This window comes from Miscanthus floridulus, chromosome 8, assembly GCF_019320115.1.
Source record: "Miscanthus floridulus cultivar M001 chromosome 8, ASM1932011v1, whole genome shotgun sequence".
NCBI classification, from domain to species: Eukaryota; Viridiplantae; Streptophyta; class Magnoliopsida; order Poales; family Poaceae; genus Miscanthus; species Miscanthus floridulus.
Window position 1 is genome coordinate 191,112,613 of NC_089587.1, and position 72,089 is coordinate 191,184,701.

At 45.7% G+C, this 72,089-nt stretch overlaps 3 protein-coding genes and 2 pseudogenes across 3 annotated transcripts; 4 read left to right on the forward strand and 1 right to left on the reverse strand.

Moving 5' to 3' along the window:
* Positions 1-11,837: 11,837 nt before the first annotated feature.
* Positions 11,838-12,884, reverse strand: LOC136470392 (uncharacterized). The gene has a single exon (XM_066468255.1). It carries the CDS (start codon positions 12,882-12,884, stop codon positions 11,838-11,840), a length of 1,047 nt encoding a protein of 348 aa, XP_066324352.1.
* A 4,445-nt stretch (positions 12,885-17,329) lies between these two features.
* Positions 17,330-44,447, forward strand: LOC136474380 (uncharacterized; annotated as a pseudogene).
* A 958-nt stretch (positions 44,448-45,405) lies between these two features.
* LOC136470393 (salutaridine reductase-like) lies at positions 45,406-46,349 on the forward strand. Its single transcript, XM_066468256.1, has 3 exons — positions 45,406-45,429; positions 45,543-45,734; positions 45,864-46,349. The coding sequence occupies exons 1-3, from the start codon at positions 45,406-45,408 to the stop codon at positions 46,248-46,250; spliced, it is 603 nt and encodes a 200-aa protein (XP_066324353.1). The 3' UTR covers positions 46,251-46,349.
* Positions 46,350-58,214: 11,865 nt separating this feature from the next.
* Positions 58,215-59,836, forward strand: LOC136474381 (salutaridine reductase-like). Its single transcript, XM_066471972.1, has 5 exons — positions 58,215-58,249; positions 58,587-58,830; positions 58,946-59,011; positions 59,153-59,347; positions 59,450-59,836. The coding sequence occupies exons 1-5, from the start codon at positions 58,215-58,217 to the stop codon at positions 59,834-59,836; spliced, it is 927 nt and encodes a 308-aa protein (XP_066328069.1).
* A 927-nt stretch (positions 59,837-60,763) lies between these two features.
* On the forward strand, positions 60,764-61,978 carry LOC136470394 (transcription factor PHYTOCHROME INTERACTING FACTOR-LIKE 13-like; annotated as a pseudogene).
* The last annotated feature ends 10,111 nt before the right edge of the window (positions 61,979-72,089 follow it).

Genomic DNA, 72,089 nt, shown 5'->3' on the forward strand with positions numbered 1-72,089 from the left:
AATTGTTATATATGATATATAAAGTGATTTAAAAATATCGTTGAACAAGCATTGAAAGCTGTCGACACAGAATTTTGTCCCGTGCCGAGGACACACGTAGCAAGCCGGAAGGGTCCGCTCGATGGAGCTGGAGATCTGGCTAGCTTCAGTGCAAGGGTGGTCGATCCTGCGCACTCCTTCCGAGACGTGCCAGTCAATTTTACCCTGCAATTGACAAGGAGATAAAACTTATCGATAATTAAGGGCGGGACTTGCCGGTGTTGCTAGACAGTCCCGAATGTGTGGCTCTGAGAGCCGATATGAAAGGAAATCGACTAAATAGTCAATTCCAGCATATTCATGAGAATAAATCGGTTAAAGCTCATTGGGTTGTATAAGAAGAATCGGTTATCATTCAAGATAAATGTCGTTATTTAAGCAAATATTAATCAATGGCAATAAGATGTCAATAATGATTGGTTTATACTAAGCCAATGACTGCAAGTAACTGAACTCCTTTATAAAAGAAATAGTTCGTCATCATTCAACCATTTAATAGAAACAAATCTAGTGAACATATTAGATATCATATATCGCTATGACTAGTGGGGCATGAGGCAGAATTATGCAGGCCATAATACAATAATAGGATCATGTGGCTAATACATCTTTCAACTTATCGCTACTTCAACGATCTCGTGATGCGAACTGTTCGTGAAAGCGCTCGATATCGGCTAAAATAGCCGATTCAGGCATAGCACATAATTAAAGTCATGCCTTATCAGGAATAGATCTACCAAATAACGATCCTCACTCCACGATGTTAATAGTGGGGTGTGAGGCAGAATCACATAGGCCATGATAATGGGCCATGGAACGGTTCTCGCTAGCCAATAAGTCTACTCAAGACGCAACATGCTTTAACCACAAGCTATGTGTGATCAAGATTGATGTAAAACAACATCTGTTGATGATGAGGTGAGATTGGCAACCTCTGTTCATGATGATGACCTGTTCTGACTCGCCTATAGGTCTGTTGTGAATGACAACCTTCATCCTTTCCCTAGGATCGGCAAACCCGCTGATGTTACATCCTCCACGCCGGCTTCATCGTTAGGTTCTTCCAACTCATATGGCGACGATGATGCCCGACGCTTCTTCTGAGAATGGAGGGCAACCGAGGACCGCTATTCCGAGGTGATTTGGAACAATGGCCAGCTTGAGATTCGTCTAGGGGTCTTCCAAGCGGCCCTTAATGCGGCCGAGGAGGAGGCCAGCGCCGTTCGAGCGTGACTGGCTGAGTCTGACGCCGCGGTAGCAGGTAAGATGAGTTCCATGAATGTTTCTATTCTGGTTTCCATTGCCTTTGTCTTGATATTCTTCTACAATCACCAGCTCAAACGATGCAATTGGAGTCTCTCCAATTGGCGGCAAACGCGACCGCGGACGCTGTCAATGCTAGGGGTTCCCTCATTGACGCTTGTCTCCAAGACATCCCAGCCCGCGTCTAGGAGATTGCCCTTCATGACGTTTGTCATGGCGCGTCGGTGGCGCTAACTATGGCGTAGGTCCAAACTGGGCATGATCTCCACGCCATGGAGGTTGGCTTCCCGATTGGAGATGGCCCTGAGGGACATGAAGGTTTGATAGAAGATTTCACCGCAGCGGTGGAGGCCATCGTGGACATTACATCTGCTCAGAATGTGGTGAACAAAGTCTTTAACTAGATTGTACTTAGGGGAACCAGTGAACAAAGACTTCTCTTTCATGAATGCGCCTCAGTGCAATGCCCTTGTGTATGATTGTTTTTGTTTTTTGTTTTTGCTCTATAGGCGATACATATCGTATCGGCTTTTATTGTCTTTGAAGATTTTCATTTTTTGAACTAGAGGCGATACCCTCCTGCTACCGGCTATTAGAGCCGAGAACGAATCGGCTATCAAATATTGACTAGATGTTAGGATAACATCCCTCAGAACTTTTCATATCAAAGTTTAAACGGTTAATCAACCTAGGTCAAGCATTCTATTAAGCAAAACAGAACTTCTTTAAGGAATCCATTAACTCTGAATTGCACTTACAATTTGACTCAACATCCACATATGTCAGCCTAAACTCATCTCCAGGACTCAATGCTTATTTTTTCCTTTAATCCAATGACCGACGTGAAGCAATGATTTTTCTACTAAAATAAAATCTTAGAGCCGATCGCTTGCATCGGTTGTTGGCTTTCATTGCTAATCTTAATGAAGCCTCCTTCCCATGACTTGCCAGAAAACATTCAAAGTCTCCTAGTTCCCAAAAAACTAGATCGACTGTTACGATGCTCATGGACTCATCAGCGTGAACCAGTTCGACATCATCCCCATGCCATTGAATCAAACACTGATGCATGATTGATGGTATACAACAGTTCACATGAATCCAATCACAACCGAGGAGTAAACCGTACGACCCTTTTCCATCGATGAAGAAGAATGTGGTGAGCAGAGTCTTGCTTTCGATTGTTAGTTCGACGTTTATTGCCCCCTGGGTCTTAGACGTATTACTTCTGAAATCCCTAAGCATCATGTCAGTCTCCATTAGATCTTTTGGTCCTTTGCCAAGTTTACGAAAAGTGGTGTAAGACATAAGATTAACGGAAGCACCTCCGTCCACCAACATCTTGTTCATCGGCTTCCCATCAACAAGACCTTTCATATATAAAGCTTTTAAGTGCTGATGTTTGACTGGTTTGTCAAATATTGCTTGCTGTATAACCATTAACTTGGCAACTATTTCCTTATACTCTGATTCATCGAAATCCGAATAAACTTCTTGATCTGCCAGAGCTCTGAATTCTAATGGCAATAGAAAAGCCATTTGGATATTAGCCGATGGTTGCTTTCTATCGGCTGTTTGCTTGGTACGCCATACTTGAGGTTTACCGGATGCCTGAGCCTGTTCCATCTCTTTATTCCTTAGGCATTGCACCCTTCTCTTTTGGCTTCTTGTTAAACCTCCTAGACACCATTGGCCCTCCTGCCAAACATATTTTCTTTCGTTGCTCTTCCCTTCATAATCAGCTTAGTCCTGGTCAACAACTCTTTTTCCTAGCCAATTATGAACACTTCCATTTTTAAGCGCTGATCCTTGTTATCATGATGATATGCATCTAGAGTATGGATAGACCGGCGGTTGGTTTGAGACTGCCTAAACTTCCAATACTGATTGCTGCTTTCTGGACAGTCATGTCTGGTAGGCAACTTCAAACCTTCATTCTAGCAATGTCTGAAGAAAGGACAATTCCAATATAATTTGGCTCGTTTTCTTTTATACCTCTCTTCTTTCAGTTGATGCTGGTATGCTTGATCCTTTAACCAATGCAGATAATCCTTTTCCTTCTGCCACTGCCACTTATTCAACAGAATTTGAGATGTAACCCGTGGCTTTGTCATCTCTGCTTTTGATGTCTCCCCCTGCTCGTATCAACTCTTTTGCTCGACACGACGTCTTCTAATCTCTCTATATTCGTCAGCCGATATTTGCATCTTGGGATCGACTGTTCTAGCTTCTTTTGATTTGGTTGACGTTAGGACCTTAGTCTTTCCTTTGAGTAGCCCAACATCAACTATGTTTTGTTCTCCTAGGAAAGGATTATCATCAACTTTCATTTTCCAAGACGTATCAAATTTGAGCCTCCCCTACTGAATAGCCCTCTGTATATGCTGCCGAAAAATTCTGCATTCGTTGGTGGAATGAGAAGTAGCATTATGGAATTTGTAGAACTTCTTATTCTTTAATTGATCAGGGGGCAACATGACATGACCATCGAGCAACTTGATCTACCCTTTCTCAAGCAAGAAATCGAAGAGCTTATCTGATTTGGTGACATCAAAGTCATAGCTCTCCTTGACTCGTCTTCCCCAAGGATTTGGCACCATTACTGTCTTCTTGCTCCAATTCCATTCAGCCGCAACAACCTCTTCTTCTTCTTCATCTTCATAGCCATCATCGACTGAGTTTGGATCATAAGCTTCAGCTAGTGTGGTACTCTTCTCTGCGCATACTCTAGAATTGGCTATTGAGTGCTGCCACTCGTTGAGCCAATTGACCCAAGTTGTCAAATTTTTATCCTAGCAGCTTTTCTTTCCACATCGGCAGCATTCCTTGAACAACTAAAGTAGCTAGTTGATCATCAACCAAGTTTAAGGAGAAGCACAAGTTCCTGGTTTCTTGGAATCTCTGAAGAAATTCAGTGCTTGATTCATTAGTCTTATGCTTTATAGTTGTCAAATTAGTAATCTTCTTTTCTCCAGTCCCAGTGTAAAAATATGTATGAAACTTCTTCTCTAGGTCAACCCAATTGGTAATGGAATTGACTAGCAATGATGAAAACCAAGTGAAGGCTGGCCCTGATAAGGACAATGAGAAGAAACGAACTCGATGGGCATCCTCAACTGATGCTTCGCCCAACTGTGTAAGATACCGACTAACATGTTCTATCGTGCTTGTACTGTCTTGGCCAGTGAACTTAGCAAACTCTAGGAGACTATAATTTATGGGAAGGGTGATCAAATCATACCATTTTGGATATGGGCGTTTGTACGAAAAGGTTAGCCCTTTTGGCTTTAGATCAAACTGATTCTTCATCATCTCGGTCACCCTCAACAATAACTCATCAGCTTGCGGATTTGGATTTCTCTATACCTGTTGATCCATCTATGGATTGAAATCCTGTGTGCCTTGATATCCTGTATTTGGCATCATGTGAAGAGTGTTATAATCTGTGCCAAAGTGATACCCTTGTGGAATCTCAATCTGCTGGGTCCTTTGCTGACTCGCTGCTTGAAGTCTCTGATTGTAGACATAAGGATCTATATCTCTATGGATTCTTTGAATTGATGGTGCTATTTTTTGAGCCGACGACGGTATATGGCCTGATGTGCCAAAATTGATCACCTGGTTCTAACTTTGCCCCGCCGGCTATTGCACATGCTGTATTGATGGTCCAGGATTGTACTGTGTCTAATTTGAGTAGTTCCTTGAGTTTGTTTAGATGAACCCTAAACTGTCTGGACATCACCACTACCAGCTGGTGCTGCTTCTTGATGGCTAGTACCGATTTGATTAGTCCCTCAGGTCGATGGATCTAGAATGTTGTAATAAGCCGGCCCACCTTGACCAACTAGAAACCTATGAATCGCCTCTCTCATGGCGTTGTGGAATATGTCCACGAAAGCTTCGTTATGGCTTGATATGGCATCACGAACAGATTTATCTACAACTTCCTTAAAGAAATGTTTGTCTTCATCTTTAGTTGTATCTATCTGCCCGTGTAGTAGAACTCTTGGTAGTGGAAATTTCTGAACAATTGTGTTGTTACGTGTTTTGGTGTAGGACAACAAACATTTGTTCTGAAACTCTTCTGTAGCTTTGCTGATGATACCATTATCCCCATTAGGTAGATCTTCATAATATAGCATAAGGATGTCATTGTTATTGTGAACCGCCATGACGATTGTGGGGTCCCATCGGGTGTGCCAGAAACGTGTGTCGACACAGAATTTTGTCCCATACCGAGGACACACGTAGCAAGCCGGAAGGGTCCGCTCGATGCAGCTAGAGATCCGCCTAGCTTCAGCGCAAGGGTGGTCGATCCTGCACACTCCTCCCGAGACATGTCAGTCAATTTGACCCTACAATTGACAAGAAGAGAAAACTTATCAATAATTAAGGGCGGGACTTGCCGGTGTTGCCAGATAGTCCTGAATGTGTGGATCTGAGAGCCGATATGAAAGGAAATCGACTAAATAGTCGATTCCAGCATATTTATGAGAATAAATCAGTTAAAGCTCATTGGGTTGTATAAGAAGAATTGGTTATCATTCAAGATAAATGTCGTTATTTGAGCAAATATTAATCAATGGCAATAAGATGTCAACAATGATTGGTTTATACTAAGCCAATGACTGCAAGTAACCGAACTCCTTTATAAAAGAAACGGTTCATCATCATTCAACCATTTAATAGAAATAAATCTAATGAACATATTAGATCTCATATATCGCTATGACCAGTGGGGTATGAGGCAGAATCATGTAGGCCATAGAAACAGCAATAGACTCGATGACCCTAACTTATTACTAATATCAGTGGGGCATGAGGCAAAATCATACAGGTCATAATACAATAATAAGATCATGGAGCTAACACATCTTTCAACTTATCGCTACTTCAACGATCTCGTGATGCGAACTGTTCATGGAAGCACTCGATATAGGCTAAAACAGTCGATTCAGGCATAGCGCACAGTTAAAGTCATGCCTTATCAGGAATAGATCTACCAAATAACGATCCCCACTCCACGGTGCTAATAGTGGGGTGTGAGGCAGAATCACACAAGCCGTGATAACAGGCCATGGAATGATTCTCGCTAGCCAATAAATCTACTCAAGACGCTACATGCTTTAACCGCACACTATGCACGATCAAGATTGATGTAAAACAGCCGATAAAACATAACTCATCGTTTAACGTGTAGATTAGATTAGTTTTAGATTAACAAACGATGGGCTAAACAAGATATAAGGCCGATCTAGATCAATCCCAATCGGGCAGAGTGATATTGCTGTAATTTAGATAAATAATGAAAGCAATAAGCAATATCGGTAACTTAACTTGACCTTGATCTAGTTCATGCAGTGGGGGTCGACCGGATCGATACAGCCATACTTGAACTAGGAAGGAATCGATAACTAACTTATACCAGAGTTGTAGTGGAGGTCGACCGGATCGATGTAGCCGTACAAACAGAGGTATAAGCCATGACGATACTTACAACAAGCAGTGGAGGTCGACCGGATATATGCAGCCGTACTTGCTGAAGAACTCACCAAGATCTACTCTACTCCTACTCCTAAGGGGTGGCCGGAGACAAAAAAGTAAATGACTTGTATATTAGATTGATTGTGTGTCTTTTACAATAGCCGAGGTTTGATATTTATACCCGAGACCTACGCATGACTCCTGTCTAAGAACGACTCATCACAATTTTTGACCATAGAGAAAATATTCCTAATTTAAGATAACTTGGACTCTAATTTTTCCCTTTTTGTAGAGTCCAACATGCCTCGTCCTAGCGCCGACCATAGCCTTTGCCGTTATCCGCTACCGCTATCTGAAGAAAGCCAATTCTAGTTTTGCATCTGAATCAGCTGGTTCTGATCTGCATGCAATTGATTTCTTGATGACATGATCTTGGGAACTATCGAGTCCCTGTGACTCTTCTTCTAAATTTTGGTGTAAACAAAGCACAAATCCAACCATGAAAGCATGACCACATGTGTAACGACTATGCTATCGCCAAAGCCCTTTCTGTACTTGCATCCAAGGAGGGCAGTTAGTGGGCCTTGTTGAGTTGATCAGTTTTATTTTGGCATGCTTCTTTTGGACAATCTTTGTTGTAAGCCTTGTGTCGGGTTCATAAACCTGGGGTCCCTCGAGGACTAGCTTCCACACCAAGGCTCGGCCCAAGAGTCTAAATACAACAGGCTAGAAGGATGGCCCAGTCGCCGACCAGAAGGTCTGGACCAAAAGGAGCGGCGCTCGCTCGTCGAATCCTTGGGCCCATGACTCTGATTGGAGCACTCGCTTTGGCCTCCAGCTGCCTCTAGACGCCCTCTCTGATCGGAAGGCCTAGCCCAAAGTGCTACTTCCGACTTCGACCCTGCGTCCCTCCGACCGGGACTCATAGGAACCCTGCTCACCGCTCTTCTCCGACCGGCGCACTCAGAGCCGACTAGAGCCATCCAACCGGGGACGCCCGCTCAGTAGGAACCAGAAGACGTGCGGAGAAAGGCAAGGCAAGGCTCACAAGTCAAAACCACTGTACCAGGGACCATACCCTGCATGGAATAGTACTCTGCAGCCACCTCACACAAATAGTATTGTAGGCGCTGACATCTCCCTCTATAGTATTGTAGGGGCCGCTAAAACTCCCATACGGCATCAAACAGTTTTTGCAGGTACCGACGTCCACCATCCCTGAAAAAGGCAGCACGACCTCCCGTATGCATATGACATTCTACAGTGACATCAACAGTGTTGTAGGCACCCACCATTATCTGGTACCCACCGGTGTGGGCAACAAGGCTCGGTAGGCGTGGACAACAAGGCTCGGTAGCATATGTACCCTTTCCCTCTCACTTGTAAAGCCGTCCCCTTCATCTATAAAGGGGCTGTGCTTCCTCCAACAAAGGGAGACCGATCCTAGTTAATCAGAGTTCCTTAGATCGATAGCTCTCAACCACAGAACCACTAGGTTCGAACCTCAAGCATCCGCTTGAACACTTAGCTCATAGCGAAGTTCCTATCACTCTCGACCCTTCTGACCGGAGCCGACCGAACCTCTTGTACACCCCATCTTTCTCCTTCTTGTTTGTAACCCCACTGCAAACTTTGAGCACCTGGGCTCAGGAATAAAGTCACTGATCGACCTCGACTAGACGTAGGGCACGTTGCCTGAACCAGTATAAATCATGTGTCATTGAGTGCTAGGCCACCTCCGATCACAACGTACAACAAAACTACAAATATTCACTAGTTGGTCACTTTCTGCACCGACAGTTGGCGTCATTTGTGGGGAAGACGCTGTACATTCAACATTTTTTGGTCATCGGATGGCCCATTTTTCTGCCACCCCAGCCGTGGTGGGCTTAGGCGATACAATCCGCTTAGGCTCATTGGAGTTTCCCGCACCCTCGCTCGCCAGGATGCAGGTTCCACCCATCTTCGAGCCATCCTAGGCCTTCCTCTTCGGAAGCCTAGACTTCATCGCCGACTGACTCGGCGTACTACACCTCCGCGAGAAGGCTCATGACCCGACACCCGTCGGAGGGACGTCCTCCATCGACTCCGGGACGCACGACTTCGACGACGCAGCATCTGCGCTTCATTTCGAGCAAACTCTCTGCTCAAACCCCATTGTAAGTAATATGCGTACTATTGTTCGCTCTTTATTTACCATCTTCCACCGATCACCCAGAGGGAATGCACTGCCCACGCCACAAACACCATACGATCGGTTCCCATATGGCCTCATGTCCTCCATGGATGCATATAGTCAGGGGTTTTGAAGGATGCTGGTACCATCCCCCCTTAGGTCTAAATTCATGGGAATGGCAGGCTGCGTTCCTGCCGTTTCCCACGAACTCTTGGATGGCGAGGGCGAGAGCGACGGTTCCAGCATCGGTGACATGGCACCCCGCCACCATCCATCCTAGGAGTGCGCTATGGCGGATGCTCCAGGACAGCCACCGGTGGTTGTGGAGTCTGCACAAACTCACACCCCTCTAGACCCACATGTGGGGGCCCTCGCGTCTGTGCAAGCACATGCCGAGGAATTACGACCACGACGGCAGAACCAGCCGTCGCCTGCGCCGGCGCAGTCGGTGGAACACGTTGCACCCCATGCGCCTAGCCCGGCGGGTGGCGCCTAGGGTCGCGCTCGTCAGGTCCAACACGACATCATGAATGAGGGGAGCGGTCTCCGATAATTCGCCTAGGCCGGCCAGAACATCGCTGCTGCGGCAATGCTTCTACGCAGTGTTCCCGAGCCCGTGGACCCCTAGGAACGCACAGTCTACCAGAACCTCTGGGTTCTGGTAGAAGCCGCTGCCATCCAATAGGTGGAAAGCTCTGTGTCGTGACTCTGACCCATGCCCTCTCTCCCCACTGGGGGAGCGGGGATGCGTCGGATGGGTCACTCCATCCGCTCGCCACTACAATCATTAGGCGTGGCTTGGGAAGCGGCAGTCATGCCATGATCCAACCCGGCACCCACTCCACACCAACCGCCGGAACATGAGTGGCCCGATCCACACCAGGATGCTCGTAGCATCATCAACAACTGGCATCAGGCCCGGCACGATGGTGATCTCCACCAAACGGCAGCAGCCGACATGAATCTTGGCCAAACCGTCGAGGGGAGCGGTGAAATGCGTCCTAGGCGCGGTTGCTGGCTTGACGACAGGAGCCCCAGCCCTAAGGGCCTAGGGCCATGGGCCTTTAGCTGGTGCATCTAGAGAGCGCCATTCCCGTAGTGTTTTCGATCGCCCGCCAACATCACCAAATACACCAGGGAGACAAATCCAGGCATTTGGCTCGAAGACTTCCGACTCGCCTATTGGGCCGGAGGAGTGGATGATGACCATTTCATCATTCAATATCTTCCCATTTGCGTGGGGGAACATGTTTGGGCATGGCTTGAATTCCTTTCGCATGACAACATCCATGACCGGACGGACCTCAAGAGGGTCTTCGTCAGGAATTTCTAGGGGACATACGTCCGCCCGAGAAACTCCTGGGACCTCAAGAGCTATCAATAGGAGCCCAATGAGTCCCTACGGGATTACATCCATAGGTTCTCCCAATGATGCAACTCCCTCCCCAATGTTTTTGACGCAGACGTCATCTGCGCGTTCCTCTATAGGACAAACCGTGAGTCCCTGATTCACAAGATTGGCTGCTTGAAACCCCGTACCACTCGTGACCTGCTCGACATCGCCACCAACCACGCCTCTGGCGAGGAGGTGGTCAGAGCGGTCTTCAGCGGAGGCCAAGACAAGGTCAAAGCTGAGCGCACAGACCTAGATGAAGGCCCCTCCACACAGAGGGACAAGAAAAACAAAAAAGATCGACGCCAGTCGGACAGCTCCGCGCTGGTCGCTGCGGCCGATCGCACGGCCAAGCAGCCCCAATAGGGACTGCTTGACCACTTCAACAAACTCATGGATGGTCCATGCACCAACCATGACTACCCCGTCAAACACCTCTACAAGGACTACCAGCTCCTTAAGCACCTGCTGAGATAAGCTAATAGGCCAAAGGAAGAAAAAGCCGAGGCAGCAGCGACCAAAGAAGGGGGCACAGCGGGCAAGGATCCAGACGACTGAAGGTTGAAGTGATCTTATCAGACACCTACCGACCAAAGGATGACAATGACACCCATTTCTCTAAACTACTGGAACAGCTATGTTGTTTTTCCTAAAGCTTCAATCTTACAATTATTTACTTAGTATATGCTCCTACAAAAGTGCCCCGACCCGAACACTTTTTGGCCCGGGGCGCTCGAGGGCTCCACTAGGGTACACTACTATCATTATGCTTAATGACTACCTCCTGGTTTTGTTTACATATGATGGAATTCCTTCCTACCCAACCAATGGGATAGTTTGTTCCTTAGTTTTGTTTACGTAGCTTTGCTTTAAAAACATTCCAACCGATCGCACCTCGCCTTTCCCTATGGTTACGAGTAGCCAAGCCTCGCAGGCCACGCCCTGGGTTCCCAAGGTCGTGGCCTATGGGACAAATGGGCATGTACGAGAAAGAAAGAATAAAAAACAAAATTATGCTAAGGGAAAACTAAGGAACGAAAGGGAACAGGCTCCCCCTAACGGAGTAATTCCATCACAGAAAATAAAATCAACGGTAGTCATTAAACACATAGTAATATTTACATGGGGCTCCCCCACAAACTTAACTTTTATATTTTCTACTACTACAAATACTACTCTGATCGCAAGGGATCCACTCAGTTCCACTCCCTCGGTTTCATCAAGCGCAACGGGTAGGAAGCGAAGGGACGCCCCATGTAGGCCATGCCGACTCCATCACGAACGACGAGTGTGGGGTGCGGTCGGACATTTTCAACTGAAGCTCTCCGAACCCCATCACTCAGGTCATCAAGGTCCTGGTCAGACATTTTTGACTAAAGCTCTCTGAACCCATCACGCAGGTCATCAAGGTGAGCATGTGTTCATTAATACAAAAATTGTTCACATAAGGGCTCACCCACGATTGACGAGCGTAGGTCCTAGTCAGAGCTCATCAAAGGATTGCTCAAGAGCTTGATGCTTCTTGCACAATTCTTTGTACACCTTCCTCTTCTTCTCCATGTAAGAGTGAGCTTGTTCCAACATGTCCATGAGTTCCTCCTTGGAGTACTCCTCATCATCACTCTCACTATCACTACTTTCATAGTCGGATTGTACCTTTGAGCCTTTGGCCATGAAGCATGATGGAGAGTCAAATAGAGAAGGCTTGTTGTTGATAGCAATGCTTGCAATAGCCTTCTTCTTGCTTGTCTTCCTCTCATCATCACTTGTGGAGGCATCACTATCCCATGTGACCCTGTATGATTCCCCCTTCTTCTTAAGGATCATCTTTTTATCCTTCTTTTCCTTCTTGCCCTTTTTCTTGTCATCATCACTATTGTCACTCTTGTAAAGACAATCATCAATGAAATGGCCTTTGCTTCTACACTTGTAGCATCTTCTTGTGAAGTTCTTGTTCTTTGATTTGTCTTGCTTCCTTCTTGCACCATATCCCTTCTTGATCATGAACTTGCCAAATCTCTTGACAAATAGAGCCATCCTCTCATCATCTTCCTCATCACAAGTACTTGGGCATTCATCATCACTTGGTTCTCCTTTCTTTGCCTTGCCCTTGGATGATGATGTGGCCTTAAATGCCACACTCTTCTTCTTTTCATCCTTCTTTTCGTCCTTCTTCTCATTTTCTTCTTTGTCATCACGGTATCTATCATCGATCATTACATCGCCAAGCACTTGGTTTGGTGTCATTATGTCCAAACCACTCCTCACTAACAATGTGACCAAAATGCCAAATCTTGGAGGGAGACATCTCAAGAATTTATGAGAGAAGTCCTTGTCCTTCACCTCCTCACCAAGCTCCTTTAGATCATTTACCAACACTTGGAGCCTATCAAACATCTCTGGCACATTCTCATCTTCCTTCATCTTAAAGCTAGCAAACTTCTCTTTGAGGATATAAGCTTTGGCACCCTTGACCGCTTGTGTGCCCTCATATGACTCTTCTAGCTTCACCCAAGCATCATGAGCCATCTCCATATTCTTGATTTGCTCAAATACTCTTTGGTTGATAGCATCATGAATGACACTAAGAGCAATATCATTGTTTTGCAATTTTTCTTCTTCAGTGGCAGTGGGAGCCTCTGGATTAGCAACCTCAAACTTGGTTTCCACCACTTGCAATATCTTTCTATTGATTTACTTTATATGTGTTGTCATTTTTGCCTTCCAATAGCTATAATTGGTGCCATCAACTTGGGGTGGCCTTTTGGTGTTGTTAATTTGAGCCATTTTAACACCGTAGGTTGTTAAGCCTCAATTAATGGTGACCTAGCTCTAATACCACTTGAAAGGTCCTAAATGGCTAGAGAGGGGTGAATAGCCTAATAAAATTTTCTACAACAACACTTAAGACAAGGTGGTTAGATAACTAAATGGCGTAATGCAAGTTTTGCGCTAGCACTACAAGAAAGATGCAAGCCACCTATCCACAAGTCTAGTGAGCTATACTTTACTTAGGCACTCAAGAGCTAAGACTAATCAACAACTACTAGAGAACTAATCAAGATAGCTAATTACAACTAGAAAGATAAACTAACACTACACAAGATATATATCAATGTAAATGCAATAGACTGATAGAGAGGGTTATACCGCCATGGCAAGTGATCAATCAATAGACACAATGAAATCCTTGGAATGGAGATGACACATAATTTTTACCAAGGTTCACTTGCTTGCTGGCAAGCTACGTCCTTGTTGTGATGGTCACTCACTTGGAGGTTCACGCACTAATAGGCATACACAAGCCTAACCCACAAAGGGTGCCGCACAACCAACACAAGATGAGGACACTCAATGTCACGAGCAATATATTAGAGTCACCTTTCATGAGCTTCTGCGGGGAATAGGAGCAAGAACCCCTCACAAAGACAATGAGTGTGGCCAAGAACAATCACCAATGTTGCCAACACTTCTCCACTACACCAAGCCGTCTAGGTGGCGGCAACCACCAAGAGTAACAAGAGAAATCTACAGCGAAACACAATCACCAAGTGCCTCTAGATGCAATCACTCAAGCAATGCACTTGGATCACTCAATCTCACTTTGATTTGCAATATCAAGTAAGGAGATGAGTGGGAGGGTGTATGTTTAGCTCAATGGGATGTTAGGAATGTCAAAATGCCAAGAGAGATAGCCCAAAGCCGGCCATCTAGTATTTATAGACACCCCATTGAAAATATACCTGTTGGCCCCTTTAGTGGGTTGTTTGCGCACGCACCGGACGCGCTGCAGGGAGCACTGGATGACCATCTAGTATTTATAGACACCCCATTGAAAACATACCCATTGGCCCCTTTAGTGGGCTGTCTGTGCATGCACCAGACACGCTGTAGGGAGCACCGGACACGTCCGGTGCCTGTGCATTCGGCGTATCGCCCGTTGACATGTGTCCTAGCTGTTTGAATATTACCGTTGGCGCATAACGGCTACTCACGCGTGCTCACTGTGCATTCACCGGACGCATCTGATTAACTGATCAGACTCGGCAGCCACAACGTCTAGTGCACACTCAGAGAGGTTCAAAACTTGATTTTCATCACCGAACGCGTCCGGTCGTCCTGACTGGACTCTCTTAGTCTGGTGCTCTCTCTACTTCAACTCCGAGAGCCATGTCACACTGACCGGACTTGTCTCGATCACGTCCGGTCCATCTGAGTCAGCAGCGTCTAGTGCAACATAGAGAGCTCTCGAGAGCTCCCCGTGGCACCAAACACGTTCGGTCACACACGATCGGACTCGCCCAGAGTCAGCGCAACTAGGGTTTAGCACAAGACGCGTCTGATCCTATGGGGACTAGCGTCCGGTGCACTCTGTTGAACCCTGTCTTTTCTCCAATTGCTTCACCTTTGTTTCCAAGTGCTAAACACAATGTGTATCACCTTTGTGCATGTGTGCTAGCATATTTCCAAAGCATTTTCAAGGGTATTAGCACTCACTAGAATCTAAATGCATATGCAATGAGTTAGAACATCTAGTGGCACTTTGATAACCGCATTTCACAATGAATTTCTCCCCTCTTCATAGTATGGCTATCAATCCTAAATACACTCACACCCTCTATGGTGTCTTGAGTGCCAAAAACAAAATGGCCCTATCAAGTATGGCAACATATCATGTGCAAACCAATCAACCTGTGCAAACTTGAAAACTACCAATTAGTACCACTAGATGTTGATCCAATGGATGAGGTGAGGGGGCTTAAGCACAAAAAAAGGCCAGTGGGTGGGGGGCTTAAGCGCAAAAAAATCTCTCCTCTCACCCCATCCATTGGATCAACATCTAGTGGTCCTAATTGGTAGTTTCCAAGTTTGCATAGGTTGGTTGGTTTACAACTGATACGTTGCCATCAAGTATACCTTTGCCTTGAGCCCTTTTTGTTTCTCTTTCTTCTTTCCAAGTTGGAGCACTTGATCACCATATTTTGGCCATCACCTTTGCCATGACCATCATCTAGCTCCACCACTTGATCTTTAACCATCCTAACTTGTCTACACACTTAGATCGAGGATTAGTCCATAGGTTTCATCAATTAGCCAAAACCAAACTAGGGCTTTCAAAGGGGTATACCCACGATGGTAGATTGAGTGGTGAAGGTGAGCGTGATCAGGAACCGGATGGTAACACAAGTGTAGAGACATGAAGTTTAGACAGGTTTAGGCCATCAATACAACATAATACCCTACGTCCTGTGTTCTGGTGGATTGTATTGATTGATGAGATAATGAGAGATGATTTTGAGGGGGTCCCCTACCCACCTTATATAGCCCCCACTCCATGTCTTGCGCTGTGGGTACCTGGGGTTATACCCCCCACACCGTCCTAAGGTGATTAGAGAAGTAAATTATTTGGGTTTAGGATAGATAGTCTACTACAAAGAGGGAAAATCTTTAGCTAATGCAGTTATCTAGTGCTACTAGACAAGGTCTAACATTTCATATGTATTAGATCGAGTGGCGCGGTGAGGTGCAAGTGAAAATCTTTGAAAAATGTTTTCAAAATGCTAACTCAGTGTTAAAGGTGATGGTTTTCCTGTATGATACCTATTGGAGTTAGGCATTTTAGAAGGTTTGAAGAGAGAAGCTCGATGGGCCAATTTTAGTATTGGCCCTAAGTAGATTGGTCCGATCATCCATCGGAGCTCTTTGGTGTCCCACCAGAGAGTGGCATCGGAGCTTAGCCTAATACATAGAGCATTGTTGATTTTTAATGTAGGAACCCTAACCTTTGGTGCCACTAGAGAGGTGGGCACCAGAGTTTAGGTGTTGATCATGGAACAATGGCGAGAAGGTGCATGGGAAGTGTAAAATGGGCGGTAGATCTCTCCAGTGGTAGCATCGGAGTGCTCATCAGAGCTTAATTCCATATAACATGTTTTGTGCGCGCAAGGCTTGAGAGCTCACTGGAATTCTCTGTTGTTCACCAGAGTGCTAGCACTAGGGGCACTAGGTGATTGTGTTTGCTACGGGTTTTTAACTCTTGGTGGTTACCGTCACCTAGACGGCTTGGAGCAACAGTGACTCCATCAAGCACTCATTTGGAGATTGTGAGGTACCGGTGCTCTGGAGATCGATTATGAGAGGCTCTTGTTCTCATCCTCGCTGGAGATTCATGAAAAGCAACATTAGTGGAATCGACACTTCAGAAGCACCTTTTGATCAAGCTGGCTCAAGACTAAGCTCACGTCAAACCCAACCTTTGCGGGGTTGTTTAGTAATGGTGCGGTGATCCAAGGGCTTGCCTCAATGTAGATGTAGGTGGTAGGCAAGTCATCGAACCATGGGATATATCTTATGCCATCTTCTCATGGTTTTGATTGTCCATTTTACTCTTGTATTACTTGTTTTGTTCAATTCATAGAGTAGAGTATGTAAAAAAATGCAGAGTAGAATTAGTATGACTTGTCATCACAGGGTCAAGGTGTTTACCAATTTACCTATTCTATCTATTGACATGACTTAGAAGCGGTTATTTCTTCTCTCATTTAACACCAAAAACTAATAGGAGAGTCATAAAAACTAAAGTTGTGGTCAGTAAGAAAGAAAGAAATATGAATGCTAAGCAGGAAAACCAGTTAACATTCAAAGCTAAGTAAGGAATTTGCTCAGGCATATACTATGGAGAAGCAACTATATTATTATAATATAATGAGTCCTTATAAAGAAAATGTTATTTCTCTAATAGAGAGGTAAGTTTTTTTAAAGACACATGTCAGCTGGTATTAGAAATCGACGACTCTGATAACTTTATTATTGACTTTACTATATATATTTTTTATAGAATTGACTTTACTATTTTGACAGGAGAGAAAAAGAGGAAAAAGCATATTCATAGGAGGAGCGAGCAGGTGGTCTCATCTGATTATGTGATCCGACGCTCCCAAAACCCAGTCCAGTCCGCCGCCGCTACCGCCACGATGGCCTTCGACGACGGCAATAGGGACATCGTCCTCCTCATCCACCAGGTCCCACTTGACATGGAGGAGGGTCTAGCGCCTCGCCTGACACACCTCTTCCCCCTGCTCCACCGCACGCCTCCCCCCTTCCCCTTGTCGCCCCCACCGTAGGCTGCTGCATCCACCGAGCACCGCCTCTCCTTCCGTGGCTAGCTCGGCATCCCCTGCCAATGGGAAGACTAGGTCGCCAAGCTCTAGGCCCACCTCTGGTGCCACCTCGGCATCCACGATGCCGTCCTCACCTCCACCCTCAGCTTCAAGCGCGACGCCTCTACCGTCCTCCACCTCGCCTCCTTCTGGGGCCCCGCCACCGCCACCTTCGCCTTCCCCTAGGGGGAGGCCACCATCACCCTCTAGGACATCGCCATCCTCGCTAGCTTCCCCACCCTCGGCGCCCCGGCCCTGGCCCCGCTCCTGCCCCAGTGGCACCCCGACGAGGCCTCCCTCAATGGCATGCGCCTCGGCTTCAACCATAGCGCCTGCAAGAAGGTGCACCACTCCGCCTAGATCAAGCACTTCCTCATCGATGACAACAATGACCCCGTCTTCGAGCACGCCGCCTTCCTCATGCTCTGGCTCACACATTTCATCCTCCTAGGCCACCCAGAGTCCACCATGCGCCAGACCATCTTCCCCATCGCCGTCCGCCTCAAGCGCGGGGACCACGTCGCCCTCACGCTCGCCATCCTCGCCTCCATCTACCGGGACCTCCACGAGATCAAGGCTGTCACACCCTTGGCCGCTGGCTAATCGTTGTCGACGTGAGCACGATAAGGGTATGGAACAAGGATGCCAGCAGGGCAAGCCCTCTGCCTTGGCGACTTGGATTTACTGAACGAGAAGAGTCTGCCGAACACGACACATGGTTTGGGCACTTATGTGCCATTACAGTCTCTGGCCACTCAGCCCCACATGACAGTACAATAATGGAAATGTAATACAACGCAATACATAAAGCTAGTAACGTAGACGGCTTCAGTGGTGGTCACCGGGTGTGACATCTCCCCCCGCTTGAGTTGCAGCTTACCCTAAGCTGCTGCTTCAGGGAACCTGTTCTTGATGATGTAGTAGTCCTCCCAGGTTGCTGTAGTATTAGGCAGACCCACACAGTATTGCCTTTCTTGACCATGCGACAATCAATGATTTCCCTTGGCGTTGTATTAGTTGTATCCAAGTCAGTAGGGACAGGCAAAGTGTCAAAAACTGGCGTATAGTCTTCAGTGTATGGTTTCAGTTGCTAGATGTAGAAAACTAGGTGAATCAATGATCCTTTTGGTAATTGCAGCCAATAAGCTACTAATCCCACCCTCTCTAGCATAGTGTAAGGACCAAAATACTTGTAGGCCAGTTTCGGGGTATGGTCTGTTAGCTACAGTTGACTGAGTATAGGGTTGTAGTTTCAGTAGCACTTTGTCACCAACTGAAAACTGATAATCTTGGTGTTTGGAATCTGCCACCAGCTTCATTCTATTTTGTGCCCTTACCAAATGGTCTTTCAGTGATTGCAGATGGAGCTCATGGTGTTCAATAATATCAGCTACTGATGCATTTGTTGTGGGTGGAAGAGATGGCACTGCTCCAATGTTAGGTTCATAACCATACAATGCTTTGAATGGTGAACAGCCTAGGGTAGAATGCAATGATGAGTTATACCATAACTCTACCAAAGAAAGCCATGATTTCCATGATTTAGGAGAGTCTTGCACAACACACCTTAGGTACATTTCTAGACACTAATTTACTCTCTTAGATTGTCCATCCGTTTGCGGATGATAAGCAGTGCTAAGTTGCAAGTTGACCTTATACAGTTTAAATAATTCTCCCTAGAAATGACTAACAAAAATGGTGTCCCTGTCAGAGACAATTGAGGCTGGTAATCCATGTAACTTAACCACATGATCCATAAATAGCCGAGCAATTGTAGCAGAATATAGGGGTGCTTGACTGGTAAAAAATGTGCATACTTTGTCAGCCTATCCACAATTACCAAGATGACACTGCACCCTTCTAATTTTGGAAGGCCCTCTATAAAATCCATTGTCAAATTCTGCCAAACCCCTTGTGGGATGGGTAAAGGGTGCAGAAGACCCATAGGGTATTGAAGTGAATGTTTTGCATGTTGACAGATGGTGCACTATTTCACAAAATTTTCCACATCTTGCTTCATCCCTTTCCATGCAAAATGTTTCTTGAGTCTGTAGTAAGTTGCAGCAATACCTGAGTGACCCCCTAGTGCACTAGAGTGACAAGTTGCTATGAGTTTTGTCTGGAGAGCTGAATTGCTGCCTATCCACACCTTCCCTTGGTACCATATGATGCCCCTGTCCAAGCTGTATCCTTGGTTATCTAGGCTAGTAATAGCCAATCTTTGCAATAGTTGCTGTGCTCGTGAATTAGTGGTGTAGGAGTTGAGAACTTCCTATACCCAAGCTGGTTGGACTACTGATATTGCTTGAAGAGCCATCATGTGTGCCACCCTAGACAGGGCATCTGCAGCAATGTTATCTTTTCCCTTCTTATAGATGATTTTGAAGTGTAATCCCATGAGCCTAGTCATTGCCTTTCTCTGCATGTCAGATTGAAGATTTTGCTCATTTAGATAAGCTAATGACTTATGGTCAGTCTGAATGAAAAATTCTCCTCTCTATAGATAGTGCCTCCATCTTTCTACAGCCATGATGAGAGCTAAGAACTCCTTTTCATATATAGATAAAGATTTATGTTTCTCTCCCAAAGCCTTACTGAGGTATGCTATAGGTTGTCCCTTCTGCATGAGGATAGCTCCTATCCCATCTTGACAGGCATCTGTTTCCACTGTGAAAGGTTCTTGGAAATTGGGTAGGGCCAAAGCTAGAGTTCTTGTCATTGCCACTTTGAGATCATCAAAAGCTGCTTGTGCCGTTGGATTCTAGGCAAACTGTTTGAGCCAAAGGATGGCTGTCAAAGGTTTAGCCATGATCCCATAATTTTTGACAAATTACCTATAATAGCATGTTAATCCTAGGAAGGCCCTCAACTCAGTCATGGAAGTAGGCACAGGCCACTGAAGCATATCATGTATCTTGCTTGGATCAGTGGAGACCCCCTGAGAGGAGATGATGTGGCCTAAGTATTCCAAGCTATCCTTAGCAAATGTGCACTTGGATTCCTTCAAATATAACTGATGTTTCCTTAGAGTAGCTAACATGAAGTGACCTGATTTTCTGTGAAGGGAAAATCCACAGAGTCGAAGTGTATTATGACCGTTGTAGATCATATTACCCAAATTCAAGTCGAATACCACATCCATACAACGTAATATCAGAGTACAAATAGTGCGGAATTACATAAATTATTACATCGCCGCATTGGCGGAATCAAAGGTAGCATTCATTCAGAACAGCTTGAAGATAAGATTGCTAAAACTCGAGCATAGGAATGAACCCCTCAACCGTCAAACTCCTCAGAGCTATACTCCTCAGCGGAACCTGTGTGCCGAAATTTATCAGTACGATTTGTACTGGCCACTCCCACCCTATGAGCATTGCTTTGTGGAAATTGGATGCAAGTTAGATATAATCAAAAGGAACCTATAAGGCTGGGGTTTCTAATGTTCTAGCATATCAAGTAAATAATAATAGTTGGTCAAGTTTTAACACCATTCCCTCACACATTCCACCCCATTCCCGTCTAGAGCTAGGTTTTGATCCTAGGATCGATATACCACCATCTCCATATCATCACCATACCATCGCTCAGTCGATAGGCCAACTCCCTCTCGGCACTGTCTCATGGCCCGTAGCCCCTGGCTACGACCAACACTCTCTCATGGGGGAAGAAGAGAAGGACTCATCTCGCTATCTAGTTTAAGCGAATCCCAAAAAAGGTCCATAGCCGATAAGTCAGCACATGTATCGATCGATCAACCATACACTCTGCAGAGGTTTTACATAACTACAAGATCTGCCTTCTTCGCTGACCATCATCAACTGGGCTAATTCTGGCCGCTTGCTAGCTTAGGATAATGCCACTCTACCATTTAGCCCTGGTACACCCCAAGTCTAGTCTGGGGTGGCTAAAACTGTGAGTCATGAGCCGGGTCCACAAGGCCTCCATGAAGTCTTGGAAGGGTGTGGGGGAAATCCTCCGCGCCCTGTACCTCCTTACACTATCCGCTATCAACCTAGCAGTAGTGGTAATATCCTACCAAGTAGTCCGACCATCCCGCACCATATAGGGCGAGTGGTACGTAAGGCTTCCCGGCGAATCTGAGTACTAGTAAGTCCTTAGGGATGACCAAGCCAGAATGTCTTCATCAAGGTTTCCATTTACCGTGCCACCACAGCACCTCCACCTCAGGCTCCTCCCATCATAGGTTCACACCTAGGACCACCTCATATACCATTTACCCACCACATGTATCTATTCCAGGGGTGCCCAGGTAGCACCTCATGGCAAGACTTGCCCCAAGCTCGTCGTATACTCCAACTTGGTCAACACAACCCTTACCCTCTATGCACCCAAGTCACACACGCAGCACTCTCCCCATAGTCTAGATAACACCAGTTTCCACCACGCATCAATGTAGTACAAGCATAGTAGAAGTAATAAGCAATGAAATATAGCAGTAAGCGTGTGTCTAGCCTAATAGCAGGGTATGTAGGGGTAAGGTTGCGTCAAGGTAAAGGCCATCAAGTAAGCATACTACCATGCAAGTCCTATCATAGTGTGATTATAACAATAAAGTAAAGCAATAGCAGCTCTATATTAGCCATGCGTAATAGGTGCTACAAGATTGGGTGGGATGTGGCACCTTCAGTGAAGTCGTCTCTGTACTCCTCACGGTACTCTCGGTTCTCCTCCGAGTCTGCAAACGATCGCATTATAGTCGCGTTAGCGACGTCTATAGAATAGCACAAAAAGCAATGAAAATTCAAAAGAGCCAAATGCACTCAAACATGGGTTCATTGCGTAGAGCTCGATTTTAGATGAATTTTGGTCCTGGTCTTGTATTTTTCTGAGTTCGTATGAATTAGTTATGAATTTCTGAAGTTTCAATTATTTTTGAAAATGGGAAAAGGCTGAATTAATATCGTGCTGACACGTGTCACGCTCCTGTTGGTCCACGTGGCATGCTGACATCAGCATGACGTCAGCATGACGTCATCATCTCGGTTCCGAGCTGACAGGTGGGGTCCCGCATGGCGGTGTCACTGACATGTGGCCCCGGTCAACGGTCAACGTTGATCGATCAATGGTCAATACAGGCCAGGCCTCGACTGGGCTGGTTGGGCCTGGATACGGGCTGGACTTTGGCCCACCATGTGGCGTGCGCTGGTGCGGCCACATCATCTTACTAGGCTACTAACGGGCCATGGTCCACGGTCGCAGGTGAGGCGCAGTTCATGGTGAACCCGCTTGCGTTGGTCCATAGACCGCAGAGCTAGTCTATGAAGGACTTGGTCCACTTACTCCTTCCTAGGGTTTGGTTCATGTGCACGACGTGGTCATGGTCGGAGCTCGACGGAGCTGCTCGAGACGTGGTCGGTGTGGTCGTGGTCGGAGCTCGACGGAGCTGCTCGGGACGTGGTCGGCGTGGTCGTGGTCGGAGCTCGGTGGAGCTGCTCGAGACGTGGTCGGCGTGGTCGTGGTCGGTGCTTGGCAGAGCTGCTCGAAACATGGTCGACGTGGTCGATGAGGGAAAAATCCCCTCCTCTTCCCCAATGGGGCTTCCGCCGGCAGTGAGCTCACCGGTGAGCTTCATGGGCGGTACTGGTGCGCGATTAAGGTAGCCAAAAGCATCGCCAAGCCTCGACGAGCGCAGTGATGGGGTCAAGGTGGTGGCTAGGGCTTCCTAGGGCTCTGGCCATGGTGAACGGCGGCATGGGTTCATCGGCGTGCATGAACAGGGCTGCAGTGGTAGCGAGAGCCCAGTTGGAGGAGCGTGTGAGCTCCACGGTGCTTCTACGGCCACGGTGGGCGTGTTGAAGGAGCTCCTGGTGCTCCTAGTGCCTCCAACCATGGTGGTGGGGGCAAAATAGAGGCGGTGGCACTCCAACGAGGTGCAATGAAGCAACGCAGGGCTCCGGTGGGCTTCTTCCTCGGCTAAGGTGAGCGCGGTGTGTCTCTCGTCATGGCGGAGCTAGTCAGGGTGTCAACGTCGCCTTTACCGCGATGTAGAAGACACGATGGTCTTGCCATGGCTGTGCTCTCGGCCATGGTGAGCGTGCTCGTGCATGTGCGCTCCTGTTCTGATGTACAACGTCATGGCTGGGTCCTCCGTTTGGCTAATGGCAGCACGCACGGCGCGTCCTAGGTCTCAGCAAGCGTGGCCATGGTGGTCTCCCTAGCTAACCAGTTGGGCTAGGCTAGAGCACGAAGCTTTAGCAAGGTTTCGATCATGGCGGTGCATGTTCCATTTGTCTAGGGAGGTGGTCTCAGCAAGATGGCTCACCGTAGGGTTCATGGCGGTAGGATGGCGGTGCAGTGGCGATGCAAGGCCGTGATGAGGCGGTGCAGTGCTGTGCCGAGTAGCTATGTCGTTGTGGCGGATCGGGGTGGCGCTCCTGGTTCTGGCGAGGTCCTCCCCACAGCGGCTTCCTTCTCCACCTTGCTTCTCCCTCCTCCCTCTCTCTCGGCTTGACGCTGTGTGGTGCTGTGCCACCAGCGGCGATGGTGAATGGGCTGAGGGTTAGGGCTCATGGTCTTTGGCTTTTATAGCAGAGCTCTAAGGGCTCCAATGGTGGACGGCGATCGGGTGGTGGTGATACATGCGGCGCATCCAACAACTCTCGTGCGGTAGCATAAGCGCAGTGCAAGGGGGAACAAGGTCATGCAATTTGCGTGACCCTAGGCCCGTGCCTACCACGCTGGTCGGCCTCCGGTCGCGCGGGGAGAATGCGTGGGCGAGGGGAAGAAGATGCTACTGTGCTGAGAAGTGGGGTTGGGTCGTCAGGCGCTTGGCGTGATGTGGCTGTGTGCGGCATGTGATAGCTGACAAGCAGGTCTGGCTTGTCAGCGGCTGTGCGTGTGCGGGCAGCGATGCTGGCCTAGCTGAGGCAGGCTGGGCTGCTGCTGCTCCCTCTCTCCTATTTCCTTTTCTTTTTCTATTTCTTTTTGTATTATGTTACACTTCTTCCATGTATATAAATCAAAGTGGCATATTTCTCCTTTGGTATAATGTCCTTTGTTAGTACAAATATTTGTTAGCTTTTATTAATCAACACATAAACCCCAAATAAAATCCAGATCACTATGTTGAATATAATGCAACTTGTATGCTATGTGGTAAAATAATTTCAAGGTGATGAGGTGAGATACTTGTGCAAGTCATGTAGGTTCAGTTGGATTATGACTAATGCAACACTTAGGGTTAGCTCCTACAAATGTCACTCATCATCACATGGGGTTTTAAAGAAAAATTCTGTAGTTGGGATTTTTGGTGTGTGGATTTTTGGGTTGTTACAGTCCTATCCCCTTAACAGAATCTCGTCCCCGAGATTAAAGCGTAATGTACTCTTCGAAGAGATAAGGATATTGTAGCCGGAGGTCAGACTCTTTCTCCCATGTTGCTTCTCTCTCAGTGTGATTGCTCCATTGGATCTTGCACATAGGAATAGTTTTGCTTTGGGTCTCTTCGGTATCTCTACCTAGAATTTGGATAGGATGTTCTTTATACTCAAGAGTATCTTGAATGTCAGGTGTATCAGTCAGGATTACTTCATCGGGCACTCTCAAACACTTGCGTAGCTGTGAGACATGGAACACAGGATGTACACCCACCAATTCCTCAGGTAACTCAAGTTTGTAAGCGAGTTTTCCAATCCACTTACGGATCTTGTATGGCCCAACAAATCTAGGGGCGAGCTTTCCTTTTATATGGAATTTGACAGTTCCACGTAGCGGGCATACCTTGAGATAGACAAAATCTCCCACATTGAACTCAAGTTCTCTTCTTCTTTTGTCAGCATAGCTCTTGTATCGACTTTGAGCAATCCTCAAATTCTCCTTTACTTGAGCAACTCCTTCTTCGGCATCTTGAATCTTAGTGGAGTCAAAGAACAATCTTTCTCCTGGTTGAGACCACAACAAAGGTGTCTTACAAGGTCTGCCATACAAAGCTTCAAACGGTGACATCTTGATACTGGCTTGGTAGCTGTTGTTGTAGGAGAACTCTACATAGGGTAGGCATTTCTCCCAATCAGAGCCATAATTCAGTACACTAGCGCGAAGCAAGTCTTCTAAGATCTGATTCACTCGTTTAGTCTGTCCATCTGTCTATGGGTGATAAGCGGTACTGAAATCAAGTTTGGTTCCAATGGACTTGTGCAGGGCTTCCTAGAATCGGGACACAAACTGAGGACCACAATCAGATACAATACTAGAGGGAGCTCTATGCAGTCTGAGAATATGCTCAACATATAGATCTGCTAATTTTTCAGCATCGATCTTGGTCTTAACTGGTACAAAGTGAGCAATCTTGGTCAAACGATCAACAATCACCTAGATGGAATCATTGCCTTTCTGTGAATGGGGCAATCCAACTATGAAATCCATGGATATGCTCTCCCATTTCCACTTGGGAACGTCAAGAGGCTTTAATAATCCTGCAGGCCTTTGATGTTTAGCCTTGACTCTATTACAGGTGTCACATCGTGCCACATGTCCCGCATTGCCTGTCTTCATGCCTTTCCACCCAAAGTGTTTCTTCAAGTCTTGATACATCTTTGAACCTCCAGGGTGAATACAATACTTGGAATCATGGGCTTCTGACAGAATTTCCTCTCATAGTGCTGGAACAGAAGGGACACATATTCTGTCCTTGAACCAGATGGTTCCTTGTTTATCTTCATGGTGGTTGGTCTTGTAGCCTAGTTTCATCAGACCACGGAGATATTCGATCTCTTCACAATTTTTCTAAGCTTGACAAATGCGATCTGTGAGATCATACTATATGCGGAGTTCATTCAACAAGCCATGTGGTAGCATCTCAAGTTGGAAACCATTAATCTCTTCCTTGAGTTTAGGTGGTACGGATTCTGTGATCAAAGTGTGACAGTAACTCTTGCGACTGAGAGCATCTGCGACTACATTAGCTTTTCCCTGATGATAGTGAATTTCCAGGTCATAGTCCTTGATCAATTCTAGCCATCGGCGTTGCCTCATATTCAGATCTTCCTGAGTGAAAAAGTACTTCAAGCTCTTGTGGTCGGTGTAGATATCACACTTGTTTCCTATCAAGTAGTGCCTCTAGATCTTCAAGGCATGCACAACTGCTACTAACTCAAGATCATGAGTAGGGTAATGGTTCTCATGTTCTTTCAACTGTCGAGAAGCATAAGCTATCACTCTTCCACCTGGCATCAATACACCGCCAAGTCCTTGATGGGATGCATCATAGTAGACCATGAAATCTTTGCTGATATCAGGCAATGCTAGCACAGGAGTTGTGGTAAGCTTCTATTTCAATTCCTGGAAGCTTTGCTCGCACTCAGGCGTCCATTCAAACTCCTTAGTCTTCTTCAGAAGGTTGGTCATTGGATGGGCTATCTTGGAAAAGTTCTTGATGAACCGGCGGTAATATCCAGCCAATCCTAAGAAACTTTTGACTTTAGTCACGTTATGAGGTTGATCCCATTCTTTCACAGCTTCAATCTTGGCTGGGTCAACTGCAACACCTTCAGCTGATAGTACATGGCCTAGGAAGGCAACTTCCTGTAGCCAAAATTCGCATTTGCTAAACTTTGCGTAGAGCTGATGTTGGGCTAATTTCTCAAGCACATTTCTCAGATGATGTTCGTGTTCTTCGGTGGTGGGTGAATAAATAAGGATGTCATCAATGAATACTACCATGAACTTATCTAGATCATCCATGAAAACCTTATTCATCATGTTCATGAAGTAGGTGGGAGCATTCGTGAGTCCAAAGGACACCACAGTAAACTCAAACTGCCCATACCTAGTCACAAAAGCTGTCTTCGGGATGTCACTCTCTTAAATCTTCATCTGATGATAGCCAGATCTGAGATCAATTTTGGAGAAATACTTGGCACCTCAAAGTTGATCAAGCAAATCATCAATCCTTGGCAAGGGGGTACTTGTTCTTGATGGTGACTGCGTTCAAGTTCTGGTAATCAATGCACATTCTCATTGAGCCATCCTTCTTCTTAACAAACAGAATAGGGGATCCCCAAGGTGAAGCACTGGGTCTGATATATCCCTTCGAGATGAGCTCATCAAGCTATTTCTTGAGCTCGGCTAGTTCGTCAACTGACATGCAATAGGGTCTCTTGGCAATGGGTCCTATTCCTAGCAAAAGATCAATGATGAACTCTACATCATGGTCTGGTGGCATACCTGATAATTCTTTAGGGAATACATTAGGATAGTCTCTGACCACAGGCACATCATGAACTGTCTTCTCTTCTTTTTGTGATTCTAAACTGGCTTTAAGGGCACATAGGATAGAAGTGGACTTTTCGGACCAGGGTTCACATCTAATAACTTGGCCTGATGGGTGGGTCATTTGGACGTATCTAGGTGAACATGATATGATACCTCGATGAATAGTTAGTCAATCCATTCCTAAGATGACATCTAGGTTCGTGGAAGGTAACAGGGTTAGGTCGGCTTTAAAGATAAGACCCTCCATGGTAAGACTCACTCTCTTACAGATGTGGGTGCACTTTAGGTCTCCTAAAGGTGAGCTAGTGATGATAGGCTTTCCACGTGGGGTTATAGGCAGGTCATGCTCTCGTGCAAACTTGGATGATATGTAAGAACAAGTTGCTCCAGAGTTAAATAGAACTGATGCAGTATTGCCATTAACTAAAAACATACCGTACACAATGTCAGGGGCGATCTGTGCTTCCTCGACATCCAGATGGTTGAGACATCCACGAGTAGCAGATCCCTTGAACTAAGACTTCTGAGCGGCTGAGTTCTGAGGGCACTCAGCAGTTTGTGACCCGGTTGGCCACAAGTGAAGCAGGTGAAAGGCGCACCACCTGTAGGGGTTGGCACGGGTGCCTTCTAGTTTCTAGTGCCTGGTGCGGAGCAATTCTGTGCTGGGCATTCATTCGCTGAGCGGGGACGGTTGAAATGGTCTTGAGTGTTGCGGTCCTAAGCATAACAGCCTCGGGTGTAATGATCCTGAGCAGGGCGGGAGTATCTAGTGGTGTAGCCTCCACCACCCCTACTTGATCCAGAGTTGTCATCCCTATTGTGGCGAGGGCATTCCCTAGATGGTGCATCTTTGTGAAACCTCTTGTGATCACGACCACGGAAGGACTCCTCAGGCTTACGCTTCCTCTCCCTATACTCCTCTCTAGCTTCAGCATGGTCCTTCTTGATCTGGATGCAGTGATCCATCAGAGCATGCAGCGTGCTACTCTCAATACCGTCAAACTTCAGCTTGATGTGTGGGTTAAGTCCCTTACGGTAATAGTACAGCTTCTCCTTCTTAGAGTTCACAACATAGGAAGGTGCATAACGTAGAAGGTTGGTGAAACGAGTAGTGTACTCAGTCACCCTGTCCTTTCCCATCTTGATGTTGTGGAACTCCTCAGCTTTGGCCTCCATGATACCCTTGGGAATGTGATACTCAGTGAATGCTTCGGCGAACTCATCCCATGAGATGTTGGCAGGGTCCTCATGGGAATCACTGAAACTATCCCACCAGGCACGTGCTGCACCTGTGAGCTAGTGTGTGGCAGCTCCCACACACTCATCGTCGGTGAAAGTAGTGAGGTCAAGCTTCTTCTCCATCTCCTTGAGCCAGTCATCGGCTACAAGCGAGTCTGGGTCGGTGCCATCATAGGTAGGTGGCTACAGCTTTAGAAATCCCTCCAGCTTCCTTTGGAAGTCATTCTGCTGACCTCCCTGATGACAGTTTGCTCTATTAATAAGAGCTGCAAGAAGCTGGGTCTGTTGTGCCATCACCTCTGCCAGGTTCGGTGGTGGTGGTGGCGGAATGTTCTCCTCATCAAGCGGCAGGGTATTCTCTAGGTTGAAGGGTATCCCTCCATGTTCACAGCCACGGCCATAGCCATGGTTGTTGCCACCATGCCACCCATTTAGTTTGACTGGTTCGGGGGTGGGCGCACATCCATGGTTCATTAGGCGAGCAGATCAGTGGTTCGGTATCTGCAACACGGATCATAGGAATTTAGTGTTTGTGCCATAAGTGCTTATAATTCAGTATGATTACATGATTTTGATGATTTAAAGAAAATCATTTATACTATCCAATACTCATTACAAAGAAGCAATAAGATCCATAAAATGCAATAAGATCCAAAACATTCATTACATGGGTTTTATTACATAGCATCATCTCCAGTAGCTACACTTGGAGACTCGCGAGAATCATACTATGCATAGTGACTCATATTACATCTCATAAGGGGTACATCATGGGGTACAACTTATGGAAGCCTCTGACATGACTCATGACCACGCAGGGTCATCTACTCTAACTCATACACCGCAGCTGGGATACGACTGTTCTCGATCTCGATCTCCTCGTCAGACTTGTGAAGTCAGGACACATACTTCAAGGCCTCGATGAGCTCCTCAGTAGGCTTGGCTCCAGGTAGGGTAGGGCAGGCATCTAGGTTGAGGCAAGTTGGGGCTAACTCAAACTCCTCTATCCTAGGCTTTGTCTTGCTACGAATCTCCTTGGGTAGCTGATCCCACATACCCTTCATCTCCCTGAGGTGCTTCTTGTTAGACTTCTGCCAAGCCTGCCAAGTCCTCTCACACTTGTCCTATAGGTACTCATTCTGCCTGAGTGCCTCGATCAGGTGACCCTGGTTGCAAACGGCCTTCTTCCTGAACTCCTCTAGCTCCTGAGTTATGGTCTTGTTCTGAGATTGGATTTTAGCATATCAATCCCCTTGGACCTCTCTCGGTCTCCTCTACAGTTGAACTCGGCCTTCTTGTCATCCAACTCTCTCTGCAACTCTAAGACCTTGCTGTCGAGGTAGCAGTTCCTATTGCCTAGGTCAGCAGCTTTGTCCTATAAGTCAACGACCTTGGCTCTATGGACTTCTTCATGATGGCTGAGCTTGTCCTGTAGCTTGGCAACTGTCTCAAGCAGACTAGCTCGCTCCTGTGCTCCCTGTGAGTCTTGCTCCTAGTACTCCCACAGAAGGGCCTGGTCCTGTCGTCTCCTCTGCTCAAGCTGGGTTATGTACCTATCCTGCTCTAGTAGGTGGATAACCGAGACACGAAGGCATCTGTCCTCCTCGGCAAAGATAACTCTACCGGCTATGAAACTCTGCTCACTAGGGGTAAGGCTGAGGTCGAGGGCCTAGGGAAGTAGACGGAACTCTATCGTCTTTAGGTGCTCATAGTGGTCCCTCATCACTCTACGAAGTGCCTTATGTGAGATAGCTCGTAGTCCCTCCTCAACTGTGTCCTCTATAGTCAACTCAGTGAAAGCTGGGACAGAAGGTAAGGTAGTGCTAGCTAGGAACTCGACTGAGGTGACAACCGGTCCTTCGATTCCTCCTTCCTGAGCTAACTTCCCGGTGTAGCTGACCTTGACAAGCTCGTTAGGGACTCCTAACGTGACGAGAACTCGGCAGAGGGTCTGTGCAAAACCCCTGAGCTCACATAGGTTGAAGGTAAGCTTGGCATGGTCCAGAGGTAGCGGTCCTAGTGGCAGCCATTCGACATTCATTGCCATCTGCATGTTTTTAAGGAAACATGTGTTAGCAGGTCAATAAATAGATAAGCCTTGCATAAAAGTAAATGTAGGGTCGATATATAACCGAAGGAAGGGCTGTTCACGTCCTATCCTATCGTCCATTTCTAAGGGTTTCATCCTAGGGTCAAGTATGGATCTGATACCAACTAAAGCGACATGATTTTCCACAAAGGGAAAATCCACAGAGTCGAAGTGTATTATGACCATTGTAGATCATATTACTCAAATTCCAGTCGAATACCACATCCATACAACGTAATATCAGAGTATAAATAGTGCGGAATTACATAAATTATTACATCACCGCATTGGCGGAATCAAAGGTAGCATTCATTCAGAACAGCTTGAAGATAAGATCGCCAAAACTCGAGCGTAGGAATGAACCCCTCAATCGTCAAACTCCTCAGAGCTATACTCCTCAGCGGAACCTGTGTGCCGAAATTTATCAGTACGATTTGTACTGGCCACTCCCACCCTATGAGCATTGCTTTGTGGAAATTGGATGCAAGTTGGATATAATCAAAAGGAACCTATAAGGCTGGGGTTTCCTATGTTCTAGCATATCAAGTAAATAATAATAGTTGGTCAAGTTTTAACACCATTCCCACACACATTCCACCCCATTCCCATCCAGAGCCAGGTTTTGATCCTGAGATCGATATACCACCATCTCCATATCATCACCATACCATCGCTTAGTCGACAGGCCAACTCCCTCTCAGCACTATCTCATGGCCCGTAGCCCCTAGCTACGACCGACACTCTCTCACGGGGGAAGAAGAGAAGGACTCATCTCGCTATCTAGTTTAAGCGAATCCTAGAAAAGGTCCATAGCCGACAAGTCGGCACATGTATCGATCGATCAACCGTACACTCTGTAGAGGTTTTACATAACCACAAGATCTGCCTTCTTCACTGACCGTCATCAACTGGGCTGATTCTGGCCGCTTGCTAGCTTAGGATAATGCCATTCTACCATTTAGCCCTGGTACACCCCAAGTCTAGTCTGGGGTGGCTGAAACTGTGAGTCATGAGCCGAGTCCACAAGGCCTCCATGAAGTCTCGGAAGGGTGTGGGGGAAATCCTCTGCGCCCCATACCTCCTTACACTGTCTGCTATCAACCTAGCAGTAGTGGTAATATCCTACCAAGTAGTCCGGTCGTCCCGCACCATATAGGGCGAGTGGTACGTAAGGCTTCTCGATGAATCTGAGTACTAGTAAGTCCTTAGTGATGACCAAGCCAGAATGTCTTCATCAGGGTTTCCATTTACCATGCCACCACAGCACCTCCACCCCAGGCTCCTCCCATCATAGTTTCACACCCAGGATCACCTCATATACCATTTACCCACCACAGGTATCTATTCTAGGGGTGCCTAGGTAGCACCTCATGGCAAGACTTGCCCTAGGCTTGTCGTATACTCCAACTTGGTCGACACAACTCTTACCCTCCACGCACCCAAGTCACATACACAACATTCTCCCCATAGTCCAGATAACACCAGTTTCCACCACGCATCAATGTAGTATAAGCATAGTAGAAGTAATAAGCAATGAAATATAGCAGTAAGCGTGTGTCTAGCCTAATAGTAGGGGAAGTAGGGGTAAGGTTGCGTCAAGGTAAAGGCCATCAAGTAAGCATACTACCATGCAAGTCCTATTATAGTGTGATTATAACAATAAAGTAAAGCAATAGCAGCTCTATATTAGCCATGCGTAATAGGTGCTACGAGATTGGGTGGGATGTGGCACCTTCAGTGAAGTCATCTCCGTGCTCCTCACGATACTCTCGGTCCTCGTCCATCTAGTTCTCCTCCGACTCTGTAAACGATCGTATTATAGTCACGTTAGCGACGTCTATAGAATAGCACAAAAAGCAATGAAAATTCAAAAGAGCCAAATGCACTCAAACATGGGTTCATTGCATAGAGCTTGATTTTAGATGAATTTTAGTCCTGGTCTTGTATTTTTCTGAGTTTGTATGAATTAGTTATGAATTTCTGAAGTTTCAATTATTTTTAAAAATGGGAAAAGGCTGAATTAATATCATGCTGACACGTGTCACGCTCCTGTTGGTCCACGTGGCATGCTGACATCAGCATGACATCAGCATGACGTCATCATCTCGGTTCTGAGTTGACAGGTGGGGTCCCGCATGGTGGTGTCACTGACATGTGGCCCCGGTCAACGGTCAATGTTGACCGGTCAATGGTCAATACAGACCAGGCCTCGACTGGGCTGGTTGGGCCTAGATACGAGCTGGACTTTGGCCCGCCATGTGGCGCGCGCTGGTGCGGCCACGTCGTCTTACTGGGCCACTAACGGGCCATGGTCCACGGGCGCAGGTGAGGCGCGGTTCATGGTGAACCCGCCTGCGTTGGTCCATAGACCGTAGAGCCAGTCTATGAAGGACTTGGTCCACTTACTCCTTCCTAGGGTTTGGTTCATGTGCACAACGTGGTCGTGGTCGGAGCTCGGTGGAGCTGCTCGAGACGTGGTCGGCGTGGTCGTGGTCGGAGCTTGGCGGAGCTGCTCGGGACATGGTCGGCGTGGTCATGGTCGGAGCTCGGCGGAGCTACTCAGGACGTGGTCAGCGTGGTCGTGGTCGGTGCTCGGTGGAGCTGCTCGGAACATGGTCAACGTGGTTGATGAGGGAAAAATCTCCTCCTCTTCCCCGACGGGGCTTCCGTCGGTGGTGAGGTCATCGGCAAGCTTCTCGGGCGGTACTGGTGCGCAATTAAGGTAGCCAAAAGCGTCGCCAAGCCTCGGTGAGCATAGTGGTGGGGTCAAGGTGGCGGCTAGGGCTTCCTAGGGCTCTGGCCATGGTAAACGGCGGCGTGGGTTCATCGGCGTGCATGAATAGGGCTGCAGTGGTAGCGAGAGCCCAGTTGGAGGAGCGTGTGAGCTCCACAGTGCTTCTGCAGCCACGGTGGGCGTGTTGAAGGAGCTCCTGGTGCTCCCAGTGGCTCCAGCCACGGTGGTGGGGGCAAAACAGAGGCGGTGGCGCTCCGACGAGGTGCGGTTCAGCAACGTAGGGCTCCGGTGGGCTTCTTCCTCGGCTAAGGTGAGCGCGGTGTGTCTCTCGTCATGGCAGAGCCAGTCAGGGTGTCAATGTTGCCTTTACCATGACGTAGAAGACGTGGTGGTCTCGCCATGGTTGTGCTCTCGGTCATGGTGAGCGTGCCCATGCATGTGCGCTCCTGTTCTGATGTACAATGTCATGGCTGGGGTCCTCCATTTGGCTAATGGCAGCACGCACGACGTGTCCTAGGTCTCGGCAAGCGTGGCCATGGCGGTCTCCCTAGCTAACCAACTGGGCTAGGCTAGAGCTCGAAGCTTTAGCAAGGTTTCGATCATGGCGGTGCACGTTCCATTTGGCTAGGGAGGTGGTCTCAGCAAGATGGCTCACCGTAGGGTTCGTGGCGGTAGGATGGCGGTGCAGTGGCGAGGCGAGGCCGTGATGAGGCATTGCAGTGCCGTGCTGAGCAGCTACGTCGCTGTGGCGGATCGGGGCGACACTCCTAGTTCCGGCGAGGTCCTCCCCGCAGCGGCTTCCTTCTCCACCTTGCTTCTCCCTCCTCCCTCTCTCTCAGCTTGACACTATGTGGTGCTATGCCACTAGCGGCGGCGGCGAACAGGCTGAGGGTTAGGGCTCACGATCGTTGGCTTTTATAGCCGAGCTCCAAGGGCTCCAATGGCGGACGGCGATCGGGCGGTGGTGATACGTGCGGCGCATCTGACGGCTCTCGTGCGGTAGCGTAAGCGCGGCGCAAGGGGGAACAAGGTCATGCGATTTGCGTGACCCTAGGCCTACGCCTGCCATGCTGGTCGACCTCCGGTCGCGCGGGGAGAATGCGTGGGCGAGGGGAAGAAGACGCTACTGTGCTGACAAGCGGGGTCGGGTCGTCAGGCGCTTGGCGTGATGTGGTTGCGTGCGGCGCGTGATAGCTGACAAGCGGCTCCGGCTTGTCAGCGGCTGTGCGTGTGTGGGCGGCGATGCTGGGCCGGCTGAGGCAGGCTAGGCTGCTGTTGCTCTCTCTCTCCTATTTCCTTTTCTTTTTCTATTTCTTTTTGTATTATGTTACACTTCTTCCATGTATATAAATCAAAGTGGCATATTTCTCCTTTGGTATAATGTCCTTTGTTAGTACAAATATTTGTTAGCTTTTATTAATCAACACATAAACCCCAAATAAAATCCAGATCACTATGTTGAATATAATGCAACTTGATGTATGCTATGTGGTAAAATAATTTCAAGGTGATGAGGTGAGATACTTGTACAAGTCATGTAGGTTTAGTTGGATTACGACTAATGCAACACTTAGGGTTAGCTCCTACAAATGTCACTCATCATCACATGGGGTTTTGAAGAAAAATTTTGTAGTTGGGATTTTTGGTGTGTGGATTTTTGGGTTGTTACATAACACTTGTTCCAAATGTTGGGTGTGTTCCTCTAGAGAAGTACTGTATATCAATATGTCATCTAAGAAGACTAAGACGAAGTGCCTAAAAAATGGTTGGAGGATTTCATTCATGACACACTGGAAGGTAGCTGGTGCATTGGTCAAGCCAAAAGGCATGACTTTGAATTGATAATGACCTTGATGTGTCTTGAGTGCAGTCTTGTGTTCATCCCTAGGCAACATCCTAACTTGGTGGTACCTAGATCTCATGTCTAGTTTTGTGAAGACTTTAGCTCCTGAGAGTTCATCCAATATTTCCTCAATTACTGGCATTGGAAATCTATTTTTGATTGTGATGTCATTCAATTTCCTGTAATCCACACAGACATCTTTTTTTTTACCAAAAGCATTGGAGATGCAAATGGACTATGGCTATGAGCTATGAGTCCTGCCTGTAAGAGCTGCTATACCTGGTTCTCTATTTCTATTTTGTGTAAGGGAGAGTAGTGGTATGGTTTGGAATTGATGGGAATAGAGCCAGGGATGAGTGGGATAGCACGATCATAGGTTCTTTGTGGTGGTAGGAGTTTTGGATCAGTGCATACATCCTTGTAGGTAGTGAGGAGGTTTTGGATTTTGTCTAGATGTGGACTGGTTTGTTTTGGTTTGGTGGGGAAAAAATTCTGGGGTATGGTCTAGCAGGACAAAGGCCCATATATCATTACCTTTAGTGGAATTGTAAACCTTTGTGGCAGAGATGGATGACAGTTGCAATGGTGGCTCATGCAACCACTGGAGTGTCACTATCCTACCCTCTTCAGAAAGGTTCTGTTCTTCCAATCACATTCCATGGGGTTGTGTGCTTGGAGCCAATCACATCCTAATATGGCATCATATGGTTGCATCTCCAGTACCACCATGTCAGTAGTGAAACTTTGACCTTGACAATAGCATTGGAGTTGAGGCACCATCCTATCTGTTTGTAGCCCTTCACCATTTGCAAGTTTTACTTTCCTAGTACTAGTGGGCACTGTGTGTAGCTTAGCCAGTTCAAGAAACTGTGAACTAATGAAGCTGTGAGTACTTCCACTGTCTACTAGTATAAGAAGAACTTTGTCTTTGACTCTAGCCTTCAATTGAATGCAGCTTGTATTGTTCTGACTAGATAAGGCATTGAGGGAGAGTTGACAGAACTCCTCATGCAACTAGTCCTCCACTGCTAGCTCATTAAGGACTTCATCAGATAATTCCCTGTCTAGGTCATTGAGCACAATAGCATTGACTTGTGGTTTTTGTCGCTTGGAACAGACCTCGAGTTGTCCTGGCACAAATTTTTCACCACAAGAGAAACATAGGCCATTTGCTTTGCGATAGTCCCGTAATTGTTGGTCCTTCCACAGGGTTGATATTTGTTGTGGTTGTTTGTATTCAGTCTTTGGCGGTCCATAAGGCCTGACCTGAGAATTGGCTCGGTTATATCTGGTTTTGCTTCGCTCAAGCATCCCTTGCTTAATCCTGGCAATGGTTGATGCTTTTTGCACCGTCTGGGGCATTTGAGGCTCCACAGTAGTCCTTATCTCCTCTTTGAGCCCTCTAATATATTGTGGCATGAAAACACCTCATCATAGTGTGAGTTGTGCATGGTAACATCATACTGCAGAGCCTGAAACTGTGAGGTGTAATCTTCAACAGTGCCAGTTTGCTTAAGATCCAGCAGAGCATTCATGGCAGTTCTGAAATCATCAGATCCAAACTCTTCTTCTACCACTGAACAAAAATGGTCCCAATTCTTGAAAGTGTGGTTCTGTTTATATGCTTGGTACCACTTCACAGCATCTCCTTCAAAATGTAGGTGGGCTGCAGTAATCCACATCCCTTCTGGCAGTTGATATAGCTCAAAGTAGCTCAAGCAATTATCTTTCCAGATCTTTGTGTTTTGACCATCAAACTTTGGAAATTGCATCTTGGGCATAGCTTGGTATGGCAAAGGATTCTTCTTATCATGCTTAGGAGGTGGCCTCCTTGTCTTGGATGATTCCGGTTTGTGAGTGCCTTTGTTTCTGGCAAACACATTCTCAAAGTCTTCCTTCTCATCAAAAATTTCAGATAGTGAGGAATTATCTGAAAAAAGCCCATCATTGTCAAACTATCTCATTGTGAGTTGAGCGACTGCTGCACCATTAGCCTTAACTTGTTGGGCTATCAATTGCTGCTCAGCTGTATAATTGTCCATTGCTTGGCCTCTGATGTCCATCTGGGTTTTCATCTGTTGCTGGACTTCTCCAATGTCATTGACTCTAGTGAACAACAGATCAAAGTGCTCCATAACCTGATCCCACCGAGTCTTCTCCTCTTCAGTGTTCTTCAACATGTTGTCCAGGAGTATCTGAGTCTGCTTGGATGGCTTTAATGGAGCCGTGATGAAGGATTTGAATGAAACCGAGACGCAGCTGCAGATGACGCGGATCCGAGGGGATGGGTGGTGGTGTGCTGATAGTGGAAGGTGGGTGTGTTGGTGCTCAAGCTTGGTGACACCGACGCCACCGCTGACCCAGTTCAACTAGAGGGACCTCTGGGACCTCACGTCGAACACCTTGTGGGCGACCCGCTTGCCCACCGGAATTACGAACTGCGATCTAAGCGAACGATTTTGGGAGGTTACCGAGGAAGGGATGAGCACCGTTGTAGTGGTGGTGGTGGTGGTGGTTCGTCGGATCCGGAGTCAAAGGTTGTCGGAGCTGAGGTAGAAGCGGTGATGAGGAGCGATGAGTGCCCGCCACCCACGCCAAGGATAGAACGTCTCTGATACCACTTGTCACACCCTTGGCCGTCGGCTAATCGCCGTCGACGTGAGCACGATAAGGGTACGGAACAAGGACGCCGGCAGGGCAAGCCCTATGCCTTGGCGACTTGGATTTACTGAATGAGAAGAGTCTGCCGAACATGGCACATAGTTTGGGCACTTATGTGCCATTACAGTCTCTGGCCACTCGGCCCCACATAACAGTACAATAATGGAAACGTAATACAACGCAATATGTAAAGCTAGTAATGTAGACGGCTTCAGTGGTGGTCACCGGGTGTGACAAAGGCCTTCCTCATCGCCGCGGGCGCCGCCGCCACCGCAGGCGACGCCGATATGCTCTCCTCCTTATCCGTCTACTCGCCCCTCCACATTCTTCAGCTTTGGATGTGGGAGCGCTTCCCTGCCCTCAGGCCAACAAAGGTGAACCCACTCGTGGCGGGCGACCCGCTTGCCGCTCGGTGGCATGATCTGAGCAGGAAGCTGAACCCGGCGCAGATACGTCAGGCCCTCAACACAGGATACAACTTTGTGTGGCAGCCTTATGTCAGCTCCATGGAGCACACTGGGTGGGTTCACAGCAGTGATCTAGCCGGGAATGATGAACTGACATCGCTCGCACATTTCTTGCGCCCCTGTGAGCTCGTAGGGATGGATTGCATTGAGCAGTACCTCCCGCACCGCGTCGCCAGACAGTTTGGACTGGACCAAGATGTGCCCGGGGATGTTCACCGTGCCAACCAGGATTGGGCGATTGCTTGGCAGACCTACCAGCTGGAGGGTAAGAATGTGGCTTTCTTCATCCCTCACTCTGAACCTGGGATCACAGCACGGTACGCACAATGGTGGAGGCAGCAACTTCTGCCTTCTCACATTGATGCTGCAGCAGCAAGTGCTCCAGTAGAGTGGAAGCCTTCCAAGCGCAAGGTGAAAAAGACACCAGCGGCCATGGAAGCTGAGGCTGAGAAGGAGCGGAGGATGAAGAAGGCCCGTGTCTCTCCTACTACTGACAAAAAGCGCAAACTTGAAGAGTTGTATGATACTAAGTTGTCGGATTGGCTTCCAACTGCGAGGAATGAGATTAGTGACACCACTAGTGACATGGGATCGGAGGAGGCCTTGTTGCCTAATGTTGGAACGACCAATGATGATATTGTGCTACTTATGCCAAGGAAGCAGACAACAACTGCACCTGTAACAGCATTGATGGATAATGACATGACCCCGGCTCTAGGAGAGAGAGGAAACTTCATGGTTGATGAGCCTCCAGACATCCCAAGTGAACCTGAAGCTGGTGTCCCTGCAACGCTGGAGGAGGAAATAGTTAAAATTCCTGTGGTTATATCTCTTGATATCCCAGATAAGCAGAAGAAGGAGCCACTGCAGTAATGGAGGAGCAGAAGGAAGCTACTAGTGTATCTGATAGATCTGAAGAAGTTAGTGCTCCGGTCATAAAAGAAGTAGAAGAAAAGGTTGCAATAGAGGGAGCTATTTGTGTTACAGGGATGAATCCATCAGGAAACAACACAGCAATTGTAATGGAGGCAGATGAAAGAAATGCAGTTCCAAAGGAATTTGGAAGGGCTGCCGAGGAAGCAACTGAAGCTGTGCCACAGAGCCAGCATGAAGTTGATGCAGGTGTTATGAACAATTCTCATGATGCAGTGGCTTTACCTGAGGAGGCCGCTCCAGTTCAGCCTACAAATGATTCTGCTGGATGTCCTGTGGTATCTCACATAATGGAAGATAGTAATGTTGCTGGCGATTCGGGCAAAAATGATTATGAAAATACATCTTGTGATTTTGTTGAGGAACAGAAGGAGATTCCTTGTGTAGAAGAGATTGCTGGAGAAAACAGTCGAATGGGTGAGAAAGAGAGAGAGGAAACCTCCCATGAATCTCCTCAAGCTAGAGATAGTAGAATGTGTGCAAGACATCGTTCTTATGGAAACAGAATATGATGTTGAGCAAAAGATAGTTCATCCAGCAGTGGAGGATGTAGCAACTTCCAATAGTATGAGTCCAGCTCCCCTGGGTGTTCCTGAACCAGAAAATGCAGAACTCAATAAACATCCTTATCTAGCAAATAAAGATGCAGAAGATATACCCATGGAAGTTGCACAAGGAGAAGAAGCAGAACTGGAACAAATTAGTACTTCAGCAAAGGGAGGTGCCGAGGAGCATGAGGAATTTTCTGAAGTCGATCACATGGGCACAGCAGATGCTAAGTTGCATTTACACTTGAATTCTGAGGTGCCTGAGAAAATTGATGAAGTAGAGCGTAAAGAAGTCGATGGCACTATGAGACTAACTGGGAGAGATTCTGATAAGAAGCTTGGAGATGTCCCTGAAGTTGGGTACACAGAAGATGAAAACATTAGGGGACTGGTAGTGAATACAAGTGATAGGAAACCTTCAGAAGTCTCCCAAGCCGAGCCTGCAAAAGTGGAAGATTCTAAGGATTTGATGGAAGAGGATACAGACAAATCTGAAAATGTTCCTGGATTAGACTGTACAGGATTGGAGGAAACTCATGGAGATTTGATGAAAGAGGGTACAAATAATACGTCTGAGAATGTTCCCAAATTAGAAAATACAGGATTGGAAGGAACTCGTGGGCCAATAGAGGATACTGATGGTAGACTCAAGGAAATTCATGATGTCAATGCAGAACTGGAAAAACGCAATGTGCATGAGAGTGATATTGATAGATCCGAGGACATAACGCAAATAGATCCACTAACACAGGATGAAGCTAGGTGGCTGGCGAAGGAAGAAACTGAAGATAATGCTACAAAAGTTCAAGAAGTAAAGTATGAACAATTAAGAAATGAGGCACCGATTCAGGAGGATACCAAGGAAAAGCCCTGTGCTGATAGCAAGGATCTATCAGAGAATGTTGTAGATCAGTCCAAAGAGGTTGATAAATTGAAACAAGCAGAAGCAGAGGGTTGCCAGGTGTTAATGGAGAAAGACATGGAGAATACTAGTGATGCTTTTGTACTAGAACAGACAGAAGATGGACACAGAAAATCATTGATAGAGACAGGTATAAATAGCCATAATGAAATTACTCTAGTCGAGCAGTTGGATGGACAAAGCGAGAGACTTAAGAGGACAGGTACTGAGGAAATTCATGGAGAAACCATTGAAGCACAAGAAAAGGAGTTTTATAAGGATGTGGCAGAAGATTCAAATAACTCAACCAATGATAAGGATGTGGTAGAAGATTCAAATAATTTAATCAATGCTGAGATGCCATGTAGTTCAGCTACTGTACAGTTAAAAGAAGATAAGATGGAAGTTTTTCATGAAGGCAAGATTGAGGAGCCATGTGTTCAGGATGTTGAATCTGATTAATCAGAGGGAACCATCATCTGATGCAACTGCTATGGAGATTGAGGTAGTATCTAACCACAAGATCTTTTGAATATGCATGAGGTGTGCTTGCAGATGTCTGTACTTCTGTTAACTGCTAATTAATCTGACCATGCTTTTTTGCAGGCAGTGGCTCTGGAACAGGACAACAGAATCATACACAAGAACATGGAGGCAACAACAGTGGAAGGCAGCCACACGCTGGATAGTGGACTAAATTCTGATCTAGACAATGTTGATGAAACTCATGCTGCACTGGGAAATTAAAAACCAGGAATTTTGGACGTGGACATGGTGAGCATGGCTGCAGAATATATGCCTTGATCACCTTCTCTAATTGCTATAATTTTGTTGAGACCACAGCTTATCTAAATCATGATATTTGGTTGTTTGCAGCAAGTAGCAATGGATGAAAGACAAGATCTACAAGCGGTAACTGGAAATGACAAAAGGAATATGTCAGAAGATACAGGTACGAGTGTTTGTGGTGAATATCAAATTAACTCAACTGGTACGGAGGATGTCAAGTCTACCAAAGGATTACAGAACCAAAAATGTTTGGACCAGAAAGAAGTGAGTGTGCCTGCAAAATTATTTTTTTGTTTGGTAACCTTATCTGATTCCTGAAATATTGTTGTTTGCAGCAACTAGCAAGGGAGGAAAGACACAATTTAGGTGACTACAACTGAAAATAACAAAATGAATATGTTAGAAGATGCAGACGTTCTTGTCTGTGGGCAATATCAAAATGGTCCAACTCATACCGAGGTCAAGCCTACCAAAGGATTACAAAACCAAGAACTTTTGAATTACAAAGAAGTGAGTCCACCTAGAATATAACTCTTTTGTTTGATTTGTCCTATCTTTTCTATTTTTATGCTCCCTCTGTCCCAAAGAGTATCGTTCTAGATTTGTCCTTAGTCAAACCAACTTAATTTTGACCAAGTTTATAGAGAAGATTATCAATATTCATGAGACCAAATATGTATACTAAGAAAATATATTTCATGATGAATCTAACCATCCTTATTTAATACCATGAAATCATAAATATTGATATTTTTTATATAAATTTAGTCAAACTTAAGATGGCTTGACTTAGGACAAAAGCTAGAATGACATTCTTATTGGGACGGGGGAGTGATAGATTAGGTGGAGCTTGATAATACTCTTTTGCAGGACCAGGTAATGGATGAAAGAGTGGAGTGTGAAGTAACAGATGGAAGTGGAGTATCCTATGAAGAGGCCTGTAAGCTTGGTGGTGATGGAGTGAATACCTCTGGAGTTGCAGCGGATGTTAGTGATCCAGTGCTAAACAAGGAAGCCTGCAACACAAAGGAGGCAAGTACATTTCCAGAATCTAAATCTTTGTGGCATCGTTTGGCACAGCTCCTCCTAGGTCAGTAGGCCCCTAGTTCATTTTGGGGTCTGGCTCCTGCTACAGTGCCTTTTGGCTCCTGCTGCAGTGCCATTTCCAAGAGGAGCTGGAGCTGGGATAAAACCTGCCAAACGGGGCCTAAATATGGTTCATTGTGATGAACTTGTTCTACAGTTGCAGGGAAGGGAGGATAAGCATCACCATGGAGTTGGACATGCGAATGAGAAGAAGATTTCGGAAGACACTAGTATGATTGATACTGGTGAATTGAAATCTGATTCGACTGTTATGGAGGTTAGCATGGCTGGGTTAAGAGAGGGAACACTCAACCAGTGTCCTTCAAGTTTGGAGAAGGTGAGCACAGTTTGCGTTTTCAATGTAATATCCGTTTGGCTGTAGTAGCTGATGCATCTCAGTCACAGGAAGATGGCAGTGCAGAAGCATGCTCAGGGAGTGGTAGATGAAAACACAAACAGAGGTTCAGCTGACATTGATGCACTTGAATGTGAAGGAGTGAATCCTGATGTGGCCATGAAAATGTTTCATGAACTACAACAGAAGCTGTCAATTTAGCTGGGTCTAAAATTCCGTCTGAGAACAAGCAAAAGGAAGCACCCTTTGAAGAACACTCTATATCAGAAGTCGAAGCTTCTGAATCAAATGAATCTGCAAGAAAGGAGCCTGAAGGAGCTCTTCCACAAGAGCCTGGAAACCTGGTAAAAATTAAGCAAGAAAGTTTGGAGAATGGAACCGAGATGTCCATTTTTAGGGAGAACGACAAAGCATTCTGGAAAACATCAGACCTCAGCAGAGTTTATAATTGCTCCTTCAAATATGGATGAAGCGGGGTGAGAATGATATTGGATGGCCCGATGAATCAGCAAAAGGCTGCGAAAGGTTAACTTCTGATTCAATAAATACAGTTCGCTCCATCAAATTTGGCAAGTCAAGTAGTGAAGAGGTTAAGAGAACACAGAACACCAGGTCTATGTATCTAAAAGATATCAAGGAATCATTGGGTAGAATTCGTGCTGAACCATCAAACAGGGTACATACAACCAGTGTTGGGTATTACTCTCGGCACGCAGTTCAGGATCCAATTTCATCTTGCAAGGAGATCAAAGTGCCTTTGCGAGACAGTGCAAGGGATTTTGGAAGGGAACGTGCGCTAGAGTTAGTGGTTACAAGTCCACAAGAAGAGACTCCTCGATGGAGGCAAGAACAATATGCACTTCAAATTTTAGAAGATGTTCAAAATTCTCGAATTGCTGAGAAATCTAGGATGGAAATGGAGATCAGAGTACTGAAGGCGCAAGTTAGTAGCATGGAGAGACAAGTGATGAACTTGGATCACTTCTCTGAGGTGAAGTCCAGATCTAGTTTGAACCAACAAATGCTACATTTGCACAAACCATCCTTCTAAAATTGTAACTGATTTAAGATTTGTGAAATAAACACAAATCCATGCAAGTTCTCTATCCCATCGACTACCTCCTGGAAGTTACTCTTAGGTCAATTTCATTTTAAAGATTAACGTAGTAGCAAAGCAAGGTCCTGCATTCTATCCTCAAACAATATAAACGTCTTGTCCATGTGTGAAGTAATCCAGTAGAGAAACGGCATTGTTGGTGAATTTCTGATGCAAATGTCAGGCTCAGTTGTTCCCAACCTCCCATTATACTGAATGCTTGAATGCATGATGGTGTACAAGGCTAGGACATGTCTGGGTCATGCCTGGTGGTATAGCTAAGCTGCCTAAGGTGTTACTAACTGATATTTATGGTAGGTCTGCTGTCTAGCTTCTAGATAGTGACGATAAGCTCATATAAATTTAAACTTCTGTGCACCATATATAAGGTTGAGGTACCTGATCTTGATCATATTTCTCACATGAAAAGACTCATATGTCGTTACTATTTTGATAGATAGATCAGATAGTTTATTAGTTCAAAATCAAAATCTGATTATTGCTGCTTATGGACCTAGTTAAATTTACAACATTATATGGATTTGTCGTCTGAAAGCGCTTTTTTCCTGAAATATAAATATTTCACTGTTATGCTAAAGACTAGGTCTTGGATGGGTCAGCTAGTACAAATGCAGTACAAGATTAGGAACTGCATAGTATGTTTATGCATTCACAACTACTTACTTTGATCGCACATCAGAGATCAGTTTTTTGCTTCTGAGATTTCTCTTCTTGGGTACAAAATCTTGTATCCTAGCATCGAACTGAAAAAAATGAGAAGCACTTGCTTGGGTTACAGTTTGTACTGTGCATGACATTTGAAACTCGATTTGATTCTGAACTTATTAGTGTTTAGCATTTGATTAGCTGAATAACCATCTTGCTCGATTGTGCATTTGTGGTCGCATTACACATGCTGCTGAACCTGGCACTTTTGGTCACATGTATGCTGCTGGAACACGCAACGCGTGTATGATGCTAAAAGTATTCAGCTTTGGTCACACAAATGCTGTTGGAACAGGCACTATTTGCTCACAGTTATGCTCCTAGAAAATACCATGCATATGTGTTGCCAAAAAAAGAACTGTTGCTCACACCACAGACCCTTACGACAAAGCAGAGGAGTGCTTGAGAACAAACTACCATGGCACCAAAATTGTCACAGAAGCGCTTCTTCCTCTCCTGCACCTCTCATCGCATGGAAGAATTGTAAACATATCATCTCGTTTCGGACTACTCAGGGTAACAATTAAATTAACTGCCTTCAAGAAATGATGCAAAGCCATGCTAGAACTACATTCAATGGTTAGATACACTGATACCACATTTTGCATTTACAAAACACTAATCGGTTTAATTACACGGCTTCAGTTTTTCAGTGGCGAGGAACTTAAGAAGGAGCTCAACAACATCGACGACCTATCCGAAGAGAGATTAGATGAGCTGTCATTATTGTTCCTCAACGACTTCAAGAATGGCCAGCTGGAACCCTATGGGTGGCCGACTGAAGGAGGGTATCTTGCATATAAAGTGTCCAAGGCTCTTGTCAATGCTTATTCGAGAATCGTTGCAAAGAAGCACCCAACACTTAGCGTGAATTGTGCACATCCTGGCTTTGTCAGTACAGACATGAGCTTCCACACCGGAGATCTCACGGTCGAGGAGGGCGCAAGGGGAGCTCTGATTCTGGCTCTCGTACCCAAGGGGGGCATGACTGGAGTGTTCTTGAACCGCACAGAGGTCGCATCCTTCGTGTAACTCTCTACCGGGAAAACCTTAAATTTTGTCGACAGGACTCAAAGTTAATTATAGTAAGTCCCAAGGAGGGCTCAAAGCATTATTGCACAGTTTTGCGGAATCGACAGGACTCAAAGTTAATTATAGTAAGTCCCATATGTACCCCATCAATGTTTCCAATGAGAGAATGGCACACCTTGCAAACACTTTTGGCTGTGATATAGGCACCATACCTTTCACTTACCTGGGATTACCCATGGGTACGACCAAGCCCTACATTGAGGACTTCACACCGATGATGGATAGAATTGAAAGAAGATTATCTGCGTGCTCAACTTGGCTCTCCTATCTGATAGGTTGGAAATGGTCAACTCTGTAATATCCCCGATCACCACATATGCTATGTGCACCATTAAATTGCCCAAGGGAGTCATTGATAATATTGATAGAGCAAGGAAGCAGTGCCTCTGGAGAGGCAATGATCCTGAGAAGAAGGGTGGAAACCTTGAGGCGTGGCCAACTGTGATGAAACCCAAAGAGAAGGGAGGTCTGGGTGTGATCAATCTTCACCTACAGAATGACGCTCTTCTCCTAAAGCAGTTGAGCAAATTTTATAACAAGGAAGACATCCCATGGGTACAACTGGTTTGGAGCAAATATTATGACACCAAAGTAACCCATGCTGCAAGGGAAATGGGCTCTTTTTGGTGGCAAGATGTATTGCGCCTCAATGTCATCTTTAGAAGAATTGCTAAGTGTGAACTAGGGGAAGGCTCCTCAGTTTGTTCTTGGGAAGATCAGTGGTATGAGTCAGTGCTATCTCAAAATTACCCAAGATTGGCTTCCTTTGCAACAAATGGTGATATTTCAGTAATGGAAGCGCTATGCAGGCTGATGACCTTGATAGCTTTTTTTTTCTCCCGCTCTCGCAGCAAGCTTTTCAGGAGTTTGAGAACCTACAAGTCCGGCTGCAACTGATCCCATATGATGATACTGCTACTGATCGGTGGGTGCCGACCTGGGGTAGCAAATACACTTCGAGGCGCTTCTACTCCCATATTTTTAGCACCGCATCCGATTTTCAAAGCGGGTTGGAAATCAAAATGCATCCCACGCATCAAATTTTTTGCACGGCTAGTTCTAGTCGACCGGTTGAACACCAAGTCGATGTTCAGGAGAAGGCATCTACACATCCAAGACAGCATCGTATGTGTCATATGTAATGATGGGGAAGATGAGACCATTGAGCATCTGTTCTTTGCTTGTCCGTTCGCACAGGAGTGCTGGGGGATTCTGAACTTCGTCTGGGACGGCTCGCTGCAGCTCATGGATAGGCTGGTGCATGGGAACTCGGTTCACAACCTGCCTTTCTTCACAGAAGCGGTGTTGATAGCGGCGTGGGAACTGTGGAAGATGCGCAATGACAAGGTTTTTCAGAGGCGACAACTGAGTCCAAAAGCCTGGTTAGCTAATTTTAAAAATTAATGTTACCTGCAATCTGTTCGTTTAAGGATGACTTGAGATCATCCTTTTGTATTTGGCTTGATGCTTTTAGTTAATACCTTGTATGTAAGTACGTTCTCTCCTTTAAATTAATATTAAATCTCACAGTGGGATCTCCCCAACAGTCTTTTGCTGTTAAAAAAAAGTGTGCTACTAGCGAACGACCAAGTAGACGACACTATTGGATACAGAGACTTTGCCGAGTGCAAAATTCTTTGCCGAGTGTCAAAAATCAGGCACTCAGCAAAGACCTTCTTTGCTGAGTGCTGCACTCGGCAAAGAATTGCACTGGGCAAAGATTTCTTTGCCGAGTGCCGGGCACTCGGCAAAGGACTTCTTCGTCGAGTGCCAGACTCTCGACAAAAGAGCAGCACTCGGCATAGGCTGACCCGCGTAACGGTGTTCGGCCACGTCCTTCTTTGCCGAGTGCCTGCTGTTAGACACTCGGCAAAGATTTATTTTTTTAAAAAAAAATTGTTTGCCGAGTGTCCCAGATCTGACACTCGGCAAAGATTAATTTTTTTTTAATTTCTTTGCCAAGTGTCCCAGATCTGGCACTCAGCAAATTTTTTTTAATACTTTGTCGAGTGTCCCTGGCACGGCACTCGGCAAAGATTTTTTTTTTAAATGTCTTCTTTTTTTGGAAAAAAAATACTTTGCCGAGTGCCCCTGGCTCAGCACTCGGCAAAGATTTATTTTTTTTAAATGTCTTTGCCGAGTGCCCTGTGAAGGCACTCGGCAAAGAGGAAATTTTTTTAAAAAAATCCAAACCTCTTTGCCGAGTGCTTTATCCGTGGCACTCGGCAAAGACCCCCTTTGCCGAGTGCCATGCCCTCGCACTCGGCAAAGTTTTTTTTGTTTTTGTTTTTGGCCTCCAAATTTTTTGTGCAGCCCTTTAAAAGCACCAGGAACTCCTAGTTAGAATTTGAGGATTTTTTATGGTTTTTTGATATATTTAGTTACTTTATTTCATTTACTTGAATTTTTTCGAAAAATATAATTTTGAACTGCACGTGGTACGAATAATGTAATTTAATGATTCAAAAAATGATAGTCATGTTACTGAGTGTAGTGTGAGGCCGTATCCAGGAACATACCCGAAATTTCGAACATCTTATTCACGAAACATGACCGCGAACTTGCGTGCAAAGTGTTTTTAAATTCTATAAAAAGCAAACGAAGTCCAAAAATCATAAAACTTTTTGAGATGTCGTGATATCATATGTGGAGGCTATGATAAAAATTTTAGAAGATTTCGTACACGTTGTCACGCACGATGCTTACAAACCAGGACATCGCTACATGTGCCCACGCCGCGCCGCACGCCGTCAGCGCCCTCGCGCTGCCCGCGCCGCCCGTGCCCGCGCGCCCTACCCCTGGCCATGCCCTGCCCTCGGCCTGCCCGCGCGCCCGCGCTGCTCGCGCCGCCCGGCCGCCCGTGCTGCCCGCGCCCTACCCCTGGCCGTTCCCTGCTCCCGGCCGCCCTAGGCCGGCCTGCCCGCGCTGCTCGCGCCGCTCGGTCGCCCGCGCCCTGCCCCCGGCCGCCCTAGGCCGGTCCTACCCCCCGGCCGGCCCTGCCCCCGGCCACGCCCGTGCCCGACCCGGTTTCTGACTCCGACGACCCCGACTCCGACCCTGATGCCGCCCGACCCCAACGCCGCCTGCCCCTACCCCCGGCGCCCGTCAGGTATGCATTCTCTCTTTTTGTTGTCGTGGTAGTGATAGTTGTAGTAGTAGTGCTAGTGGTAGTAGTAGTATTAGTAGTGGTAGTAGTAGTACAACTAGTGGTAGTAGTAGTAGTAGAATTAGTGGTAGTAGTAGTAGAAGTAGTGGTAGTAGTTGTAGCAATAGTGGTGGTAGTAGTAGTAGAACTAGTGGTAGTAGTAGTAGCAATAGTGGAAGTAGTAGTAGAAGTAGTGGTACTACTTGGATATATTCTTCTGCATGGATTGATATCCAAATTACATGGCTTCTCTTGAGACATATGTGCTTGTCGGCCATCGTGCCGCTGTTTTTTGCAGGTTTTAGAAACCTCACCGTGTAGGGGTGGTTCTGCCGAATTTTTTTAAATGACAGTATTTTATTCCATTTTTGTAGAAAAGAGCCCGTCGGAGCCGAGTCGGAGTTCCCATCGCTGTGCCGGTCTGCCTGCACCACGCCGCCTCGCCACTGCACCGACCCGCCATGGCCCCGCTAGCCTAACTCTACCGCCACCCTAGGTATAACCCCTCTTTCCGTATCATGGTCGTAGATCGTGTAACCTAGTTAGGCGTCTCCTGTTCGAAAGAGATACGGTTGGAGGTATGTAGATCTTTGCATATCTATGACCGTATCTGTTTCGGATTGTCCACATTTTTTGGACAGCCCGTGGATGCATAGATGGGTTAGTTTCCATGGTCTGCTCCGGTCCGAGATAGAGTTTTGGCATCACCTTCCTGTTGTTCTCCGGATACGCACTCTTCTTTGGCAAGACATGTATATGGAGAATAGCGGGGATATGCTGCCGAAATTCTATCTCGGATAGGAGTAGAGCATGGAAACTAACCTTATCTACGCATCCGCGGGTGGGATTAGGACCTATCCTCACCTATTAGATAGTAGGAACACCATGTAGATGCAATTGATGGTTACATTACTCGCTGATACATATGTTAGAGGATGGATGACCGTCAGTGAATGTACACGGGCTGGCGAAGTCAGAGTGATTACACCACGGAATGGATGAACAAGACCGATGCTTTCTTAAATAGTGCATTTGGCAAGGCTGCTAAAGGACATTGCCTAGTTTTGTGTCCCTGCAGCAAATGTGGAAACAGGAGGAGGGTAAATAAGGTGGAAATGGGTAAACATCTGGTGAAGAATGGATTTACGTCAGACTACACCCGGTGGGTCCACCATGGTGAAGCCCATCGTATGAGAGAGGAGGTGGTGAGACCATGGGTGGAGGCTTTTGATGCTGATGCTGGGGTACCAGACATGTTAGATGACTTTCACCAAGGACAGTTCGATGAGGGACATGAGAAGGAGGAGATGGAGGCAGCCACACAGGCGTTCACGACATGATGGACTCGACACAGAAACCCTTTCACGATCGGTCAACGGTGTCTTAACTAGATGCCATTGGACGCTTAATGGGGTTAAAGTCTAAGTTAAACTTGAGTCAACTTGGCTTCGATAAGATGTTGGCCGTGATTGGCACCCTGCTTCCGGAGGGCCACATTCTACCAAAGAGCATGTACGAGTCACAGAAACTCCTTCGTGCACTTAAGATGCCATATGAGCAGATACATGCTTGTCCGAAGGGGTGCGTCCTATTTATGAAAGAACACGAGCATGCAAAGTTCTGTCCAAAGTGTAAATCCTCTAGGTACCTGGAGGTAGACTCTGATGATGGCCAGAAGAGGCAACTTACGATCCCCGTGAAAATCCTATGGTACCTTCCGTTCCTACTGAGGATCCAACGACTATATATGACCGAGGAATCCGTGAAACAGATGACATGACACAAAAATGGCAAACGGTACAATCCTAACAAGATGGTATATCCATCCGATGGTGAAGCTTGGATCCGCTTTAATGACAAACATCGTGACAAAGCAGATGAGGCTTGTAATGTACATGTCGCGCTGGCAACAGATGGGTTCAATCCTTATGGAATGATGGCTACCCCATACACATGTTGGCCCATCTTCGTTATCCCCCTTAATCTCCCCCCCCCCCCGGTGTCTCCTTTCAATGACATAACATATTCTTGTCGTTGATAATTCCTGGACACCCAGGGAGTAATATGGGTGTGTTCATGGAGCCCGTGTTTGATGAATTGGTCTGTGCTTGGGATGAAGGGGTATGGACATACGATCGAGCTATAAAGACAACCTTCAAAATGCACATTTGGTACCACTACTCCCTGCATGACTTCCTGGCGTATAGGATATTCTATGCCTGGTGTGTTCACGGGAAGTTCCCTTGCCCAATATGCAAGGAAGGTGTGAGGTTCATTTGGTTGCAGAAGGGTGGCAAGTATTCGTCGTTCGACAGACATCATCAATTCCTACCTCTTGACCATCCATTCAGACAAGACATCAAGAACTTTACGAAAGGTGTCAAAGTGATATCTGATGCACCCCGGATGATGACTGGTGCCGAGGTTCATGCTCAGATAGATGCTCTCGTGCCTAATGAAGAAGGTGGTTTTGTGGGATATGGTGAGCAACATATGTGGACTCATATCTCGGGCATGATGAGGCTCCCCTATTTTGATGACCTTCTCCTGCCACATAACATTGATGTAATGCACACTGAAAAGAATGTCGCCGAGGCACTTTAGGCAACACTCATGGACACTGAAAAGTCTAAGGCAACCCTAAGGCTAGAGTGGACCTGGCAACATTGTGCGATAGACCAAATCAAGAGATGCAGCCTCCTAGTCGTGGTAAGACCTGGAGAAGGCCTAAGGCCGATTTCGTCTTGAAAAAGGACCAAAGGAGGGAAGTACTTGAATGGATCAAGACGCTAATGTTCCCTGATGGGTATGTAGCGAATCTAAAGAGGGGAGTGAACTTAGGCACTCTACGAGTAAACGGGATGAAGAGTCATGACTACCACATATGGATTAAGCGGCTTCTTCTGGTGATGGTTCAAGGCTATGTCCCAGAGCATGTCTGGCAAGTGCTGGTGGAGTTGAGCTACTTATTCCGCTAGCTTTGTGCCAAGGAGCTCTCTCGGACCATCATTGATGACTTGGAAAAAGCGGCACCCGTGTTGCTTTGTAAGTTGGAGAAGATCTTTCCACCCGACTTCTTCTTACCGATGCAGCATTTGATTGTGCACCTCCCATATGAGGCACGGATGGGGGGGCCCATGCAGAACAGTTGGTGCTATCCAATCGAGAGATGTCTGAAGACTCTTCGCAAAAAATGTAGAAATAAAGCCAAAATTGAGGCTTCCATTGCATAGGCATACATTCTAGAGGAGGTGTCGAACTTCATAGAGAAATACTGCAGTGAGAAACTTCCTAGCGTTTATTATCCACCCCCTCGTTATAATGCTGGTGAAAATGAATCAAACCTTAGCCTTTTCCAAGGGCAACTCGGAAGCGCAAGTGCATCGACCACTAAGCAATTGAAAAATGAAGAGTGGCACAGTATCATGCTATATGTGTTGACCAACCTTGTCGAGGTGCAGCCGTTTATTGGGTAAGTTCTGAACGAACTTGTTTTATTTCGCCGTATGACCTTGTTTCTTCGTCCAACCCCCTTGTTTCTCGTTGGTACAGGGAATTTCTTCGTCAATCCTGGCATGGATCAAGGCAACCTACCCCGCAAGAAAATGATACCCTTCTTTCACGGGGTGTGGGACCAGGGAGCCCCGATTTCATTTGTTGGTTCAAATAGAAAGCCCAAACTGACGCGTCTATAAGTGACGAGCTGAGATAGGTTGCAAACAGCTATGCCGTTAGGGTCAAGTCATTTACCAATTATGACGTGAATGGATATCATTTTCACACAGCAAGCTACGAGCAGAGTCAGCCCAATAAAAAAACCACAAACAGTGGAGTTGTTACGCCCGACACTGATGGACTCGACTATTATGGAAGAATTGAATAAATCTATGAAGTATCATTCTATGGTTCCAAACCTCTTACTCCTGTCATATTCAAATGCCACTGGTTTCATCCTGGAGTAACGAGACGGACCCCTAAGCTTGGGCTAGTCGAAATTCGATAGGATTCCGTCTATCTAGGAAAATATGTCTACATTGTGGCTCAACAGGCCGTCCAGGTTTATTATACGTCATACGCGTGCAAAGACGCCAAGCATCTTAAGGGTTGGTCTATTGTGCACAAGGTATCGCCACACGGTAAACTACCTGTCCCAAATGATGAAGATTACAACTTCAACCCAAACACATATGATGGAGAGTTCTATCAAGAAGAAGAACTACAAGGGAGGTTTGACATAGACTTAACTGAAGAGATAGGAATGGAAGTAGACAATGAAAGGGATGATGACGAGGACGCTGGAGACGAGGTGCGAAATCTGAAGGACATACAAATGCTTGAGCGATTACGTTTAGGCAATGACAATGAAGACAACATTCCTCATTCGGATAGTGTTGATGAGTTGGACAATGTTGATAGTGATGACAAGACCTATGATCCAGCTAATCTCAATCATGAAGATTATTTCTAATACATGTAATACTATGTTTTTTGTAATTATGTTTTGTTCATTTTTGCACCCATTTCTAATTACGTCTTGTTTTTCTTTTTTGTTGCAGGTGATTGAACAAAGATGGCGGGCGACCGTCATAGGTCCGTGAACTCGATTTACTAAAGACCACGCCGGTTGCAGGAGGAGGCGGAGGGGGCGGCGGAGGGATCGGTCAGGAGGACGAGGAAGAGGACCGCCAACTGCAGGAGGGGGCCGTCTGCTCCCACACCGTGTGAGGAGGAGCCGGAGGAGGAGGTGGCGCCCATGGACGAGTCGGACGATGAGTTGGTTCGTCAGACGGACAAGGAGGAGGGGCCGTGTGAGGGGGAGCCAGAGGAGGAGGAGGCGGTAGGCACGGGTTCCGCTTCCTCCGACTCCTCTTCGAGTGTCTACTTGCGAGGTCCCGCGAGCCTCCCACAGGCTCCGCTTCCTCACCCACGCCCAGTGATTCGCCACGAAGGGCAAAAGTAAGTAACTTTATATGTTATCACCACCACTTCATATGATATGATGAAAAGAAACTAATAATTTTTCTTAATCACTTGTGCAGGAACTGGGTGGTTGTGTCGGGTGGTAACGCACGGCTAGTCAACGGCATCCTAGGTCTTCTGTGCAGGCAACACTTCCCCGGCATTGTCACGTACGCATCGAAGATGGAGCCGGCCTACTCGTTTGACCACTACGCCGTCGCCACCGATGTGGAGTACCCCAACAAGGCGGCGCGGGTGAAGGCAGAGCTTTGGGAAAGTCTCCCTCGCACAACATTGCTCAATATGTCGCATTCATTGGACTTTTCTTGAAATAATGAATGGATACATCGCTTTTGTATGCAGACTTATTACAGATGTGAGGAGGGATTTGATGCCAGGGCAGAGCAGGTGATTACCAAAGCCTGTAAAAAACTCATCACCAACATGCATCATGAGGCACGCATCCAGGCCATCGTAACCTACTACGGGTCGAAGCTTGGAGAGAGGAAAACCAAGAAAGACGTAAGAGAGATGCAGCTGACCCGGGAGTAGTACCTTGAGGTAAATGAAGAACATCAATATTGAGATTAAGTTGGTTTAATTTGATCTTCTTATATGTCCAATACTTGATGACGTGTAGATGATTCCCTGGTGGTGCCAAGCGTATCCCGAGTGCTGGGCGATGATGGTGGAGAGGTGGCTCATGGAGGAATACCTCAAGATGCACAGGGATGCCCGAGACCGTAGTTTGCAGATGTAAGGTCCAGCACACCATCAAGACAGCTGTAGCCTCGCCGGATACAAACAAGCATGGGTACGTGAATTCATTTATCTATTGTGACGCTAAGTTCTGCCTGATTTGTAATCATCGTGCTGTCTTTCTCGCAGTCGGCGTCACATAGTGGTCAGGCTTGCTTGGACTTCTAGGCATGGTGTATGGCCCACAAGGGCAAGGCGACGTCCGATGTCTCCTTCAACCTGGAGGACCCGCCCGAGGCATACACGAACCCGAGCGTCCACTCCCGCATCAGTGAGTACACTGAGGTGGCGAGGTCGCTCCATGGGATCAGAACACGATCCGAGCACCCAGGGCTCCGATGGAGAGGCCGTCATGAGGACGGGGCAAGGCAAGAAGCATGGACGGTTCTGGCTTGGCGACGGCGTCATCGACACGGCCTCTACTCCCTCTCTCTCCTAGATCTGAGCACATAGCACGAGCGAGAGCCCCGCCATTCGCACACGGCCGACCGCTGCACAGCACCGAGTCGACGCACTCGAGGTTATTCCTGTTTTACTCGTCATACATTGATCTTTACACACCTTAATTAGATTTGCATTACTGAAACATTGGAGTGGAATATTGCAGGCTCGGCTGGAACAAGAAATGAGGCAATGTTAGGACCTGGCGGCCCAGCTGGATGCCGAGCGGACCGAGCGGCAGGCCCAGGCGCAGAGGCTGACGGACATTACGGAGTTCCTACAAGGGCTTGGGCAACGTGTAGGCTTGTCTCTACCACCTGGGCTGTTGGTTCCACCTCCGCCTTCGCGTCCTGCAGCTGCAGCTACTCCTGTGAGTATGAAAGTTTTTTTATTTCGCTTGTGCTTTGCTTGTATGGCCTCTACCTTCCTAGATTAACTATCTAAATAATCTTGTCTCACATGCAATCTTTACTCCTTTGTGCAGTCTCCATCTGACGGTGGTTCGAATAATCCACCTCATGCACCTCCGAATGATGCAACTAGACCTTCACCACAGTCGCAGTGGTCGAGATGAGTGCACGTTGTATTTTTTTTATTTGTTGTTCCCTTGGTGATGGACTTTGATATACTTGTGGACTTTGATGGACTTGTGGATTTATTCGGATGGACTTGAGCACTTATTATTATTATATATGTGATATATATTATGATGGATGTGATATGTGCGGATGGATGTGTGGATGGATGAGATATATATGTAATGGATGAGATATATGATTGTATGAATTTATTTGTCATGATGGAATGTAAAAAAAATTAAAAATGACCGTTTTGGGTCACTTTGCCGAGTGTTGCACTCGGCAAAGGACCCCTTTGCCGAGTGCCATGGTCACAGCACTCGGCAAAGCTAGGAAAATGGGCTGATGGAAAACTATTTTTCCAGCTTTGCCGAGTGTCATGACCATAGCACTCGGTAAAGAATTTAAAAAAAAATTCTAACTTTGCCGAGTGTCGGACAGAGGACACTCGGCAAATAATTTTTTTTAAAAAAAAATAAACTTTGCCGAGTGCCGGCAAGAGGGCACTCGGCAAAGATTTTTTAAAAAAATCAAACTTTGCCGAGTGCCGGCCAGAGGGCACTCGACAGATTTTTTAAAAAAACAAATTCAAACTTTGCCGAGTGCTGGCCCCAGAGGGCACTCGACAAAGAATTTAAAAAAAAAATCAAACTTTGCCGAGTGCCGGAAAGAGGGCACTCGGCAAAGATTTTTTTTAAAAAAAAATAAAAAAAATCTTTGCCGAATGCCTGCAGGGTTGACACTCGGCAAAGAATTTTTTTTAAAAAAATAAAAAAATATTTGCCGAGTGCCTACAGGTTGGCACTCGGCAAAGCCACCGTCAACGGGGCCGGTGCCGTGACGACCGCTTTTCTTTGCGGCCGAGTGCCCGATAAAAAACACTCGGCAAAGAGGGCTTTGCCGATCAATTTTTTGCCATGTGTTTTTTGCCGAGTGCCGCACTCGATAAAGACTTTGCCGAATACAATTTGGCCTTTACTGAGTGCCTCAGGCACTCGGCAAAGAATCTGAGTCCAGTAGTGCGACCGGATGAAGGGTGAACGTGAACCGGAGCCTCACCAAACGTTTGAGTGGCCTGTCACATCAGTCACCCACCTCATTCCACAACAGAAATGAGATCAGGTTAAAATGCCAGAACAGCCAGAGATTTTGCACTTTGCAGTTGCAGAACACGAGCAAAACACCAGCTTGTGAATTATCTTTGCACTTAGGTTCCTTGTTTGTTATGTGTACTTGTTTTGCTCTCTGTAAACAAAATTTACATTTAATTTAATTAGTACCCCCTCCGTTATAAATTATAAATCAGTTTTGATTTTGTTTTGTATATCCATTTTATTATGCATTTAGACATATTATATTTTAGATACATAGAAAAATATATGTAAAAAAAAGTCAAAGCGACTTATAATTTAGAACGGAGGGAGTAATAAAAGAAGTGCACGGCAAAATAACTCGCTATTGTGTTGTTAGTTTGCTACTACGCATGTAAAGTGAAGAAAGGTTGCGGGTTAAAATACCGGAAGACTAGACTAGTCTGTCTACAAAATCTGATCTACATATGTCTTTTTTTTTTTGACAAAAGATCTACATATGTTTTTGTAGTACTGGATTCTCAGTTGTAACCAATCCGCCTTGACTTCAGTGAAGAAAGGTTGCGGGTTAAAATACCGGAAGACTAGACTAGTCTGTCTACAAAATCTGATCTACATATGTCTTTTTTTTTGACAAAAGATCTACATATGTTTTTGTAGTACTGGATTCTCAGTTGTAACCAATCCGCCTTGACTTCAGCGAGGAGGTTGCGTCACTTGGTGCGTAAAACTATCGGCATGACGAGAGGAGTGACATCATATACAGGAGCGTACATGCATGAACACTAGTACTAATGTAGCGTAGGCCTCTATTTATAGCGAAGCTCCCGGTGGTGGTTGCGTATATCAAATCACAGCTCTGGTGTCTCCACAAACTCTCTTAACAAAGTGACTTCTACAAGATCAGCTCCCCGTCAGACACTCAGACGTGATGGAAGGACACGTACGCGGGCAATATGAAGAAGAGTGAGCATCTCGCAATCTCCATGTTCTTGTTTGGCCCGTTTGCTAGTGCTCCTTTCCGGCTTAGGCGTCAGCTTGGACTCCTGCCCTACCAAACGGTTTAGTAGGAGAAGTTGTTTGGAGTCGTTTTTCGGTGAAAGAGAAGAGCCCCTTTGCAGGAGTCAGACTTCGGCTCTTCCGGAGGAGCCCTTCCAAACACACCCTTAATTTTAGTACTCCGTCTAAGCTATTGAGATTGTATTTCCAATCCAAAAGTACATATGATAATAAATAAACTTAATAGACACTTTTTGTGTGTATCTAAAACTTTGAGGACACTTTTCCTTTCTTTTTGTTCCAGGGTGGCCGTGGTTACCGGAGGGAATAGAGGGATTGGGTTAGAAATATGCAAGCAGCTTGCTTCCAAAGGAGTCACGGTAGTATTGACAGCGAGGGACGAAAAGAGGGGTGCAGAAGCGGTCAAAAATCTTGCATCGCAGGGGCTATCCAACGTCCTGTTTCATCAACTGGAGGTTGGAGATCTTTCAAGCGCAGTACGTCTTGCTGACTTTATCAGGGAGCAGTATGGCAAGCTGGATATATTGGTATTGCCTCGTGTTTCTTTTCCAACATCACGAGTACATGTGAAGGATGTTGTTTCTGAATTTATCTTAAATCATATGTTGGTAGTCACTGGTTTGATACTTTGATTCTTTGCAGGTCAACAATGCAGGAATCGTCGGGACGACAACCGAGATCAGCGACCCAGAATCTTTTAAGCAAGAGGTTAGCTAGCTAGTTTATGTAACTTCATAAGCATTTCAACTGTCACTTCCAATTAGTTATCTTTAGAAAGTTCTAATATATTTATCTTCTTGATATATAGTTTTCGACACTAGCTAACAACTGTTTTCTGCATGTAAATAGCTTGCAGATATGGATGGCATGGAAAAGCTTGAATGGATCAGGAAGCACACTACGGAGCCTTACGACAAAGCAAAGGAGTGCTTGATTACAAACTACCATGGCACTAAAATTGTCACAGAAGCACTTCTTACTCTCCTACAGTTCTCATCCCATGGAAGGGTTGTAAATGTATCATCTCATTTTGGACTGCTCAGGGTAATGCCTAGAATAAATGGCAAAATACGGATACTAGAACTTGATTTAATAATTAGACCACACTGCTTTAAAAAAAATACTAATCCTTCTACATGGCTTCAGTTTTTCAGTGGTGAGGAACTTAAAAAGGAGCTGAACAACATTGATAGCCTATCAGTACAGAGATTAGATGAACTGTCAGAATTTTTCCTTAAGGACTTCAAGAATGGGCAACTAGAACCCCATGGGTGGCCGACTGAAGGAGGGTACCCTGCATATAAAGTGTCCAAGGCTCTTGCCAATGCTTATTCGAGAATCATTGCAAACAAGCACCCAGAACTATGTGTAAATTGTGTGCATCCCGGCTATGTCAGTACAGACATTAACTTCCACACCGGAGATATCATGGTCGAGGAGGGCGCAAGGGGTGCTCTGATTCTTGCTTTCATACCCAAGGGAGGCATGACCGGAGCATACTTGAACTGCACAGAGGTTGCATCCTTCGTGTAACTCTTATGTTGGTGATCCGCCATAGGATGGGCCCCCTCATGTTTGTTTCAAGAGAGAATTATGTATTTGGCACTGAAACAAATCAGTCTTTCATATTTGGCACTTAAAAATTTAAAAATTTTTAGCTGGCACCAAGTTCAAATTTTCTTCCCTATATGACACTACCGTCCATTTCATCCATTCATCTGTTAGTCGACTATTTTGACCGTGTCAGTTTTTTTTAGTGTGACCAACATACCCTCCGTTACTGACGCATCTCATTTCTCCCTGAACTTTCATGAGTGGCCGAGCGCTCCTGTCTCCCGTGAGTGCCGTGAGTCCGTGACCTTCTTCCCCGAAAAAAACACCAAACCCTAGAACAATGGAAGGAGGAGAGGATGCGCGTGCCCTCTGGCGGGGCGACCTCACCCGGCAGAGCCAGGCCGTGGCACGGTCGCGGCGGCGGGGCCGACGCTCCGGCCAGCTAGCGGCGTGGCGGAGCCGACATCGCCCCGCAACACGAGGGCACGCTCCCGGGCCCTACCTCGCAGCCTTGGCCGCTGCCGCCGGTTGGGAGCAGCGGCGTTGACTCGAGCTGGGCCGGCGACATCTGCTCAACCTTCTGCGGCAGCAACCAGGTGCCCAGGACGCCGGCAGGGACCAGCGGGAAGGACGCGGCATTGTAGTCGGAGGGGCCGAGCGGTGCCGGCGCGCACGATGGCACATCGTCGTCCGGTGGGTCTAGAAGCAACTATGGGGGATCCGGGCTGCCCAGTGACAGCGTCCATGTCCACAAGAGGAAGGGGAGGTGTAGAGACGACTCAGATAGTCCGAGCGAGGTGTCTACTTTGTTCAACTTGTTTGGTTGGTTGTATAACCTGTATCCTGAACGAACTACTAGGAAATAGGGATGCTTGAGTGGAATACAATTGATGAGGAAATCGCAGGATGCCGAGTGTGAGGAGGCAACTGAGGAGACCAAACCGTCGCGGTGACATGGGCCGAAACGCCGGACTCGTGCAGCTGAAGTCCATAATCTCTGAGATCAGAATCAGATTGTGCTATCAAAGAAAAGCCTATTTTCAGAAAGGCAGGCAGCTTGTTGGTAAATTGTTCTTACAGCGTTCTTGACTGCTGCTGAATGCTGATGTAGAGAAGAAGGGACCGGGTCAATGAAAAGATGCGTGCATTGCAAGATCTGACCCCTCACTGCAACAAGGTATATTAATACAGTATTATGCATCTTTTCTTGTCAGTTGTGCAAGTCCCTTGTATAATGAAACTGTTGGTGAGTGGTAACATATGTCCTTGATCATTGTCAGCATGTTTAGTTTGCTTTTCAGCCATCTCATTTTGTCTTACTTTATTTATCAACTCTAATTGTCAGACTGACAAAGCGTCAATACTAGACGAGACGATTGAGTATCTCAAGTCCCTCCAAATGCAAGTTCAGGTTAGCAGCTACTCCAACCTAAACTTACATGATCCCATACAAGATCATTTGCCGGTACCGAATGAAACTAAGAAATAAACATGTTTTTCAGATCATGTGGATGACTTCTGGGATGGTGCCAATAATGTTTCCTGGTGCTCACCAATTCATGCCACCAATGGCTCTAGGCATGAATTCAGGTTGCATACCTGCAGCACAAGGCCTAAGTCAGATGCCAAGATTACCATACATGAGTCACCCCCTGCCAAAATCATATCCCTCTGAACTCATCTCCAGCTATGAATCCAATGAATCCACTGAACGCTGCGAACCAGATGCAAAACGGTCACCTCAGGGAGGCAAGTAATCACTTCCTTCACCTAGATGGGCGAACAGCGGTGGTACCTCAGGTGAGATCACAATATGAGGACCCAGATGTCATGGATTTCAGGGACAATTTTCAACCTTCTTTTGTCTGCTCATCACCTAGCTGATTAACTAAAGAAATCGTCAATTGTTGTGCAGGTACCAGGACCCCATGTTTATGGACATCATATAGCACAAGCCGAAGAACCCAATAATATAGTGGAAGTGGCTGCTAGTACTATTGTACTTTTATACTTCTGATGTTCAATTGTGGAGAACTCTAGATGATTGGCTAGCTATGACACCATATGCTCAAACCTGTACTATTCTAAGCATTTGTGGAGAAATATTTGTTTGTTATTGTCTTCATGTCTTGTGATGATCTGACAAGAATATAGGACTGACCAAACTGAGATGAGCGAGCTGCTAAACTGCATCAAACAATTTCTGACCAAGCTAACTAGATAGGGCAAATCTCTCCCGTGCTAAGCCTACCCCAGTGGGACCTGCTCTTGCCTTAGAATTTGAAATTTATTACTTATTTATTTGCAGACTTTGATTATCAAAATCTCATATTTTAGTTCACAATATATTTGTAATATTTATAATTTTCTTATTTGACAATTTGTTCACCTATTATTTTCTTATTTGGCATCATGTATTTCTGTTATAAAGAAGGGTATTCATGTCATTTTACCAGCCACTTGACGTCGTTAGCCTAAATGGACGGCAGTGCTATCTAGGGAAGAAGATTTCAACTTTGTGCCAAATAAGAAAGTTCAAATTTTTTAGTGTCAAATACGGAAGACTGATTTATTTCAGTGCCAAATACATAATTCTCCCTTGTTTCAAACACACAAAAAGGGTTTGCCATATAACACAATTATTACAATATATAGTACTAGCCTATCAACCTATGCTTGTACGACAGCGAGATAATTGAAAGAAATGAATGCATAAGAATATAAGACAACTTTGTAACAGAATCACCGTACAAATGATCGACATTTAGAATGAAGACATAGTTTTTTACATGATTGGACTCTTATGCTGCACAAACATAATTGAAAATTTATTCTTCAAAGTTTGGAAAAACATGACTTCATCTCCAATTAATGTGATATTTATTTAGGAAACTGCTTTGAGTACAATTACTTTGCAATTTTTTGTTCGGGCTTTGCATTTAGTCATGTGACTTTTGGTCCAGTTTTGACTCAAAAAGCTAGACCCGCATAGGCAATGAGGTAACCAAAGCCTTAAATGAAGTCCATGCTGGAGTGTGTGCTACACACGAAACTAGATCCAAACTACACTACTCGCTAAAAGAATTTTGGTTACTATGCCATGAGTGTCAAATACATGGTAATTTTATACATCAACCGCATAACCGTCGCATGCGACCAATAATATGTCATGACCTTTTGAAATTTAGAAAATGAATGTAGTAGGGCCGATAAATTCTCCGTTCTCTAAGGGCCACAAATTTAACCTTGCTGTGACCAATTACTTCTCTAAATTGGCAGAAGCCATATCATTAAAAGAGGTCAAAGTAGAAAATGTAATTAACTTTATAAGAACCAACCTCGTATAGATATGTTTTGGCTCAAATGATATCTAATAATGGTCTAGCAGCTGAGCCCCATGGTTGACTTATCAGAAAATGCCATATATCCTCTTTCTCTCTCTCTCTCTCTCTCTCTCTCTCTCTCTCTCTCTCTCTCTCAAACACAAAAAACTATAATGGGGTCCCAACCCATGAACCGAAATTGCAGAACATTGGACCTCCACATTTGGTTCTTCTCAAACCAAACATTATCTTAGAAAAATAAATAGAAATATTTTTGGATATTTTCCTATATTGACATACATAGGTAACTTAGATTTGAAGGTTACTTTAGTTTTTCTAATAATAGCGGAGGTGGCTAATGTAGAAGCAAACTAGAGAACTATTTTATATTATTTTTTATAATGACATATAAGGTTAATTTAAATGAAGATTAGATATTACTTTATATTATTTTACATAATAAGAATGGTAAGCAATTTAGATCAAGATTTAGGGATTACCTTTTTATTTAGAATTACACAGAACAATACACACGCTGACAACACACGTACACTCACCCCTATGAACACACGCACGTAAACTCTATTCATATGAGCATCTTCAAAGATTGAGCCGACAAAACCTCGAGACTGCCTCGCTATCCATAGGAATGTCGCCTACTACTGAAAGTACAAAAAACAGTTAAATCCCTGAAAGCACAAAAAGTCGTTAAATCCTGGAAGGTTCGCTCCCACTGGGAGTCAAACTCAGGACTTGAGGTGCTATTGAGGCTCCTGTAACCAGTAGTCTACATGCCCTTTCGCATTTAGGGAGTACCCTAGATTGTTTTTATAATGCTAGAGACGTGTCTTTTTGAGAGAAAAAAGACCAGATCCTATGAGTAGCGGCTATTATTGCGGATGATGACAGAGTCTATTGAACATATGGTTTTTAGATAATTTCTAACATTTGTTTTTTTTTCATAGCACGCTTAGTGAGGATTGACCTAGAGTTTTTTTTTAGTCTTCCATTAGTACGCCTATATGTTGCTGTCTTTGTCTTAGAAAACTTGATGTTCTGGGATTTAAAACATGTCCTAAAAAACTTGTTTTAACTCTTGATAATAGATTGGGTCAGCTTGAGATTGCAGCTGCGTACCTCTAAAGGTGTGTTTGGTTTGAGGACAATGTGGATGAGATATGGTCATCTATGGATTTCGGGATATGGATGTCCATGTTGTCTGCTTGGTTGGATGGATGGGGCGAGCCATTTTTCTGTTTGGTTGGATGGATGAGATTGCATGAGATGAGAATATTTGACTAATTATATCTATTATTTAAAAGTAATAATAACTAATTATACCCTATGCACTGACACTAATCTTGTCATTATAATCACTAATTAAAAATAAAATATGTTAATTAGCACTATACTACTCTAATTGTCACACAAAACATGTGCTAATCAACATGTGGATATCCTCATCCGTCAGATTTTTGAGGGCCAAGATATCCAGTATCTACCAGAATATTCTCTGTCGTGGATATCCAGGTTCAGCTTGTCCATCCAACCAAAAACCCTGTATCCATAGATATCCATGTCCCATGCATGGATATCCATAGAATCAAACACACCCTAAGCATTCCTTTCCTTAATTAATATGGTTCACCGTCAATTAATAGGGGTATGTTGTAACTTCCATTAAGCACTAATCTATCCTTAAAATTCTAAGACATGGACGGAGAAAGTAAAAATTAAAGCTGAGAGTTCGTTAAGACCTCTGACTAGTAATGGTAAAATTTCTTTTTAGAAAAAGCCCCTAAATTTCCACTATGGAAACTTTTGCTATCCTGCCTGTGGCGCTTTCTTTTATCTCGATTGTGATGAACTGTCCATGTTTACCTGTCTGATCTGTATCTGTGCTGCTCGGTTCCCTCACCTGCTTATGCTAGTCATAACAGGTCCTGTTCCTCTATTTTATCTTGCTATTAAATGAATACTCACAATTGGAACATCTTATGTTGGAACATTCGTGGCATCAATGCATCAGAGAAATGGGATGCGGTGCGAGATAAGATTGAAGAAAGCGCTTGTTCAGTTATCTGTCTTCAGGAAACGAAGAAAGAAAATTTTGATATTTGTTTCATCAGAAAGTTTGCTCCACTCCGTTTTGACAAGTTTGATTTCATCCCTTCAGTGGGTGCTTCGGGAGGCATTCTGGTCCTCTGGAATAGTGCTATTTTTTTTGGGCCTGGTTGTTGACAAAAGAAGCTTTTGGCATCACAGTAAGTTTCAGTTCAGTGCATGACAATCAAACCTGGAAGCTAACAACTGTTTATGGACCATGTGATGGTCCTGCACGCACAGAGTTTGTCAACTGGTTCAGGGATCATGATATCAGTGACTCAGAAAACTAGATCTTCCTGGGCGATTTCAATTTTTATAGATCATTAAGTAATCGCAACTGGTGGTAATCTCGCTGACACGCTTATCTTCATTGAAGCAATTGGTGATTTGGGGTTAGTTGAGTTACCGCTGAAGGGGTGCGCCTTCACCTGGAGTAACATGCAGTACAACCCATTGCTGGACCAGCTTGATTGGTTTTTCTCGTCCATCAACTGGACCCTAGACTTCCCTAACACAGAGGTTCTCCCCCTAGCTAAGATCACGTCCGATCATATACCATGCAAAGTGGCGATCAGTACAAAAATACCCAAGACAAGTATGTTTCGTTTCGAGAACTTCTGGACAGAACAAGATGACTTCTTGGACATAGTATTTCACTGTTGGAACTCTATGCTATGTTGACTGATAGTGCCCAAAATATTTTGGCGAAGTTCAAAGCGCTGAGAGCCAGATTAAAGGATTGGAGCAGGCATCTCTCCAACCTAAAACTCTTAATCAGCAACTGTAATAGAGTCATTTGCTTCCTTGATACACTGGATGACAGAAGAGGTCTCTTCAACCCTGAGGCCAATCTGAGGGCTGCACTCAAGAGACAGCTGCAAACTTGGCTGCACTATAAAAATCTATACTGGAAAAAGCGTTATACGGTGAATCGAATCAGGTTCGGTGATGAATGTACAAAATTCTTTCAAGGCATGGCAACAATATCATACCGTAGAAATACCATCTCGCAGATTATGAATGAGCAAGGAGTTTGGATACAAGAACATGACAGTAAAGCAGGCCTTTTTTGGAGCTCGTTCAGAAATCGCATGGGCACCACGTCCTCGCCTACTATGCTCTTCGACCTTGCAAATTTGGTCACACCGATCAATGATCTAGATATGCTTGCTGCACCCATCCTTGATGAAGAGGTGGACTCGGTTGTAAAACGCATGCCCACTGACAAAGCACCAGGACCTGACGGGTTCAATGGCTTTTTTCTGAAGAAATGTTGGCAATTCATTAAAGGTGATTTCTACTCCCTGTGTTCAAACTTCTTCTCTGGCCAAGCAAATTTGGAGTGCATCAACACCTCCTACATCACTGTGGTGCCGAAGAAAGATAGCCCTGAGACTGTCAGTGATTTCCGCCCTATTTCGCTTATGAATATTACTCTCAAAGTCATCACCAAAATTCTTGCGTACAGACTGCAGATGGTCATTTTGAGGATTGTCCATCGGAACCAATATGGATTTATCCGATCGCGCACGATACAAGATTGTTTGGCTTGGAGTTATGAGTATATACACCAATGTCACCATTCACGAAGAGGGATTATAATTATCAAACTAGATTTTGAGAAGGCGTTTGACACGGTGGAACACTCAACAATCATTCAGATTATGCTCCATATGGGTTTCCCAGACAGATGGTTACTCTGGGTTCAGGCCATCCTTTCATCTGGATCATCTGATGTGTGCTCCTTAATGGAGTACCCGGCAAGTTCTTCAAATGCAAGCGAGGAGTTCGACAGGGTGATCCACTATCTCCTCTCTTATTTGTGCTTGCTGCAGAGCTTTTGCAGATTCTAGCCAACCGAGCTGCTGCCATGAATTTACTTAGACTGCCTATCCCACAACCGAATGATGACTTTCCTGTGATTCAGTAAGCGGATGATACTCTTATGCTCCTCCAAGCTGATGCCAGACAGTCAGTCTTTCTCAAAGCATTATTGCACAGTTTTGCGGAATCGACAGGACTCAAAGTTAATTATAGTAAGTCCCATATGTACCCCATCAATGTTTCCAATGAGAGAATGGCACACCTTGCAAACACTTTTGGCTGTGATATAGGCACCATACCTTTCACTTACCTGGGATTACCCATGGGTACGACCAAGCCCTACATTGAGGACTTCACACCGATGATGGATAGAATTGAAAGAAGATTATCTGCGTGCTCAACTTGGCTCTCCTATCTGGTAGGTTGGAAATGGTCAACTCTGTAATATCCCCGATCACCACATATGCTATGTGCACCATTAAATTGCCCAAGGGAGTCATTGATAATATTGACAGAGCAAGGAAGCAGTGCCTCTGGAGAGGCAAGATCCTGAGAAGAAGGGTGGAAACCTTGAGGCGTGGCCAACTGTGATGAAACCCAAAGAGAAGGGAGGTCTGGGTGTGATCAATCTTCACCTACAGAATGACGCTCTTCTCCTAAAGCAGCTGAGCAAATTTTATAACAAGGAAGACATCCCATGGGTACAGCTGGTTTGGAGCAAATATTATGACACCAAAGTACCCCATGCTGCAAGGGAAATGGGCTCTTTTTGGTGGAAAGATGTATTGCGCCTCAATGTCATCTTTAGAAAAATTGCTAAGTGTGAACTAGGGGAATGAAAGCTCTAGTTTGGTTTTGGTTAATTGATGAAACCCTAAATGCTAACCTAGTTTATCAAAGTGATCATGAGATAGGTAGCACTACTCCAAGTGATGAAGCAATGACGAAGATCATGACAATGGTGATGGCATGGTTATGGTCAAAGGCTTGAACTTGGAAAAGAAGAAAGAGAAAAACAAAAGCCTCAAGGCAAAGGAATAAAATGTAGGAGCCATTTTGTTTTAGTGATCAAGACACTTAGTGAGTGTGATCACATTTAGGATAGATAACCGTACTATTAAGAGGAGTGAAACTCGTATCGAAATGCGGTTATCAAAGTGCCACTAGATGCTCTAATTCATTGCATATGCATTTAGGATCTAGTGGAGTGCTAACACCCTCGGAAAAATATTTGTGAAAATATGCTAACACATGTGCACAAGGTGATACACTTGGTGGTTGGCACATTTGAGCAACGGTGAAGGAGATAGAGATGATAGAGGGTCAGTCTTACTGTTTTACAACTGACCGGACGCTGGTCTCAGGGAGACCGGCACGTCCGGTCAGGCGTGGCAGTGATACCCTGGTGTCGGTCATGTGACCGGACGCTGGGCCTCTGACTGACCGGACGCTAGAAGGCAGTGTCCGGTCAAAGGTGACATAGCTACACAGTAATCAGGGTGACTGATCGGATGCTGGATTTGTCCGATCAAGTGCCACCGGACGAGTCCGGTCGAAGAAAACTGGTTTTGGAACCTTACTGTAAACGACCGGACGCTGGTGGTTCAGCGTCCGGTCACTTGTGCCGGAGCGTCCGGTTAACTGTTAACCGTTGAGATCAGACGACTCCTGTTGAACGTAGGATGACACATGGCCGCCATCGGGTGACCGGACGCTGAGCCCTGCGTCCGGTCAGTAGAACTGGGGCGTCCGGTCGCCCCGATCAGTACCCAGTGAAGGGGTACAATGGCTCTATTTCATGGGGGCTTCTATTTAAGCCCCATGGCCGGCTCAAGCTCACTCTCTTGCATATTTTCATTGACATAGCAATCTTGTGAGTTTAGCCAAAGCACTTCCACTCATCTCCATCATTGATCCATCATCTTTGTGAGATTGGGAGAGAATCCAAGTGCTTTGCTTGAGTGATTGCATCTAGAGGCACTTGGTATTTGTGTTGTGCTGCGGATTTCACTTGGTACTTTTGGTGGTTGCCACCACCTAGACGGCTTGGTGTAGCGGTGGAGGATTGACACGAGTTGGTGATTGTTCGTGGCCGCCTTCGGTGATTGTGAGGGGAGTTATACCTTCTCCGACGGAGTACCGAAAGGTAACTCTAGTAAATTGCTCGTGTCATTGAGTTACCTCACTTGTGAGTAGGTTCTTGCGGTGTCCAATCGTGTGGACAAGGTTTGTGAAACACCTCTTAGCCACCGAACCATCAAGTGTTGGTCGACACAACGGGGACGTAGCGTGTTGGCAAGCACGTGAACCTCAGAGAAAATTGGTTGTCTCTTGTCATTTGTATTCTCCCGGTGATTGGACTTAATCTTCATCTTGTGATTAGTTCACTCCTCTACACGACGGTATAATCACCCTACTCACTCATTTACATTCTTGTAAACTAGTTGTGGCAAGCTCTTTAGTGTAATTAGAATTGAGAGCTTGCTTTGTTTCATTAAGTTCATCTAGTGGAGATCTTTAGAGTAGGAAGATTGAGAGCTCTTAGTGAGTAGTAACTTTGCAAGTTGTGTGCCTAGTAATCATTACAACTAGAATTGTTGGATAGGTGGCTTGCAACCCTTGTAGAGCTAGAGCAAGTTTGCATTTCGCTATTTGTCATACTAATCAAATTACTCTAGTTGATTTATAGATTTTTAAATAGGCTATTCACCCCCCCTCTAGCCATATTAGGACCTTTCAAGTGGTATCAGAGCCGTGGTCACCGTTTGATTGAAGGCTTAACAACCTCGGTGTCAAGTTATGGCTCAAGTTGTGTTCAACCATGTGGGGGGCAAACCACCATTCTTTGATGGCACATGCTATGATTATTGGAAGAGAAAGATGAGGATGTATCTTGGTTCAATCAATGATCAAGTATGGGAAGTGACCGAGAATGACTATGCTATCATCGATCCCGATGATCCCACCAACCAAGATAAGATCAACAAGCAATGCAATACAATGGACTCTCAACACCATATACAATGCCATTGATTCCAAGGTGTTTGAGCAAATCAAGGATTGTGAAAGAGCAAATGAGGTGTGGAAAAGATTGGAAGAAACATATGAGGGCACACCGGCGGTGAAGAGTGCCAAATTGTATATCCTCAAGGACAAGTTGACAAGTTTCAAGATGAAGGATGATGAGAGCATTCCGGAGATGTTCCATCGGTTGCAAGTGATTGTCAATGATTTGAAGGACATTGGGAGAGAAGATCAAGGATGATGATGTCTCTCATCGGTTCTTGATGTGCCTACCTCCAAGATTTGAGATGTTGAGATTGCTCATCATAAGAGGAGGATTGAAGGAGGTTACCCCCAACCAAGTACTAGGTGATATCATGACACAAGAGACATACCGTGTGGAAAGGGAGGGGGATGACAAGGATGAGAAGAAGGAAGAAGAGGACAAGAAGAAGAAGAGTATAGCATTCAAGGCTAGCTCATCATCATCCAAGAACAAGGGCAAGTCCAAGAAAGAATCAAGTGATGATGATGATCTTAGTGACATTGATGATAAAGCCATGGCTCTATTTGTGCGCAAGATGGGCAAATTCATGAAGAAGAAGGGCTATGGTGCAAGAAAGAGAAGAGATCACACAAAGAGCAAAGAGTATGTGAGAAGATGCTACAATTTCAAGAGCCCCGATCATGTTGTAGCAAATTGTCCCTACAATAGTGATAATGATGAAGATGAGAAGAAGAAGCACAAGAAAGATAAAAATGAAAAAGGAGAAGAAGGAGAAGAGAATGACCTTCCAAAAGAAGAAGAAAGGTGGAGGCTATGTAGTCACTTGGGATAGCGATGGTTCCTCGGATGGTGATAGCTCTAGTGATGATGACAAGAAATCTATCAAGAGAGCACTAGCAAGCATCGCCATCAACAAGAAGCTCTCCATCTTCGACACTCCATCGACATGCCTCATGGCAAAGCCTACCAAGGTAAAATATGATGAGAGTGATGATGATGAATGTGAAAGTGACTCTTGTAGGAATGAAATGATGATGATGAGATGAGAGTACACCAAGGAGGAGCTCTTGGACATGTGTGAGCAAGTGCACGCTTGCAATGAGATAAAGAGAAAGGAGTGTAAAGAATTGCGCAAGAAAGTAAAACTTCTTGAGCAATCCTTTGATGAGCTCAATGCTACTCATGAGAGGCTAATGGAAGCCCATGAGAAGCTTGGCAAAGCTCACTCTAAGCTTGAAAAGGCTCACTCCTCTCTCATTGAGCAAGCAAAGTGGAGGAAGCCAAGAAGGAGCAAGTGATCATATCATGTGATGTAGGACTAACATGTGATCCTATTGATGAATCTATTTTTGTTGCTCCCACTAACACTTCTTGTAGCACTACCACTTCTACTTCACCTTTGAGTGATGGTCTCACTTGTGAAACCTCACTAATGGTGGAAAATAAGACCCTCAAGAAGGAGGTGAATGAGCTCACTCGTGCCTTAGGCAATTCCTATGGTAGAGAAGCCCGCTTGCTAAAGTGCTTGGGTAGCCAAAGGTTCTCTCTCAATAAAGAGGGATTAGGCTATACCCCCAAGAAAGGCAAGGCGGCCTTTGTCACTCCCAAAGCTAGCTTTAGTGAAGGGCAATGGTCGGTTTTGCAATAGATGCAAGCAAGTTGGGCATATAGAGCAAAATTACAAAACTAACAAGAACAAGCTACCTAATGTATCCTCAATCAAATTTGATTCTTGTTACATGCTTTATAAGGGTGCCAACGGTGTGAATGCTAAGTTCATTGGTACACCAATTGTGGGCCCAAAGAAGAAGGCCATTTGGGTACCAAAGACCTTGGTAACTAACCTACAAGGACCCAAGCAAGTTTGGGATACCTAAAAAGAATTGATCTTCTTTTGTAGGTAAATTATAAAGCCAGAGGAAGGCATTGGGTGCTTGATAGTGGGTGCACACAACACATGACCTGGTGA

What these genes read in the sequence shown, in the direction of transcription:
- LOC136470392 (XM_066468255.1), bottom strand. Translation starts at nt 12,884, where the DNA reads ATGGCTCATGATGCTTGGGTGAAGCTAGAAGAGTCATATGAGGGCACA.
- LOC136470393 (XM_066468256.1), top strand. Translation starts at nt 45,406, where the DNA reads ATGCTGCTGAACCTGGCACTTTTG. An exon ending in TGCTGAACCTGGCACTTTTG is followed by an intron (nt 45,430 to 45,542) that starts GTCACATGTATG and finishes TTATGCTCCTAG; the next exon opens with AAAATACCATGCATATGTGT. An exon ending in CTCGTTTCGGACTACTCAGG is followed by an intron (nt 45,735 to 45,863) that starts GTAACAATTAAA and finishes ACACGGCTTCAG; the next exon opens with TTTTTCAGTGGCGAGGAACT.
- LOC136474381 (XM_066471972.1), top strand. Translation starts at nt 58,215, where the DNA reads ATGGAAGGACACGTACGCGGGCAATATGAAGAAGA. An exon ending in CGCGGGCAATATGAAGAAGA is followed by an intron (nt 58,250 to 58,586) that starts GTGAGCATCTCG and finishes TTTTTGTTCCAG; the next exon opens with GGTGGCCGTGGTTACCGGAG. An exon ending in ATGGCAAGCTGGATATATTG is followed by an intron (nt 58,831 to 58,945) that starts GTATTGCCTCGT and finishes GATTCTTTGCAG; the next exon opens with GTCAACAATGCAGGAATCGT.